At 44.7% G+C, this 72,089-nt stretch overlaps 3 protein-coding genes across 3 annotated transcripts in view; 1 reads left to right on the top strand and 2 right to left on the bottom strand.

The window, feature by feature from the left end:
* Window positions 1-2,640, bottom strand: part of CRYBG2 (crystallin beta-gamma domain containing 2) — a 38,034-nt gene extending 35,394 nt beyond the window's left edge. Inside the window, 1 exon segment of the mRNA XM_078145567.1 lies at window positions 2,427-2,640. Coding sequence (XP_078001693.1) covers window positions 2,427-2,566 — 140 coding nt within the window. The 5' untranslated portion in view covers window positions 2,567-2,640.
* A 17,338-nt stretch (window positions 2,641-19,978) lies between these two features.
* ZNF683 (zinc finger protein 683) lies at window positions 19,979-26,602 on the bottom strand. The gene is given in 6 exon segments (XM_078146649.1): window positions 19,979-20,765; window positions 21,188-21,316; window positions 22,498-23,051; window positions 23,054-23,167; window positions 23,985-24,177; window positions 26,405-26,602. Coding segments are annotated over 6 exon segments (1,254 nt in total). The 5' UTR covers window positions 26,546-26,602; the 3' UTR covers window positions 19,979-20,642.
* A 38,661-nt stretch (window positions 26,603-65,263) lies between these two features.
* LIN28A (lin-28 RNA binding posttranscriptional regulator A) overlaps window positions 65,264-72,089 on the top strand; it is a 27,120-nt gene continuing 20,294 nt past the window's right edge. Inside the window, exons 1-2 of the mRNA XM_020982978.2 lie at window positions 65,264-65,294; window positions 65,823-66,010. Coding sequence (XP_020838637.1) covers window positions 65,264-65,294; window positions 65,823-66,010 — 219 coding nt within the window. The remainder of the gene's footprint in view (window positions 65,295-65,822; window positions 66,011-72,089) is intronic.

Below are 72,089 nucleotides of genomic sequence, written 5' to 3'. Positions count from 1 at the left end.
GGGCCCTGCATTCCCACGGCCTCATGGGAACACGGTCCAGACCCAGGGACAGGTACACACACGCAGAGCCTGTCATCCAACTCCCTTCCTCCTGACTCACTCCTCTCTGACCCCGCCTTCTCTCAGGTGGCTTGGGGTAGGAGACTGAGCTTCCAGATTGGGGCGGGAGGTGGAGAGAGGGACAGCACATGTTTTGTGCCAAAGCAGGTGGGGTGTGGCTTCTGTCGGTAGGGTTAAAGGTGTCTGACAGGTATTCTTCAGGCTTCCAGGGAAATGGGAAAAATCTTCCATTTGCATTCACCCACAACAGCACTGGAAGCCCTGGGGGGGAGGGGATGTCTCCAGACCTAGGGCAGTGCCCTTCACCCCGCCCCTCCTGCCAACCTTCCACAGCATGTTAGGCTATTTAATGCTCTAATGTTTTCTGTGTTCTAGGATTCCCCACCCCTGCAGTATTGTTCTATGGTCCAGGGTCCCGGACAGTGCTGACATTCTATCCCTGAAGGTCCCAGTCCAGCTCGTCCCCAGTCACCCTCTGACCCCTCTCCCTGTCCTTCCTCCTTGGGCAACGGCACATCCTGACCAGCCATCCCGGCCTCCCGGCTTTCTCTTTATCCCCACCCCCACCCCCACCCCTCTCCTTTCAGCCTCAGGCCTAGAGCAAACACAGCTGGCCAGGAGGCTGCCTGAAGACAGCTGGGCCCGAGATAAGATCTAAGCAAATTGCAACCGTTACTGCATACAAACATTCAGAGACTAAGCATGTTCTACGCCCCCAGTCTGTGTACCGGGCTTTTCATCAAGTCGGGAGAGTTTGAGGATGAAGAATTCAAGTTACAAGAGGTTGGGTACCATATACACTCATACACAGACTGTTGGAGCTGGAAGAGGCCTCAGAGATCGCCAAGTCCAACCTCTTTCATGTTACAGCTAGGGAAACTGAGGCCTACCAGGTCGTAGATTTAGACCCGGAAAGGACTTTATTTGTCACCTATTGACTTACTTGTGTCCAAGTTGTGTCTGCCCCCACCCCAACAGAATTTAAACTCCTTCAGAGAGCAGGGACTTTTTTTTATCTTTCCCCACTCAACATGGTACCCAGTATATAGTAGGTGCTTAATAAATGTTTAATTAAATGAACTGAGTTGAGTTTCCATTGCCTTGTGAAGCCTTACCCAGGATCATACACTGAATCAATGGCAAAGGCATTACTATAACCTCTAGAGTTCCAGCCCAGTGACTGTAACAAAGGAGACCAAGGCCTAGGGATGGTAGAGCTGAAGTCTACCCATGCTAATTCCCACCACACCCACAAGCCTAGGGCATGAGTGAGGAAAGCGTTAAAGCTTAGGAATTCAAAAACTGAATGGGGATAGAATCATAGATTTTACAGCATGAAGGGACCTCAGAAGTCCTCTGGTCCAACTCCTCATTTTACAGATGAGGAAACTGAGGCCCAAGTCACAGTTTGGTGAACATTAGGATTTGAATTCAGGACTTCGAATTCCAGATCCCTAGATCTTTTCTGCCTCAGTTTCCTCATCTGTAGAAATGGAGCTAATAATAATAGCACTCACCTCCCAGGGTTGTTATGAGGATCAACTGAGCTAACACATGTACATCGCTTTGCAAACCTTTAGGTTCTATATAAATGCTGTTGTTGTTATTTTCACTGTCCTATGGCTATGTGACCCTGGGTAAATTGCTTTCCTTCTGTGGGCCTCAATTTTTCCATCTATAAAATGGGGGACTTGAATTAGAATATAGGCCACTAGATGATCTCTAAGGCCCCTTATACCTTTAATGTCTAAGACTTCAGTCTTTTAAAATCATGCCTCCTTGGGAGGCAGGGTGGTAGAGGGTTGGCAAATGCATTTATTAAGCACCTACTTTGTGCAGGCACTATGGTAAATGTTTTACAAATATTATCTCATTTGAACCTCACATGAACCCTGGGAAGTAGGTGCTATTACCTCCATTTTACAGTTAAAGAAATTGAGGCAGACAAAGGTAAAATGACTTGCCAAGGGTCACACGAGTCTGAGATCACTTTTGAACTCAGGTCTTCCTGAACCCAGGCCTAGAGCTTTGTCCACTGTACAACCTAGCTGAGTCCTAGAGATGAATAATCATAAAATTTCTTAATTAAATTTAAATGGTTCTAAGGTCCCCACCAGCTCTAAATTTCAACGACCTAATTAATTAATGATCTGAATTCTATGTCTAATTCTTAAGGCGCTCAGGTCCCTCTAGCTCTATCTAACATTCTCTGCACACCACCGGCAGCCACCGCCCTTGAATCCCAGGACTGAGCCATCCCAGAACCTGAGACCCCTTCTTCTGAGACCAACTCCCACGCACGACGCGTGGGATCCTCCATCTAAACACAAAGCCCTTCCCCAGTGACAAGTCTCTGCCTCCCTCACCTGTCTGGGACTCTGGACTCTCCTGGAAGAGATGGTTCTTTGCCCCTCCTGTCCTTCAGGCCCCCCAGCCCCCCCAGGACCCGGACCAGGCGGTTCCCCAGATCCCGGAGCCGCGGCCGCCGCCGGGGCCGCTCCGCCATGGCAGGGCAGGGGGCCGTCAGGGAGTAGCTTTCCCCAGATGCGCCTTACTTCCTTTCGGAGCTGGGCTTCTAGACAGCTGAGCAGCGGGTAGGGATGTGTGTGTCACCCGGATTCCTGCTGTGTTTACTGAGAAAACACCCCTCACCCACTCTCTCCCGCCCACTGAGCAAACTGTAGCCTGGCCAGGAGCAACCAACCTCCGAAGGTGGGGGCCGGGGGGAGCGTAGTGGCAGAGTTACCCGGTCAGGTCGTCATTTAGGCTCTAGGTGCTTAACCGGTAGGACTGGAGCAGTGCAGGCGGATGGGTCTCCCTGAACGCTCCAGTCCCACAAGCCTTGGGACTGCGCTGCGGATCTCGCAGTCCTTCCAATTTTTCTAACCCCACTCCTTCTCCCACCCCACCCCCCACCTCCCTCCATGGTCTGAAGTCAGTAGGCATTTCTGTTTTGGGCCTCTAGGGGAAGTGAAGGGGCAGGGGCCAGAGTTAGGGACAAGGGTAGGAGGCAGAGGTAGGTGAGTGAACTACCTGAAAGAGACCGTGAGGTCTGAAGCTAGAATCTAAGAAACCCAAACAATGTTAGAACTGGAAGGGGTCTGGACAGCTCCACGTCTAGACTGCTATTCCGTTCAAACTTGTATTTGAACTTGACATTCACTTCAATTCAGCAAATTTAGCACTATGCCCCCCGGTATGGCGTTAGCGTCTGGGAACAGAAGATATAAACAAAACAATTAATGCTCTGAAATCATTGATCTAGTGCTGGAAGGGACTTTAGAACCCACGTGGACCAACCCCTCCGTTTACAGATAAGGAAATTGAAACCCAGAGAGTCTGCAGTGGAATTAGCTCAAGGCCACTGGGTCTCTCTGGCCTGCCGGGCGGGTCAGAGGACATTCCACCCACACCTCACACCTCCATCTCCTGAAAGGCTTTCTCCATAGTCTCTGCCTGTTAGTTTCCCTGCCTTCCTTTGAGACAGCTCATATTTCACCTTAGATCTTTTGATCCTTCCAGTGTCAGGGATTATCTCCCATCTATTCAGCATATATCTTGTATATACCTCATTTTCATGTTGTCTCCGTTAGACTATAAACTCTTTGTGGGCAGGAACAGTGTTTGCCCTTCTTTGTATCCTCTGAGCTTGGCACAGTGCCTGGCATGCAGTAAGTACTTAATAAATACTTGTTCGATGACTAACAAATCTGCCACTCTTTGCAGTCAACGAACATTTATTAAGCACCTATTATGTGTCAGGTGTGGTGCTAAGCTCAGAGGAGACAAAGAAAGGTAAACGATACTCCAAGCCCTCAAATCACTTTCTACCAGACACCTAACTAGTCCTGGGACCCTAGGAAAGTATTTAATCTCTGGATCCGTTCCTCCTCTGCAAAGTAGGGATTCACTTAATCACGAATTTATCAATCAACAAACCTTTATTAAATATCTATTATTTGCCAGGCATTGTACTCAGGGTAGGGAATAAAAAGACAAAATAGGAAATCATTTCTGCCTTCAAGGAACACACAACTTGCACATATACTGGTACACAGAAAACACATACAAGGCAGATAAGAAGTAACTTTGGGGGAATGTAATGGCCCTGGGTGGAACCAGGAAAAGCCTCATGCAGAAACCTGAGTTGCATCTTGAAAGAAACCTGGGAATCCAAAGGCAGGGTCAGGGAGGGATTTTCAGGCATGGAAAGGACCAGAGATGGGAGATTGAGTGACCTCCATGAGTCTCTGTGGAGAGCCTGCTCTGACCAGGGTGCGGTGCTGATCAAAACAGCAGGCAAAACCCAAATATAGCCTTTATAAACTCTTGGATCCTTCTACCAGCTCTTCCAGCGGGTTGCCGGGACTTTCCCAGGGTCTGCTTCTAAAGGCAAGCTCTAATATGGGCTTCTGACCTTTTAAAAATCCCAAGATCCCAGCTGTATCTGATGTTCCTTCGCCTAGGAGCAGGGAAGAGCAAATTCAGAGGCTCACATTTCCCATCTGTAAAATGGGGAAAATGAGGATGACCACCTTTCAGGGTTGTTGTGTGGATGAAATGCGATGACATTTGGAAATCACTTTGGAAATCATTAAGTGACGTATAAATGCTGGCTTCATTTGTTTATTATTATTATTCACAGATACATGTGGGTATGGGTAGGGACAGCCCTTGGCTTTCAAGCTTCCTCTCTCCCCACCCAGTGGCTTACAGCATTTATTGTCTAGATCACCACCAAGAAAGAACAGTTAGAGTCTTTTGTATTCACATCTAGTTCTCACTAGGCAGCCAAACAAAAAAGCCCCTCTTTGACATGCAGTAAGCAGATGGAAAATAATCAGAATATCCCCAAAGTCTCCTATGTAGAGGCAGAGATGGGGAGAATTGCCTGACCTAGCATGCCATACATGCTCATAAAGACCAGCCAGGGGGAGACCTATACCTTTATATAACCAGCCCCAACCCTCAAAGAGTGTACATTCTACTGGGAAACAATAAATATTACCTGTAATACTTAACTGTAAACTTTACATTCTATACTTCAGGCTCACTCTCCAATCTACCTCTCCTTCTCTTGCTCCCCCTTTATCCTTAGCTCTGGCCCATGACCCGTGTTCAGGCTACTCCTGGTAGCCTCAAGAAGAGAAGCTGATACAGCGAAAGGCATGGTGGGGACTGGGGAGCAGAATAGAAAGACAGGAGATGATGGGATGGTGAGAGCAGCATCTGAGGATCAAAGCCATAAACTACTGCACAAATATAACGCTCATTGCTCTTGTTATCGCTCTAGCTTTAAGTTCCTCCAAACACCAGCATGCATGAAGATGTGTCCAGACAAACATGTTCACAAAGGCACATTGTGGTTTGTTATTTTTGAATTGTTTCAGTTATGTCCGACTCTTTGTGACCCCATTTGGGTTTTCTTGGCAAAAATATTGGAGTGGTTTGCCATTGCCTTCTCCAGCTCATTTTACAGATGAGGAAACTGAGGCAAACAGGGTGAAGTGACTTGCCCAAGGTCACACAGTTAGTAAGTGGCTGAGGCTGGAGTTGAACTTGGGTCTTCCTGACTCCAGGACTCATGCTCTATCTACTGTATCACCTAGCCCCTCACAATGACATGGGCATATAAACAGACCTACACCTATAACCGGCTCTCTGAGGCAGAGGTCTAGAGAGGGTCTCCAGGTGTTCTTCCATCCTGAGAAAGAGGGGGGAGACCCCTGAAAGTCTGTGGACACTCAGTAGGCAGGAGGAAGAGGGCCTTGTAGGAAGGAAGGAGGAGGTTTGTTTCTGTCTTAAATTGGGTCCTTCCACAAACACTGGAGCTTGGTGTGTAGGATGCCATGATGGGCACTAGGGGGAGACAGAGACGAGCAGGTGCTGCACTGCAGACTGACAGAGGGTCCAGCCTCAGCTCCCACCAGCAGCATCGTTCATCACCCCTCCCCCGGACCATTGCAGTAGACAATATTCTACTACAGCACTGGTCTCCTAGCCTCCAGTCTGTGCCTGTTGAAATCCTGCTCTTCCTTCAAGGCTTGGCTCCGGTACCACATCCTCTGTAAAGCTTCCCTAATTTCCCTGTTAGAGGACATACCCCCTTCTGCCCCATCGGTCCTCTCTGAATTCTGCACACTCTTCTCGTTCTGACTTGTGTTATAGCAGTTCGTGCACAAGATCCCCTCTACTACGCTGCTAGCTACTCGAAGGTCGGGACTGTGGAGGGGTTTTGCCCCTAGCATCAAGGAATGAGCCAGACCCAGCATATCCAGGCTTCAGAGAGCCAATTGTTAAATTTCCAGTATGCCCATTTATACCTCAGGAATGGTGAATGCTACAAATCAGAGCTTGATTTCTTGTTTTGTTGATTTCCCAGACCTAAAAAAAAAAGCAATAAAGAACATGTTAATAATACAGCTTAAGTTTAAAAGTGTGTTGTACGTATCTCCTCCCACCCAGAGAGATAGTTGTTAAGCACTTGCCAGCACACCCCTGCAAAAGATCCCAAGCAGAGTAGAGACCCAATTAACACTTGGTGAACTCAACTGATTACAGAGGAATCTAATGTCAAACAAAGATGGAGATTTCCAGGGCTCAAGGGTATCAGTAACCTTGGTGCCACAGAGAAGTGTGCTTTGAGCTAGGGGAGACAGCCCAATGCAGGTGAAAGAATGTTGCTGTTCAGTCGTCTGACTCTTTGTGACCCCATTTGGGGTTTTCATGGCAAAGATACTGGGGTGGTTTGCCATTTCCTTCTCTGGCTCATTTTACAGAAGAGGAAACTGAGGCAAACAGAGTTAAGCGACTTGCCCAGGGTCACACAGCTAGTAAGTGTCTGAGGCCAGATTTGAATTCAGGTCTTCCTAACTCCAGGTCTAGAGTGCTATCTACTTTGCCACCTGCCTGCCCTAGGTGAAAGAATACCAGATTTAAACTCAGGAGACACCAGATCAGGTGGTCTTGCTATGATGAGATCAACAATATTTTAACTGCTGCGATGCTTTCCATCCTGTCTGGTCTTTATACCCCTACCAATAATGTATAGAAGGGCACATTTGCTTCTTAGAATTTTCCAATCGCAAGTTCCACGTTCCCTTTGAGGAGTGTAAATGGATCAACAGTGTGTGCTCCAGTCCATAAAGATATGTAATAGGTGGACGGGCCTATAGGCCTATAGGGGGAGGGGGAGGGGAGCCAGTCCTCGGAGCATGCACGGAACATTCCGGGCCTGGCTTCAGGCCAAGCCATCGTGATCTCTGATTTATCCTGCATTTGTCTGGTCTGTACATAGGTATTTACATGTCGTTTCCCTCAATGGCCTATTCGTTCCTTGAGAGCAAGGACTGGGTTCTTTGTTTGTTTGTTTGTTTTGCCTTTTTTTGTATCCCAAGGGTTTGGCACATAGCAGACGCTTAATTAATGATTGTCATTGACTGCCATAAGGAGCAATGGTTTCTGGTCCTGTCAGTAGTAGGCAGTGACAGAAAGCTTTCTCGTTGGTTGTAAATCAAGAAGAACTGGTAACTCAGGGATTCTTGAGCCTTGTGGGTATTTAAAAGAGGCAACTGTCACATTCCCCCTCATCATTCTTCTTTCCTTCCCAGTGAAGAGGAGCATTGGTCCTCTGGGGACCACAAGGCAGCCACCCCATCTCTCACCTGGCCATGGCGGATGCTTCTGTTTGTTTGAGTTTCTTCTTTCCTCATCTTAGGTGAATGGAACTTCCCAGAAGGAAGTGTCCAGGTAACCTTGTGAGTCTGGGGGAGTGAGCAGTCATGGGAAGGAGATTGTGGCCCACTCCCTAAGCAGACCTGCCTTCTTAGAGATGAAAAGGAAAAAAAGAATGACGAAGGGACGAGTGAGAGGCTATCATTCAGGCTCCAGAGGCCCAGTGAGCCTTCCCATCCAGCCCTTCACAGGTGGAGGGTTAATTGGCTTGGCCCGTTTCCACAGGGTTACCTGGACTGAAGCCGGGCAGGGAGTATCTATGCATACTTCAAAGACTGGTTCTTTCCCTCTCCTTCCCCTCCTCATCCCCATAGACCACACCACTCCTATTACACATGCATACACACATTTATACATAGTTATGTAAATAGAGGGCAGCTAGGTGATGCCAATAATGCACAGAGTGCTGGGCTTGGAGTCAGGAAGATCTGAGTTCAAATGTACCCAGCCACTTACTAGCTGTGTGACTCTGAGCGAGTCACTTAATCCTATTTGCCTTAGTTTCCTCATTTGTAAAATGAGCTGGAGAAGGAAATGGCAAACTACTCTAGTATCTTTGCCAAAAAAAAAAAAAAGGAATCATGAAGAGCCAGACACAACTAAAAACCACTGAAGAACAACAAAAATATGTATACAACAGGCAGTTTAGAGCAGTAGATACAGAAATACAGGACCAGGAAGACCTGGATTCCAGTCTTGCCTCTGATACAAACTGACTGTGTGACCCTGGGCAAAGCATCAAATGTTCTAGGTAACTCTATTAGACCATGAGTTTGAGCAAAGGTGCTGATCTCCATTGGTAGGAGCTTTCTGCCCTAGGAGTGCCTCATACTGATGGAAACACAGGTCTATGTCCTCATCTGTATTAATAATTAAGACCCTCTCCCCCTTCTGTTAGGGTCTTTATGTGGTTGAGGCTTATTACCCATTCACTATGGAATCTCAGTTAACATTCATATTTCAGTAGAATCACAAGGCAAAAAAAAAAAAACCCAAACCCTTAAGAACATTCCAAGGCCAACCTCCTGGTACTTACCAGATAACGTGAGAGGTGACAGAACTCCCTGGAAAGATTCTGGTCCGTGCCAGCTGGCTATTTGATAAGTGTTCATTGTTTCTTACTTTTTTGCTTTCACCCCTAAAACTAGCCAAGAAGATCTCCCGATCCTTTCCCAACTATAACTTCTTAGACAAGCTTTCATTTGGGACCAAACGGTCAAAACTCAAGGCCAATATCTATAAGGATGGGTTGAAGGAGATGTCCATGTTTAGCATGAAGAAAAGGTTCTGGGGGAGGATGGAAGAGCCTGTCATGTGGAAGAAGGACTGGGGTCATTCTGTTTGGCCTCAGAAAGCAAAACTAGGAAGGGTGAGTAGAAGTTAATAAAGAGACAAACTGAGGCTTGATGTCAGGAAAAATTCCCCATCAATTAGAGCTGTTCCAAAATGGAATGGGCCACCTTAGGAGGTCGTGGGCTCCTCCACCATGGAGGGCTTCATGAAGAGCTGAGATGGTCACTTGTTGGGGAAGATATGATGAGGGGTGCTTTCTTACATGAGTTAAAGTAGATAGCAGTGGGGCTATTTTCCAATGATCAAATTTGGTAATTCTGTGAATTCAGCACAGCTAACCAACATATTGGAAAGTCTAAGTAGTAGCAATATTCCACACCCGTAGTCCCTCACCTCTACAAAGCAGTAAAGGGAGATACCATCTCCTATCTCTCATGGGGCCAAGTCTGGTTATTATAATTTCTCAGCTTTCCGTGTAGGTAATCTTACTGTTCTTTCATTCACATTGCTGTATTGCAAATAATGTCCACTAGGTGGTGCAGTCAGGAAATCCTGAATTTGAATTCTGCATTAAACACTAACTGCGACTTTGGGCAAGTTCTGTAAAATGGGGATGGTAATATCACCTACATTCCCAGGTTGTTGATAAGATGAAAAAGAGAAAATATTTGTAAAGTACTTTGTAAACCTTTTATCGTTCAGTTGTTTTCAGTCCTGTCTGACTCTTTGTGACCCATTTGGGGTTTACTTGGCAGAGATACTGGAATGGTTTGCCATTTCCTTCTCCAGCTCATTTTACAGATGAGGAAACTGAGGCAAACAGGGTGAAGTGACTTTCCCAGGGTCACACAGCTAGTAAGTGTCTGAGGACAGATTTGAACTCATGAAGTGTAGCCTTCCTGACTCCAGGACTTGCATTCTATCCACTATGGCACCACCTAGCTATAAAGCACTATATAAATGTGGGCTATTATTATTAGAATCATTGTGTATATATTGTTTTCCTGATTCTACTTACTTCCCTTTGTATATATTGTTTTCCTGATTCTATTTACTTCCCTTTTATATCAGTTGATATGTCTTCTTATGATTTTCTGAATTAGTTATATTATCATTCTTTTCAACACAAAGACATTTCATTATATTCATGGACCATGACTTGTATTGTTTTATATTATGAGCTAGAAAATCAACAAATTATTTGCATTTACAAAGAAGGCCAGAAAACAGGACTTGTATATGATGTAAACCTATTACATATAGCTTATTTAAAAATATATACAATATATAGTATGTATAGGCACATGTATTGATAGATAATTGAATGTAGGAGTAGCAACATTGTCCTGCTTGTCCATGTCCCCTACTGACCTTCTTTTCATTTTCTCCTGTGTATTTTGTGTGTTTATAGACACTTTTCTTCTTTTTGTTTGCGTAACTATCACTCCTTCCATTCTTCCCCTTCCCCCAAATAAATCCCTCCCTATAAGCATAATTAAGCAAAACAAATTTGTTTTGTAATGGTCATGTCTGAAAATGGACCACTCCCTACAGTCCATCACCTCTGCACTAAGAGGTGAGAGGCATTGGTCTCCCTCATCACCTGTCCCTAGATTCATCACTGGTCATTGCATTGATTAACATTCTTAAGGCTTTCAAAGGTGTTTTCCTTAACTGTGTTACGGTCATTGTATAAATGGTTCTTCTGCTTGCTTCGTTTTGTCAGTTCATATAAATCTTCCTAGGTTTCCTTGAATTCTGCCACAGCTTGTATAACCACCCCCCACCAATGATAAGATTTTAAATACTTACTCCTACTAAATGTGTCTGAGAGGCAACATAGTGTCATGGAGAGGTACCAAACTCAGGGCCTGTTAGGTCCCCATGAGGCCTATGAAACTGATGACTACAGCTCAAGCCAGATTAAAATGTAATTGGGAAATATTTAACAAAATAAATACAAATACAATACCACATAGATAATGCTGATTTGTGATTTTCTAAGTCAATATGAAAACTGTAGGAGATGGTCCTATTTGAGTCCTTCACCACTAGGATAGTGATTAGAGTGCTAAACTCAGAACCAAGGACTGCTAAATTCAAACTCTACCTTTGATATACCCTGGCTTTGTGACCCTGAGCAAGTCACTGAGCCTCTTGGAGCACTAGACAACCCTCTAAGTCCATGCATTGCAGATGAGGTGCTAACCTGCCCCAGGAGAAGGATTTTCCTCACCTGGGAGTTCCCCATACTAGTGAAAAAGTATGGGCTTAGGTCCAGACCCTGGCCCTGAACAGATCTGAATGTACTCCATCCCTGGCCAAGAATTCTATGTGTGAAGTCATGCTGGCTTCCTAACCAGTGTATTTCTTGCTCTTTTGAAACCCTTGTCTCTCTTGGCAGCAGGAATAAAAACACCAATGATGGTGGGACAATTCCGGTGTGGAACATTGCACACCTACCAGACTCCACTGTTATCTTGCTTAGATTTTCTGGGCAGCTTCTTTAGGCCCAACCCCCCTTTCCTTTTTTTTTTTTTGTTATTGGCGGGGTTTTTGGTTAGGGTTTGGAGAGGAGTGGAAGGTGTAGTTGGAAACTAAAGTGATTAAAAACAAGATACCAATAACTTTTAAAAAAGAAATACACCACTTATATTCCTATGGTCTGCAGTTTCTTTCCCAGGGCTTTATAATACCTAGAAATACTTTCTAAGTTCTTCCTGGCAATAGAAATAGTTCCATGTGAATCACTGCAAGTGGCTAATAGTTATCACTTTTGAAACATCTTGGGAGAGTCTTTATTACAATTAAATGATTCTTTATTATAGATGTACCTATACCTATATGTATCGACAGGCAGGGCTGCTAGGTGGTGCCATAGTGCATAGAATGCCAGGCCTGGAGTCAAGAAGACTCCCCTTCCTGAGTTCAAATCCAGCCTCAGACAGTAACAGTAGCTGGGTGACCCTGGGAAAGTTGTTTAACCCTGTTTGCCTCAGTTTTCTCATTTGTAAAATGATCTGGAGAAGGAAATGGAAAACCACTCCAGTAACTTTTCTAAGAAAACCCCAAATGAGGTCACAAAGAGTTGGACATAACTGAAAAATGACTTAACAACAACTACACAGATAAATGATAGATAGATATGACAGATAGTAGAAGCCTAGAGACAGCTAGATTGCCCAATGAATAGAGTACACAGAATGAAGTTTGGAGTCAAGAAGACCTGAGTTCTAATCTGTTCTCAGATACTTACTAGCTAGGCAAGTCACTTCATCTGTGTCTCAGTTTTCTCCCCCCACTCCAAACCATCCTCCATATAAGCTGTCAAATTGAGATTCCTACAATACCAATGTGATAAGGTCACCCTCTTGCTCAGAAATCTCCAGCACCTCGAGGATAATACACAAATTTCACAATGTGATTGTTACCAGGGAGAACTGGACAGTGAGGGTCCAGTTCTGGGCATGTTCAGAACAGACTCTGGTACCAACCCATGTAGCTGTTTGGGGAAACAACTTCTGGAAGCGGGGGATGACTTGCCCCATTCAGAATGTGCACCAACATTCCACAACTTTTCCTCGCCTGGTGAATAAAAAGGCTTTTAATTGGCTGCCGGAGTAGGGATCACCAAAGAGAGAATGAAGGGGTGACTTTAGAGGTAGGAGATTCAGGAGTACCATCTCAGACTGAATGTGTATACTACAAAAGGAACCAACAGGCCAGATCTTTCTTTCGCTTTCCTGGCTGCGATGGAGTCAAAGACAGCTGTAAGCCTCCTGGTGGGGAGAAACATGGCACCAGCAAAATGCTCTTCCCACCCAGGCTGACATATTGCCATGAGTGTGTGGCTCAGCTGTTTTTCTATATAGCTGTTTCGTTCTTTCCTGCTCTTAGGTGGATGAGTATTGGATTCAGAACAGAGGAGGTTACAACCTCATGAGCTTTGAAAGGTCAGTAGAATCACCAGAGATCTGGGAACTGGAGTTTACTGGCAGTCAAGCTTAGTCAAGAGTGTGGCCCTGCCTTGTGATGGAAAAGGCTGTTCACATCCAAAGAAAGAACTATGGAAGTGGAATCGCTATCATTTTTTTTCTCTTCTTTTGAGTTTTGTTTCCTCTTTCTAATGGTTCCTCCTATTGGTTTTAATTTTTACTTATAATTTCACTAATGTGAAAATATGTTTAATAGGAATGTAAATGTATAGCCTATATGAGATTGTGTGCCATCTTGGGGAGGGTGGTAGGGCGGAAGGGGGAGAAAAATTTTAAACTCAAAAGTGTATGGAAGTGATTGTTGATAAATCAAAATAAATTAATAAAATTTAAAAAAAAAAGAGGGCGGTGCTGAGGAGTAACCTTTGGAGCCCAGCCCAGGAGTGGGATCAGTCTGGTACCAAGATTTTGTGTTCTGCAGCAAGGGGAGTGATGTCTTGGTATTATGCCACAATTAGAAGCAAATTTGGTGGCACAATGGATAGAGCACCGGACCCGGAGTCAGAAGGGCCTGAGTTCAAATCCAGCCTCAGATACATAGCACTTACTAGCTGGGTGACCCTGGGCAAGTCACCTAACACCATTACCTAGCCAAAAAAAAAATTAATTTGGTGATGTAAATGTTTTCTAGCAACCAATTTACATTTGTGTTCACTCTCCCTAGCAACTGAGGTTTGGGGTGAAGTTTTTGTACATTGGTTCCTGTTAATAACTTTTCATTAAATATACCTTTCTAAAAGCTAATAGATGTTACACTTACTAGCTGTGTGGCCCTGGGAAAGTTACTTTGCCCCAGTTGCCTAAAAAAAGGAAAAAAAAGAAAAAAAGCTAATAGATGTCAATTGGCTGTTGGTAATATTGAAAAGCTATTAACTGGTTAAACTGATAGTGGGACACTAATCAATGGTATTGATATTATTTTAAGTTCAGTTGTTTTTCAGTTGTGTCTGACTCTGTGACTGCATTTGGGGTTTTCTTGGCAAAGATACTGGACTGGTTTGTCATTTCCTTCTCCAACTCATTTTACAGATAAAGAAACTGAGGCCAACAGGGTTAAATGACTTGCCCAGGGTCACACAGCTGGTCAGTATCTGAGGACAGATTTGAATTCAGGAAGATGAGTCTTCCTGACTCCAGGCCTGGCATGTGGTAACACTATATTGAGAAGAACACACTGGGATAGGGATTTGAGCCAACAGCATCAGAAAGAGCCCATAACCGCTTGGGAGTACCCCTAGAACCAAGAGGAGATGTAACCAAACACACTCAGGGAGCCAACTTGTCCAAGAAAGTGGGACTTGGGATAAGGACCTCCCAGTGTCCCTATTGGCTTGCTGTTTGTCCCTCATTCTCAAAGAGGACCATGACATCAGGAAGGTGATGCCATGACGTGCAAGTGAATTGGATTTCAGTGAGGGAGGGCTGTGCAGAGCCGCCAGCCTCACTTTTTCCTCCAGAGCCATCTAGGTCCAGTGGCCAGATATACATCAGGACAACTGGAGTTGGCCCTGGCCTATATAGGGCATTGAAAGTTCCCCACAATCTCATTCCCACTACCTTTCCAGTCCCATTTCTTATTCCTTCCCTTTACACACACTGGCCTCTCAATCGTTCCTTGTACCCAACATTCCATTTTCTTCTTGCTGCCTCTGGCCGTTACTCAGGCCTGGAGTGTACTCACTTCTCCTACCTCTTAGAATCCCATTTCCTTCCAGACTCAGCTCAGATGCCAGCCCCTACATGAAGCATTTTCTGACCTCCCCAGGGCCCCTTGGATTAATGTTCTTTTCTTCTTGAAATTGCTATGTGTAGTTGTGCATTTACTTTGGGTTTGTTTCTCTCTAAGCAACAGAAGATCTCCTTCCTGCCTTTGAAGATCCATAATGGAACACAGAATGTCAGAGCCAGAAGGGGCCTTGGAACATAGAATATCAGAGCTAAGGAACCTTAGAACACAGAATGTCAGAGCTGGAAGGGACCTTAGAACACAGAATGTCAGAGCTGGGAGGGACCTTAGAACACAGAATGTCAGAGCTGGGAGGGGTCTTAGGACACGAGCTGGGAGGGACCTTAAAGCATAGAATATCAGAGCTAAGAGATTTTAGGACAGAAGAGTCTAAGAACTAGGAGGGTCTTTAGAACACCTAATGTCAGAGATGGAAGAGAGCTTAGAACACAGAATATCAGAACTGGGAGAGACCTTAGAACATAGAATGTCAACACTAAGTGATTTTAGGACAAAGAGTCTAAGAACTGGGTGGGACTTTAGAATATCTAATGTCAGAGTAGAAGCATCTTCAAGGTCAGGGCAGACCCAAGATGGTGGAGTAAAGGCAGGGACTCAACCGAGCTCTCCTTCAAGCCCCTCTAAATACCTTTAAATAATGATTCTAAACAAATTCTAGAGCAGCAGAACCTACAAAAAGATGGAGTGAAACAATTTTCCAGCCCACGACAACTTAGGTTGGCAGGAAAGGTGTGTTGCACTAGGGTGAGAGGCGAGTGCAGTCCAGTGCAGGCCAGGCCCAGGCCCCAACAAACCAGGACCAGTGGCAGCAATGGCAGCTTCCAGACCTCTTAGGCCACAGACCCACAAGAGGTCAGAAGGAGATTTACAGGGATCCCTTTGCTGGGACCAGAGGCAGAACTCCGTTACATTGCCTAAACTTGGATCTGGGTCCCAGTCCTGAGCACTAAGACAGTAGAGCTTGTTGCCTCAGGAGAGCAGAAATCCTGGTCGCAGTTCCAGGGCTGAAAAGCGTGCTTGTGGTCCCTCACAAACCAGTGCACAGTACAGGAGAGTAGTAAACACACTTCTCCCTAAATCATACCACTTTGGAAGAGCCAAAAACTTACAGGTCCCCAGAATCACCTCTGAAAACAGCTGCACAAAAAAATCTGAAGCTTGGGACAATGCCCCCTCCACTTGGGAAGTAGAGCCCCACTTTAGCAAAGAGTTAAAAGTCAAGAAATAGGCTGGAAAATGAGCAAGCAACAGAAAAAATTCTGACCACAAAAAGTTGCTATGGTAACAAGGAAGATCAAAACACACACTCAGAAGAAGACAGCAAAGTCAAAATTCCTGTGTCCAAAGCCTCCAAGAAAAATAGGAATTCGTTTCAGGCCATTGGAAGAGCTCAAAAGTTTGGATTTTAAAAATCAAGTAAGAGGGGAAGACAAATGAGAATGATGCAAGAAAATCATGAAAAAAGAGTCAACAGCTTAGTAAAGGAGGCACAAAAAATACTGAAGAAACTAACACCTTGAAAATAGGATAGGTCAAACGGTAAAAGACAAAAATCCAATGAAGAGAAAAATGCCTTGAAAAGCAGAATTGGTCAAATGGAAAAAGATATACAAAAATATAATATGAAGAAAAGATATACAAGATAAGAAAGTCTTAAAAATTAAAATTGGCCAGATGGAAAAGGAGGTACAAAAGCTCACTGAAGAAAATAATTCCTTAAAAGTTAAAATTGGGCAAGTGGAAGCTAATGACTTTATGAAACATCAAGAAACAATCAGACAAAATCAAAAGAAGGAAAAAATAGAAGAAAACGTGAAGTGTCTCATTAGAAAAAACAACTGACCTGGAAAATAGATCCAAGAGAGATAATTTAAGAATTATTGAACTATCTCTAAGTCATGATCAAAGAAAGAGCCTAGACATCATCTTTCAAGAAATTATCAAGGAAAACTGCCCTGATGTTCTAGAACCAGAGGGCAAAATAGGAGTTGAAAGAATCCACTGATGACCTCCTGAAAGAGATCACAAAATGAAAACTCCTAGGAATGTCATAACCAAATTCCAGACCTCCCAGATCAAGCAGAAAATATTACAAGCTGCCAGAAGGAAACAATTCAAGTACTGTGGAAACACAATCAGGATAACACAAGATTTAGCAGCTTCTATATTAAAGGACCGCAGGTCATGGAAAACAATATTCTGGAGGGCAAAGGAGATAGGATTACAACCAAGACTCACCTACCCAGCAAAACTGAGTATAATCCTTCAGGGGAAAAAATGGTCATTCAGTGAAATAGAGGACTTTCAAGCATTCTTGATGAAAAGAACAGAGCTGAATAGAAAATTTGACTTTCAAATACAGGACTCAAGTGGAACATGAAGAGGTAAACAGGAAAGAGAAATTGTAAGAGACTTATTAAGATTGAACTGTTTACATTCCTGCATGGAAAGATGATATTTATAACTCATGAGGCCTTTGTCAGTATTAGGGTAGTTGAAGGAAAAAAATTATATGTATGGATGGATGGATAGATAGACAGACAGACAGACAGACAGACAGATAGATAGATAGATAGATAGATAGATAGATAGATAGATAGATAGATAGATAGATAGAAGGCACAGGGTGAGTTGAAGATTAAGGGGTCATATCTGGAGAATAAAATTAAGGGATGAGGGAGGATTATACTTGGAGAAGAAGAAAAGGAGAGGTAGAATGGGGTAAATTATCTCACAAAAAAAAACAGAAAAGAAAAGTCTCTTACAGTGGAGGGAAACTGGGGAAGGTGAGAGGAAATGAGTGAATCTTATTCTCATAGATTTGGCTTAAGGAGGGAATAACATACACATTCAATTGGTATGGAAATCTGTTTACCCTACAGGAAAATAAGGGGGGAAAGGGACAAAAGAGCAGGGGGATGATAGAGAGGAGGGCAGATTGGGAAAGGGGGTAATCAGAAGTGAATACTTCTGAGGAGGGACAGGGTCAAAAGAAAGAATAGAATAAATGGGAGGGCAGGATAGGATTAAGGGAAATAGAGTTAGTTTTTCACAGTATGTCTACTATGGAAGTGTTTTGCATAACTGCACATGTACAACCTATATTAAGTTGCTTTAGCCTTTTCAATGAGGGTGGTGGGGAGGAGGAAGAGAAAATTTGAAACCTAAAGTTTTAAAAACATATGTTTAAAAAAAATGTTTTCACATGCTACTGGGAAATAAGAAATACAGGAAATGGGGTACAGAAGTCTATCCTGCCCTACAGGAAAATAGAAGGGAAAGGGGATAAGAGAAGGGGGGAGAGATAGAAGAGAGGACAGACTAGGGGAAGGGTATTCAGAATGCCTGCCATCTTGGGGTGGGGGGAGGGGTGAGATGGGGTGAAAATTTGGAACTCAAAAACTTGTGGAAGTGAATGTTGAAAACTAAAAATAAATAAATTTATATTAAAAGAAGAAGAACTAAAAAAAAAAAAGATAACTTCTACCTTAAAATATCAGAGGGCTTGGAATATGATATTCTGGAGGGAAAAAGAGCTAGGATTATAACTAAAGATAATCTACCCAGCAAAATTGAGTGTAATCCTTCAGGGGGAAAATGGATATTCAGTGAAATAGATGACTTTCAAGCACTCCTGATGAAAAGGCAAGAGCTAAATAGGAAATCTGACTTTCAAATGCAAGATGCAAAAGAAGCATAAAAAAGGTAAACAGGAAAGAAAAATCATAAGGGATTCAATAAGGTTAAACTGTTCATATTCCTATGTGAGAAAATTATATTTATAACTCCTAAAAACTTTCTCATTTGGGCAGTTAGAAGGAGTATTCATAGAAAGCAGAGGTGTGAGTTGAATGTGATGATATGATTATCTAAAAAAATAAAATTAAGGGATGAGAAAGAAGAATGCACTGGGAGAAGGGGAAAGGGAGGTAGAATGGGATAAATTATCTGACATAAAAGAGGCCTGACAGAGATTTTGCAATGCAGGGGAAAATGGGGGAAGTGGGGAGGGAAGCACGTGAATCTTACTCCCATCAGAATTGGCTCAAAGAGGGAATAATGTACACACTCAGTTGGGTGTAGAAATCTATTGTACCCTACAGGAAAGTAGGAAGGAAAGGGAATAAGGGCGGGAGGAGCTGATGTAAGAGAGGGCAGTTTGGGGGAGATAAAAGACAGAAGTAAAACACTTTTGAGAATGGACAGGGTAAAAGGAGAGAGAGAGTAGGATAAATGGGGAAAATAGAATGGAGGGAAATAACATAGTTGGTAATCATTACTGTGAAAAAAATTTTTACAGTGAGTTTCTCTGATAAAGACTTCATTTCTTAAACATATAGAAAACGGAGTCAAATTTATAGAAATAAAAGCCATTCCTTAATTGATAAATGGTCAAAGGATGTGAACAAGAAGTTTTCAGACAAAGTAATCAAAGCTATCTATAGTAACATGGGAAAAAATGCTCTAAATCACTATTGATGAGAGAAATGCAAATTAAAACAACTCTAAGCCACTACCTCACAGCTGTCAGATTGCTTAATATGACAGAAAAGGAAAATGACAAATGTTGGAGGAGATGTGGGAAAATTTAAACACTAATGTACTATTAGTGAAGTTGTATACTGATTTAGCCATCCTGGGGAGCAATTTGGAACTATGCCTAAAGAGCTTTATAAAACCATTCATACCCTTTAACCAAGCAATACCGCTACTGGGTCCGTATCTCAAAGAGATGAAAAACAAAAAGGAAAAAGACATATGTGTATAAAAATATTGATAGCAGCTCTTTTAGCGGTAGCGAAGAATTGGAAATTGAGGGGATGTCCATCCATTGGGGAACGGCTGAACAGGTTATGGTATGTGACTGTGAAGGAAAACTATTGTGCTTTAAGAAATAATGAGCAGGATGCTCTCAGAAAAACACGTATAGACTTACATGCACTGATGCAGAGTGAAATGAGCAGAACCAGGAGAACATTGTACACAGTAACAGCCACATTGTGTGATGACTAACTTGGATAGACTTAGCAGTTCTCAGCAATGCAAGGATCTAAGACAATTCTGCAAGACTTATGATGAAAGGTGCTGTCCTTCTCCAGAGAAAGAACTGGTAGAGTCTGAATGAAGATCAAAGATACTTTTCCTTTACTTTCTTTATTTTTCTTGGTTTTTCTTTGTGCGTGTTTTCTTTCACAGAATGAATTATATGGAAATGTGCTTTGCATGACTACACACGTATGATCTATGTCAAGTTGCTTGCCTTCTCAATGTGGGGGGGGAGGAGAGAATTTGGGACTCAAAATTAAAAAAAAAAGAATGCTAAAATTGTTTTTACATGTAATTGGGGGGGAAATTAAATAAGAAAAAAAGAAGGGACCTTAGAACACAGAATATCAGATCTGGGAGGGATCTTAGAACACAGAATGTCAGAGCAGGGAGGGCTATTTGAGGCTGTCAGATCTAACTCAGATAGCCCTAGATAGCTCCCAGTCATTTTTATAACACATTTCCTTCCCCACTCCCTCCCCACTAGAGGCTCACAGTCAGAAAACATTAAAGCATGGCCTCTGGGAGGGATTATTGCCAGAGGTGCTGTGCCCTCCAGGTCAACTCAGAAGGTCTCAGCTTGCTGCACTGAAGATACTTTAGCAGTCTGCCTCTTCCCCAGCTCCTGAAAATCAGACTGACTGGCAGAGAGGCTTCCCCCGGCACCCATAAGCTTACTTACTGCCCATTGGCTATAGCAGTGCCTGCCTCTCCAGTTTGGGGTCACCTCCCAGACATGGGGCTAGTGGGCAGCAAGGCACGTGCCCCTAGTGCCCAATGGACTGGTCTCCATGTCTGGGGCATGGTGTGTAAAGGAAAGGCCGGGCCGCTGAGTGCAGCCGCAGGTGAGTCTGGAGGCTGCTGGTGCTGCTGAAACATCTGTGGCAAACCTGGTATGGGGGCGGAGGGCAAGGGTGTCACCCACTTGTTGTCCCTGCTCCCTCCACTTGCCCAATCCCCCTCAGCCTCTCTGCTCCCTTCTCAGATACTGTTTCTGAGCTCCCTGCCTCCCCGCTCTGAGAAGCCCTCCCTCTCCTCTCTGCTCCTTTCTGTCTCTCCTCAGCTTGGCACTGTATTTTAATTCCTTCAGGAGCCTTCTTTGATTAATCTGACCCTATTTTTCCTACTGCACTGTTCCCCCTACCCACCCCCAATCCTCCTTTCTAGCTTCCTGATGGATGGGAGAGGAGGATGATATGTGGTCAAGAACCAGAAGGGACCTCAGAGGCTATCTAGCCTAACCCTCTCATTTTACAGATGGGGAAACTAAGTCACAATCACAAAGAGAAGGGTGGAAGGCAGAGAGTCTCACCGAGCACTGGTAAGGCCTCTCCCCTGAATGGACCAGCTGGTGTTTCTGCAGGTGGGCTAGCTGGATGAAGCTCTTCTTACAAATAGGACATTGAAAGGGGCGTTCTCCGCTATGGACTCGAAAGTGGACCTGGGGAAGGAATGAGGGTGGTCTGTGAAGAGCCAGAGACAGATTGCTCTGGCCGACGGTCCTTCCTGGTCTCATCTTCACTGGAGGTTTTCCTAGACCCTCTACCTCCCACCCCATCTCTTTATCTTCCAAATGAACCTCTCCATTTTCTCTCCTCTTCATGAACCCCCAATCTCTTGACATTCCCTTTCTTCCTGCACATCCATCCTTCCTTCCCTCCGAACATCTCCATTCTTCCAGGACCTCTCACCTACCCCTAAGGATCCTCTATCCTCTTTTCTTTTTAGACAGTTGAGGGAAATGATGATCAGAAAAGTTATATGACATGTTCAGGGTCATACAGCTAGTTTAATTCAATCCAATTAAATAACTAAATTCCAGAAACATTTATTAAGTACCTACTGTGTGCAGAACACTTGACTACATGCTGGTTAGTGGCCAAGATGGCAAGGCCAGATGATGTAGTGGAGCGGAAAGGGCATGGGATTTGGAACGTACAAATCCCAGCTTGACTTTTATGGGCCTGAATTTTCTCAACTATAAAATGAGAAGATTTGACTTCCTGACCTCTAAAATCCCTTCCAGCTTGGAATCTATGAGTCTATGATCTCTAAATTAGCTTCTAGTGAGGAGCATGCTGACAAATGTTTAATAACTGGCTTTCCAAGAGAAAAAAATGTAAGCAAGCATTTACTCTGCTCATTATTAACATTTTTCTCCATTACTCTCTTAAGTCTAGATACTCAAAATAGTAAATCAAACCCTGATTTGTAGTGTTTGGCATTTCCCAAGGTGTAAATGCTTACACTGAAAATTTAACAATCAGCTCTCAGGAGCTAGCTCTAATCATTTATGTATTTATACTTTGAAGACATTCTCTTGCACCCATAGCACCTAGACCCTACCCATCCCACATCTCAGGGCCTCCCCAACCAGGATCGACCTCTGTGTCTCCAGTCCTTCTATCTCATCCATATCCTTTCCATTTCATGTTCTAGTATCCACTCCCTCCAACTGTCCCTTGCTTTTCCTTTCTCCTCTTTCTCCCCCTTTTTCAGAATTTTCCTTGGAGAGAGGAGGAGGGATAGGGCATGATATGTCCGGCTGGTTTGGGATTGACACTGGGATCCAAGGAGAAGAGGAGGAGTTGGAATAGGGAAGGAGGCGGTGCTGTGTGCTACCTTGAGATTGGAGAGCTGCCTGAAACCCTTGGCACAGGTATTACACTTGTACAAGACGGTGCCATTCTCTGTCTTCAGTGGATAGGGCAGGACCGCGGTGCCTGAGGGGAGGATCCTGCCAGCTTTGCTTGCAGCAGCCTCCGAGTCCAGCCCTGTTGAGCAGCACTGGGAAGGTGAAGAGCTCTCATCCCTGGCCTCAGTTGTGGGCCACAGCCGGTCAGGTAAGGGTGAAGAGAGGGTCGGCCGAGGCCCGAGGTGCAGAGCGGAGTGAGCACCAAGGGAGTATGGTCCATCAGGGAGCACCAGCTGGCCAGCTCTTCCAGGATAGGGGGTGGCCAGGGATGGGAGAAAGAGATCAGGGTAGGGGGGACCATAGGCGAAGGGGCACATCTCCAGTGAGGATAATGGCTTACTAGGCAAGAGAAGGGGGCAGGCAGGACATAAAGGGCGGGGCCTCAATGGGAACTTCATGTTGAGGGGAATGGGAGCTGGGCTGGGATGTGACACGGGAGGGGCAGGGCTCCTTTGGACAATCTCCACAGCTAGGTCGGGGCACCAGGTTCACTCTCTGCCTTCTTCTTGCCCAGAAGGCATGTGGTTGTGAGTTTAGGGTCATCAGTGGAGACCAGAATTGGCCTTGAGGTCTTGTGTTCTAGGGGAAGAGGAGGCACTGAATGGGAAAGGATAGGAATAGACAAGAAGCATGGTGGTCAGAGCCAATGACTCCATGGGGGAAGCCTTTCCCTTTTTCTATTTCCATCCCACCACCCAAATCAGTCCCTTCCAGCGCATTAGAAGTCTAGATACCAGGAGGTATCTAGACACCTGTCTCTGCAACAAACCAGCACGGTTACCTTAGACAACTTCTTCCCAACGTTCCTCCCAGCTCTGACATTCTAACCTCTAAGATCCCGTCCAGCTTTCACATTCTGTGTCTTTTGTTCTAAATTCTATGTTCCTGCTTTGACATTCCGTGTTCTAAGATAACTGTGTTCTAAGGGCCCTCTCAGCTCTGCATTCTGTGTTCTAAGAGCTCCCCCCCAACAAGTTCTGACAGTCTGTTCTAAGGTCCCTCCCAGCTCTGACATTCTATGCTCTAAGGTCCCTCCCAGCTCTGACATTCTGTGTTCTAAGGCCCTTCCCAGTTCTGATAGTGTGTTCTAAAATGTTCCTTCTTTACTCCCCAACCCAGAAAAAAGGAAATGGAGAGTGTAGGTCACGTCCCCAGCTAAGGAATCAGAATGACAGTGGGCAAAGTCTCACAGGCCTCACTGTGCCCCCTTTTCCCTCAATAAGCCCTCATCCTCCTGTTTATCCCAGTGAGCCACCATCCACTCTCCAGGTCCCCACTCCCCACTGAGCCTCAGTCCCCTCACTGAGCCCCTACCCCCAGATTCTTCTCAATCCTTCTAATGTTCTTCCTTGATTCTCCCGCCAGGAATCATGAGAGAAATAGCAACCCTGTCCATGGCTAACATGGTCCTTACTCAGAGTCGGGCCTCCCAGGGCAGTACCCAGGGGGTTGGGCCTCGGGTTGCAGGTGTAGAGGTTAAGGGGCTCTGGGCAGGCCAGCAGGGTGGGCAAAGCAGAGACTGGTTTTGTAGAGTACATCCAGCTAGCAGTACAATGAGAGTCGGAAGCTTCTGTCCTGGAAAGGTACTCCTTAAAAGGCTGATAAACCTGAAAGCAGAGGGGAGGAGAACACTGAGGCTGAGTGGCTTGCACATCTGGGTCCCTTGGGCATTTTCTATGGCTCTGGACAATGAATCCCAGGGCCACCAAGGACTTTCTCCTAAGTCACAGGACTCAACTCTCATTAGAAGCCCTTTCTTCTCCTGACGCCCTCATCTTCACAAACCTCTGCTGGAGTTATTAATTCTTGAGACGGAAGTGAAGGTATGTGTGTATTAGGAAGACTGAGTAAGAGGCCGATAGCCACACCTTAGGACCTCTCTATTCACTGAAAGTCTCTGCCCCCAGACATCACCTCTCCCCCACCCCTGCCAGACCTCTGCAATGCTCTGAGAACATCTCCCCCCAAGGTCCTTCCTTCTCCTCCTCAGACTTTCCATTTTTGCTTTCCAGGATTGTCTTCTTCACGATTTCTAAGAAACCCTCTAGGACCTTGCCATGTCCAAACCTCCATCCCTAATCTTCCCCCATCCCTCCTTCTGAGGATCCCCTCCATCCTACCCTTCCAGCCCCAGACCTCCACATCATTTCTAGGACTTCTCTGGATCTCTGGCTTTCCTGAGACCTCTCATCCCTCTGATAATGTCTTTCTCCCCACCAAGACCTACTTGTCATCTTCTAGAACTCCTTTTCCTCCCTCCCAGAACCTTCTCATCTCCCTCTAAAACCTTCCATTTCCTCCAGAACCTTTTCTCCCCTTTACCCCATGCCCTAACAACCTCCTTCCCACCTCTCCAAACTTCGGAACCTCTTACCACCTAAAGGATATCCCCTCCCAACCCCCAACCCCAGACATAGCACAGAACTTTCCTTTGGCAGTAATCTCATTAGCTCAGAATGGAGGGATGGAAAGAATGGGGGACCATGGACTTGGGCATTGGCTCCTTCCCATTTGAGTCCATCTGCCTGGTGAGAAGGCCTCAGGCTTGCTATCTACAGGCAGCTAGGCAGCATAGTGAATATACAGTACTGGGCCTGGAGTCAGGAAGACCCAGATTCAAATCCTGCTTCAGATACATACCAGCTGTGTTACCCTAGGCAAGCCGCTCAACCTCTGTTTGTCTCAGTTTCTACAACTACAAAATGTGAACAATAATAGCACATACTTCCTAGAGTTGCTATGAAGATCAAAAATTATAGAATATCTGTAAAGTGCTTAGCAAAGTGCCTTGCATGTGGTGGGTGGTATATAAAAGTTTATGCCCTCCCTCCTCAGCCAGACCTAAGCTTTGAGGGAAGGAGACAGATGCCATAACTTGGTTTCTTGTGGTCCCCACTTCTGGACTTTTATTGTCCTGAGTCCACTGTACCCCACCCATTCTCCAACTCAGACATCCTTAGAGGGAGGAGGGAATTTTTAAATCTGTTTCCCTAAGAGTCAGGAAGCTGCAGGAGAAGGCCACAGGAAGATTTAAGCCTACTTCCATCCCCATCGGCCCTGCCCCGCCCTTCCTCCAAACATTCTCATGACACACTGCCATGACTGGCTATCTGTCCACACCAATTGGGCTACCCACTAGATATTCTGGGTCTCCTGGGTATAGGCCCAGCAGGACTGGGCAGGGAGCACCCAGAGGGAAAGCAGGCCTAGGCCCAGGGGAAAGAGATCCTAGGAGTCACTTTAACCCAATGCTTCTGCCAAATGCCCCTGAGGAGACAGATGCCTCTCTAGTCCCCCAAAATGCACCCTAGACAGCCTCAGCCCCACTAGATAGCCTCATCTTTTCTAATAATAACACAATCTCATGTTTCTATAATAAGTTGAAACTTGGCATAGTGTACCCAGATCTGGTCTTGGCCTTGGTGCCAGAACAGATCCGCCTCTGACCCATACTGTGTGGCCCTGGGTAAGTCTCTGCACCATAAGATGCAGAGAAGATGCCAATCTGCATTAGTAGAAGTAGTTTCCTCACGTGGGAGCTCCCTGTACCACTGAACTCACAAATCCAGCCCCTATCCCAGAGCCGCAGCTTACAAACCATAAGTCTTTAAATGCCTCAGTACGAGTATTATGCAGATGAGCCTCAGAGAAGGGATGGTGAGCAAAAGCCCCATAGATAGAAAGGGAGATTCAAATCCAGGTCTTGTGATTCCAGACCCAGGGCTCTTTCCACTATATCCCCTCCCCCCTTGTTTCTCAGAGACACTAGCTCCTGCACCCACCCTGGGCCCAAGCTGGGAGATGCAAGAGAATGCGGGAGGACCCCAGACTCACCTGGTTACTCTGGCCCTGGTGTTCATCCAGGCTGGGGGTAAGGGATGGGGTGGTCCCAGCACCCCCCACATCTGTCTGACCTTGGCATGTCTGGCTCTGGTATGGGGCAGAGAGAATGTCTTCCTCGGGTTCCCCTTTCATTCTGTTCCTTCCTGTGGAGATACAGGTTAGTACTAGGAGGGGAGATGGGGGGAAACCCTTGTGTGTGAGCCAACAGAGGGTTTGATGGGCCCATATGAGTCTGGAAGAAGGCCATCAAAACCTGACAAAGCTCAGACACAGAGAGGGACAGTCTCCCAAGGGTGCCTAGTGCCCCCACTGGCCACATCTTTCATGTTCTTAGGAGAATTTCTAATTTCTCCCCACCTTCCCCTTGGGTCAGGACCTACTCCACCAAATCTAGTATTTTCTGTCCCCTCCCTAGCTCCCTCTTCTGATAATCCTTGTTCCCCCTACCACTTCTAGGAGAAAAACCCCTAGGTTCCAGAGAAGCCCTTCCTCATCTTCCCAGGCTTGACCCAAGCCTCTTCCTCCCCTCCCCTAACACATCTCAGTTCCCATTCAGACTGTCATCCACCTCAGACTCAGAGAGGATTGGGCCAAGGCTGGTCAATTGGAGAAGCAGAGGAACATTGGAGAAGAACATTAAGACATAGAGATAGTGCCTACCCTTACTTGAAGAGCCAGAGGGAGAGAGAGAGATGTCCAAATGAGATATTTATTATGGGCTTCCCTCTCTTCTCTTGGCCTCCGGGATTAGGGCCTGCACTGGGGAAGACAAGGAGTATGTTGGGAACGGAATGGACAAAGACGCTCCAGCTCAGGCGCCCCAGTCCCAAACCTCTTCTAGCCCTAGCTTCTCTCATTCCCAGTGTTCCTTGCTCCCAAGGTCCCCATCATACACAGGATCTGAACCCACTGCTTTCCTCCTCCCCCCACCTCTAACATCCTGAGCTGTATTAGGTAAGGCAGAAGTCTGTAGAGAAAAACCCCCAAGTCTGCATCCCTGTAGAAGAAGAGATTACCTATATTTATGGGGGGAGAGAAGGAGGTGCTGTCTTCACTTACAGACCCTCTGGTCCTCCCTGGCTGGACAAACTGGTTAGCAGTGGCAGCCTCTGGGCTGAGATCCCTCTATGACAAAACAGGAAAGAGCCCCTGCACTGAGCTCAGGGGCTGGCTACATTTTAAGTGGAGAGGAAGAGAAGGGCAGCCTCAGAGGCTCCAATGAGACTCAGAGAGATGGCATCCTGCCCCCCTCCTCTAACTTCAAAAGGGTGCCCTGTTCTAAAGTGTTTCCCAGGTTGCCATGACAACTCTACAGTGGAAACTTGCTGCTTTCTGGATGGCCAGCTTCCGGGGACCAGCAGCGTGAAGGTTTGAGGGACACCGTAGGGCCCCGGGCAACGAAGAGGGCAGAGTGGGATCCAAGCAGCTGAGCCGATGAGGGTGAAAGACAGGGACAGACAGAGACGAGAAGAGGCAGAAATGGAAAGAGGAAGGGGGGTCCAGGAATAATGCAATGAGGAGACAGGAATTGGAGCATACATCTAAAGCCAGAAGGGACCTGAATTAGAGGTCATCAGTCTTAGCTTCCTCATTTAACTTATGAAGAAACTGAGGCCTAGAGATGAAATGACTTGCCCAAATGGGGACCAACACAAATGGAGATAGGGACAAGATGAGGTGGGAACAAAATGATTACGGAGACAGGAGGAGATGGGGAGAAGCAGACCTTGAAAGTGACGAAGAGGGAGACAGTGCAGTACAGCAGAAATGGAACTAGAAGACTGGGCTTCCCCAAGGCTGCCAACATGGCAGACTGGGTGAGAGGCACCATGATATAATGGAAAGAACATACTTAATAATAGTAGTAATAATAATAACTAGCATTTATAGAGCACTTTAAAGTTGGCAAAACACTTTAACATAGGTTAACTCTTTTGAACTTCACAATGAGCCTAAGTGGTAAGTACTGTTATTATCTCTATTTGAGATAAAGGAAACTGAGGCACAGAGAATTGAAGTGACTCGCTCAGGGTCACACAGCTAGTAAGCATCTAAGGCAGGATTTGAATTCAGATCTCCTTGATTCTACGTCCTATGCTGTACTCACTGTTCTACCTATAGTACAATATCCAAAACAAAGAAAGCATTAGTCTCCCTGGTTAGAGTTTGATTCAACTCAACACACACTTATTAAATGCCTGCTGTATACAAGGTTCTCTGCTAGTATTGCATCTGATACTGAGCACCATATTTTAGGAAGGACATCAATAACCTTTTTTTTTCTTTCTTTTTAGGCAATTGGGGTTAAGTGACTTGCCCAGGGTCACACAGCTACCAAGTGTCAAGTGTTTGGTCTGAGGCCGGATTTGAACTCAAGTCCTCCTGACTCCAGGGATGGTGAGACATCAATAATCTTGAGAGTCCCCAGAGAAGGTAACAAGGATGGGGAAGGGCTTTTAGACCATCACCTGTGAGCAAAGTTAGAAGGAATTGAAGGATTTGTCTTAGAGAAGGAGATCCGGGATCTAACAAATCTCTCATGTCCCCTAAGAAGTCTTTATTGTTCTTAGACGTCTGATGCTAAGTAGAGTGGTAAAGAGAATGCTTTTGCAGGTGTGAATTGCACTAGATGGTCTTTTAAATTCTGTCATGAGATTGATGACGCCTAAAAAAGAGACCACGGTGGCTAGAGGAAGATTGTTTCAGAGGCAGCTGGAGCACAAAGGCTAGAGCACTGGGTTTGGAGTCAGGAAGACCTGAGTTCAAATCTTGCTATAGGTGCTCACTAACTGTATGAGCCTGGGGAAGTCTCAGCTACAGTTCCCCCATCTGTAAAAGAGGAGGTTGAACCCAATGGCCCCCCAGCTTTAAATCTGTGATCCTCAAAACACAGACCCCTATCTACCTTCCTGTCACGCTACCCTGCTGCTGCACCTTCCAAACCTGAACCTCCAGAGATGATGTCACACAGCTTTAGAATACCCGATTGGTGGAAGCTAACCATATCTCGCCACCCCGACAGAGGCCGACATGGCCACCAGAGGATTTAAAAGTCGAAAAGGGACTTCGAAGACACCTAGTCCTCCTGGCATATCCTCTGGTCAACAGGGTCAGTAAGTGGCCATCTGGTCTCTACTTAAGGCTCTCCAGTGAGAGGAAGCCCACTCCAAGCCTATGTCCACTTTTAATGACTCTAACAAAAAGCTAAAATCAGTGACCCCAACAGAGAACCATAGCTTCCGCACTTGAAGAGACCTCAGAGGCCACACTTTTCCAAACTTTTCATTTGGTAAATGAGGAATCTGAGGTCCAGGGAGATGATCTAGTTCCATGTGAACTATATCAGTCCCACGCTCAGTGTGAGGATTGCACACCCTTCATACTGCTAAATAACAATGCTAGGCAAATGTCAAGTTTTCCTTGGTAGATGACTTTCTACCAGTTCGCTTCAAAGGCAGGATTTGAATCCATGTCCTCTGATACCAAGTCTACAATTTTTCTCACTCTACTACTCTGGCTCACATTACTGCTACTTCTGCCCTTGAGGGCAAAACAGAACAGGTCTAAGTCCTTGCATGGGACAGCAAATACTTGAGGATAATTAAAATGATACCCCCTCCCCAACGTCTTCCCTCCTTCACATAGGTCCCCTCTTGCTCTGTTGGCCCAGGCTGTCTGAGGATAACTGAGTTTTGACTGCTGGTGGAGAGGAAGAGGGGGAGTGTGTAAATAGAAGGCATACGACATGAGACCAGATCCCAAGGTCAGGAAGATTCTGGGGCCCCATGGGGATGGCAGGCATCTCTTTGTTGGAGTTATCCTTTGAGTCCACTCTCACTGTGAGTGATCAACTAGCTTCAGTAGGGATCAGTTAGGGTCTCTGAATTGAAGCCTGTGCCTTTGAGGGAGAGCTATGACCCTGAGCCCAGCTCTTGAGGCTTCATCTAAAGAGTACCCCTACTGAGGGGGCAGCTAGATGGCACAGTAGATAAAGCACCAGCCCTGGATTCAGAAAAACCCGAGTTCAAATATGACCTTGGACACTTGACACCTACTAGCTGTGTGACCCTGCGCAAGTCACTTCACCCCATTGCCTCACCAAAAAAATATAGAAATAAAACCCTTAATAACCTGAATTTAAAAAAAAAGGGGGGGCAGCTAGGTGGTGCAGTGGAGTCAGGAGGACCTGAATTCAAATCCAGCCTCAGACACTTGACACTTACTAGTTGTGTGACCCTGGACAAGTCACTTCACCCCATTGCCTAGCCAAAAAAAAACCCCAAACAAACCAAAAACAAAGAGTACCCTATTGAAAGTGTGTTTGGCTTCGGGTGCAAATTCTATTGAATTATCTGTTGCCTGCACCCATGGAGACCAAGGAAACTGAAATATGCAGAACTACAGGGTGCGTATGGTCTGGAACTGGGAGAGCCCAAGGGGCAGAGCCCAGTGGCACATGTTGTGTGGTATAATGCGTGTTACCTTTTTGGAGTCTGCACTAAGAGGTCCAGGTGACTGCAGACCACTAAGCATGTCTCATCTCTTCCCACAAGGAGCCGACTCCATTTTCTGAGGTTAGGGTTTGATTAGGACTTGGGAAATACAGCATGGCGTGGTTTTCCAGTAGGGTTGGGGCTTGGAACTGAATTTTCTTGGGTCTGTCCAGACTAACGCACGCCCCTTTAGAAAATGAGTCCGCACAGGCCCTTAGAAAGAGACAGATTGCTAGAGAGAGTCACCTGCTCTCAGAACCAAAGAGAGCTTGACGTTTGCATGGCATTTTTATTCAACAGAGGGAAGAGTCCATAGTCTGCCCTATTTTTCAAGACTTCTTTTCCATTATTCCCCTTCACATACTCTTCAGTCCAGCCAAAATGATCTTCTCTGTGTGTGTGTGAGAGAGAAGCAATCGAGGTTAAATGACTTGCCCAGGGTCACACAGCTAGCGTTATGTGTCTGAGACCAGATTTGAACTAGGTCCTCCTGACTCCAAGGTTGGTGCGCTATCCACTGTACCACCTAGCTGCCCCCAAAATGATCTTCTTGCCGTTCCTCATGCACAATGTTCCATCTCCGACCATCTCTGCCTCGGCATAGGCTGTCCCCCCACGTCTGAAACACACTCTCTCCTCTTGCTTAGTCATTTTTCAGTTGTGTCTGACTCTTGGTGACCCCATTTAGGGTTTTCTTGGCAAAAATACTGTACTGGTTTGCCATTTCCTTCTCCAGCTCATTTTACAGATGAGGAAACTGAGGCAAACAGGGTGAAGTGACTTGCCCAGGATTACATAGCTAGTCAGTGTCTGAGGTTGGATTTGAACTGAAGTCTTCCTGATTCCAGGCCCAACGCTCTGTCTCCTGCACCGCTATCTTTTGGAATCTCTAATTCCCATCAAAATTCAATTCAAATACGGTCTCCAACATGAGGCTGTTCTATTGCACCATTGATTCATACTGAGCTTGCTAGAACCCACAGGAGTTTTGCAGAAACCATTATCTACCCACATCTTCACTCATCCTGTACTGACAAAGTGAGCATTTTAAGCTCAAGTAGAACTTTACACTTAATCTTATTTTAAATCATAAGGCAGCTAGGAGACGCCATAACGCACAGAGAGTTAGGCCTAGAAGTCAGGAAGACCTGAGTACAAATATGGCCTCAGACACTCCCACGGTGTGTAACCTTAGGCAAGTCACTTAACCTCTGTCTGTCTCAGTTTCCTCAACTGTAAAGTGGGGATAATAATAGCACCTACTCCTGGGTCAAATGAGATAATATTTGTATCATTCTTAGTACAATGCCTGGCACATACTAGGTACCATATGAATGCTAGCTATTGTTATTATCTTATTTGAGAAAGTCCAGTTCTCTAGGCTGTCAAGATCTATTTGGCTCCTATGTTATCCAGTGTGTTAGTTAACCCCCTTCCCCCAGCTTTGTGTCATCTACAAAGTTGACAAGAATACCATCTATGACTTTATCAAAGTCACTGATAGAAATGTCAAATAGACTAAGGCCAAAGATAGAATTCCAGGGCAGTGCACTAGAGACTTTCCTCCAAGTTCAAAATGACCGACCAATGACTACTCTTTGGTCTGGCCATTTCAATGGTTTCAAATCTGCCAGAATGTACTCTCTCCTAGTCTGTAGCACTCTATCTCATCAATAAGGACAATATGAAAGTCTTTATCAAATGAGCTGCTGAAATCTGGGTATACTACATCTATAGCATTCCCTTAACCCAACAGGCCTGTCAAAAAAAGTAAATGAAGGGGGCAGCTAGGTGGTGCAGTGGATAGAGCACCATCCCTGAAGTCAGGAGGACCTGAGTTCAAATCCGGACCTTAGACCAAATACTTGACACTTACTAGCTGTGTGACCCTGAGCAAGTCACTTAACCCCAATTGCTTAAAAATTTTAAAAAAAATTTTAAGAAGTAAATGGAGTTAGTCCTGTATGATACTGGCTTTTAGTAATCATTGCTTTTCTTTCTAAGTGTTCACAAACTATCCTTTGATTATAACAATGACAGACCAGCAACCTATCCTCAGATAATTTCTGTCTGAACCCCAATGAGAAAGATGAGACTGGGATAATCATAATAACAATGATGAGAATTCTACCAGGTATAGAAATCAAGCTGACTTACCTAGAGTTTACAGACTCTGCCCAGTTGGGACGATTTCCCTGCCTAGCTCAAGAGCTCTCATTAGGTTGGAGTGTCTGGATGACATCAGACAACATCATCTTTCTGGGAAATTTCAGCTACTGAAGTGGTTGAGGAGTAAGGAAGAGGGTTCCCCAAACCATGCCAGAGCTATTGCCCTAGGGACGTAAGTTATTGAGCATTCACACATTCCCCTCAATCCCTGTCCCTTCTTCCATGGGTTTTGGGTACAGATGCTTTTCCCCCATGGCGAGACTCTCTACTTTCTATCTCTTCCTCTTTCCATGTAGCCTGTGCCCAGGATGCCTACTGGGAAGACTTTCCATGGATAGTGTATACTCAGAAGGAGATTTGGGGGTAGAGCTTTAAGAATTCATCTCTCAAATCTTAGGCACCCAGAGTGATATCTCCTGACCCCTACTGCTATGCAAAGGACTCCTAGCCTTGCTAGGCCAGGGGTCATTTTGCAGGCATCTTGGGGGACATTTGACAGACCTGGAGGCCAGGCCAGGCCATTATTTCAGAGAGGGAAGTATACTGGTACATTGGAAAGAACTCTAAACTGAGAGTCAGGACACCTGGGTATCCAAGTTCAATTTTGCTGTTAATTCACTATGTGACCTTGGGGAAGTCACTTCCATTCTTTCAACCTCAGTTTTCTCACATGTAAAAAATGAAGGGGATCCTGAAGGGTTCCCCCAGCTTTGAAGAGGGAGACCTTCAAGCCTCAGCCCCCAACTTCCACCTTCAAGCCACAAGCCCATCTTCAGGATAAGTAATACTCAAGATGATGGGGTGCTAGTCCAGGGACCAGAGGGAGGACATTCCCACCTTATACTGAGAAGGAAGACCCTAAGCGACCTTCTTGCCATAAAACTGTTGCATCCCATGCAGGGGGAGCTTATCCCACCCCCTAGCTAGAAAGTGAAATAGGGACACTTTTATACTTTGGGAATCCATTGTATTAAGTAAGATGAGGTAAATGTGTGGAATGCTCTTCTTCAGGTTTTCCACAAAATTGCCTGTAATATTCACTTTCTCCACTCTCTTGGGTCTCTGAGTAATATGCATTAGGATTCCTGCTCCTGGGCCCTTCCCAATTCCTAGCCTCTGGGTCCGCTATTACCTCATGGATCTATTGTGACATCACCATGTTATGTCCCTGAAGAACTAAATCTGGCTTCCATTTGGGAGTGGGGTAAGGGTGATAGAATTGGTCTTCTGCAGTGAACATGGAAGAGATCCCTGGGCCCATCCACGAGACACTAGAACACATGCAGAAGTCTTGGGACAGTGTACATGGGAGTGAATAAGACCTTCCTGGGGGAGGATGAATTTGGAGAAGAACTGGGAAAGGTATCCTAGAATGGGGAGATGATCTGTCCATAAAGACTGAGTTGTCTGGAAGAACAAAAGATCAAGAATATCAAAGGAATCAATGGAAAAAAATGTGAAGGAAGGTGGCATGGCCATGCCAGATCTCAAACTGTATTACAAAATGATAATCATCAAAACAATCTGGTACTGGCTAAAAATTGAGTGGTGGATCAGTGGAATAGGTTAGGTATACAATACACAGGAGTAAATGACCAGAGGAATCTAAGGTTTGATAAACCCAAAGACCCAAACCATTGGGACAAGAACTCACTATTTGACAAAAATTGTTGGGAAACTAAAAAGCAGTTTGTCAGAAATAAGGTATAGAGCAACATCTCACACCATATACCAAGATAAGGTTAAAATGGGTACATGATTTAGACATAAAGTGTGATACCATAAGCAAATTAGTAGAGCATGGAATAGTTTACCTGTGAGTTCTATGGTTAAGGGAAGAATTTATGATTAAACAAGAGATACAGAGCATTACAGGATGTAAAATGGATAATTTTGATTATATCAAATTAAAAAGGATTTGCACAAACAAAACCAATGTAGCCAAGCTTAGAAGGAGAGCAGAAAACTGGGAAATTTTTTATGACAAATTTCTCTGATAAAGCTCTCATTTCTCAAATATATAAAGAACTGAGTCAAATTTATAAGAATACAAGTCATTCCCCAATTGATAAATGGTCAAAGAATATGAACAGGGAGTTTTCAGAAAAAGAAATCAAAACTATCTATAGTCATGTAAAAATATCTTAAATCACTATTGGTTAGAGATATACAAATTAAAACAATTCTGAAGTACCACCTCACACCTATCAGATGGCTAGTATGACAGAAAAGGAAAATCACAAATGTTGGAGAGGATGTGAGAAAATTGGGACACTAATATACTGTAGAATTGTGAACCCCTCCAACCATTCTAAAGAGAAATTTGGAACTATGCCCAAAAGGCTGTAAACTGTGCATACTCTTTGACCTAACGATAGCAGTACGAGGTCTGTATTCCAAAGATATTTTTCTTAAAAGGAAAGGACCTATATGTACAAAAATGTTTATGGCAGCTCTTTTTGTGTTGGCAAAGAACTGGAAATTGAGGGGATGCCCATCAATTGGGGAATGACTGAGCAAGTTGTAGTATATGATTGTGATGGAATACTATTGTGCTATAAAAAATGATGAGCAGGATGGTTTCAGAAAAACCTGGACTTACATGAACTGATGCAAAGTGAAGTGAGCAGAACCAAGAGAACATTGTATACAGTAACAGCAATATTGTATGATGATCAACTGTGGATGACTTAGTTATTCTCAGCAATATAGTGATCTAAGTTAATTCCAAAAGATACATGATGAAAAATCTATCTCCAGAGAAAGAACTGGTGGACTCTGAACGCAGAATGAAGCATACTTTTAAAATTTTCTTTATTTTTCCTGTTTTTCTTGGGCTATGTTCCTTTTTGCAACAGAGCTAACATGGAAATACGTTTTGCTTGACTACACATGTATAATCTATACCAGATTGTGTGCCTTCTCAATGAAGGAAGAGATAAGGGAAGGAGGGAAAGAGTTTGGAACTCAACATTTTTAAAAAAGAATGTTAAAAATTTTTATGTATAATTGGGAAAAATTTTGAAAAAAATCGAGTTGTCTATATGTGTGTTTGTGCATGTGTATTATCTAGAGTATTGCCTTCAGTTCTCAGAGCTATGTTTTAGAAAGGTCTTTAGTGGAGTGCCCAAGGAATCCATGTTTGGCCTTGTGCTTTTTTAACATTAATTAATTATTTTGATGAGGGCACAGATGGTATGCTCATCAAATTTGAAGCTAGGTGGATAGCTAAATCACTGGATAGTGCAGTCATGATCTTGACAGGCTAGAGCATTGGCCTGATTCTAATTAAATACAATTTGATAGGGATAAATATAGTTTTATACTTTGGATAAATAAAAAGCAACTTCAGAAATAAAGATGAGGGAGAGAGATAATTAGGTAGCTATTTGGCTAAAAAAAAATCTAGGGGCTTGAGTAGACTTCAAGCTCAATACAATTGTGGTAGGGCAGCCAAAGGGTGCCTTCAGGGCTTCCTTAAGAGGGGAATAGTTTCCAGGAATAAGGACATGGTAATAATCACTCTGCATTCTCTGCCCTGGTCAGACCACATTTGAAGTAGTGTAAAGTCAAATCAACAAGCATTTATTAAGCACCTGCGATGTACCAAGCACTGTGATAAGTGCTGGGGATGCAATATGAGTTCATAATTAATTTATGAAATTATGAAATGGGAGCACCCATGCCCATTTCTTCAGATATTTGTCAGAAAAGACCACAATATGCCACGGGAAAGGAAATAGCAATCACGCTTTAATTAGGCACTGAGACAATCAGCAATAGGTGTACGGAGGTAGGCAATGTGGCTTGGGGATGAGGAAATGGGATGAAGGAAGGTACTCTGAAGAAAAGGATGGGGAGTGGGGAGAAGCAGAAAATATCACTTCCATGACTATGGATTAGAGTTGGGAGCACTCAGCCACATGGACCCAGTGGAGATGGAAGTAGGCTGGGGGCAGGAGTTTGAGATCTCATTTTTATAGGTTTCTTGGGAAAAACAGACCAACTCCTGTCTATGCCACTTTAGGGTTAGTTCATTAACTAAAAGTTCCAAATCATCTCAAAGTTATCAGTAAAACTTCAAAGTTAACATATCCATGTCATCTCAAGGACATCTTTTGATGTCCTACTGGTCTGGAACTGTGAAAATCTGGAATTTGTATATCATAGAACCAGAACCCAACTTCATCTGGTGATCAGCTCAGGCTGGGACCTTAGAACAGAGAATGTTCAGAGCTTTAAGGGATATAGAATGTCAGAGATGGAAAGGACCTTAGAACACAGAATGTCAGAGATAAGAAGGACCTTAGAACACAGAATGTTCAGGGCTTGGAGGTACGTTGGAACAAAGGATGTCAGAGCTTGGAAGTAATTCAGAATATAGAATGTCAGAGATGGGAAGGACCTTAGAACACAGGATGTCAGAGAGGAAAGGGCCTTAGAACACAGGATGCCAGAGTTAGAAGGGACCATCTAGTTTAAACTCCTTATTTGAAAGACCAGAAAACTGAGGCCAGAGATCAGAAGTGATCTTGTGAAAAGTTTCCGATCCAGCTAAAAACAGAAACCAGAATTTGAACCAGACCTTCTTCCTCTACACCACAGCTGCATCTTCCAAGGACATGCATTTCTTCCTCCCCCACCTCCTGTCCGGGCTGGCTGTGGGGGCAAGGGCAGGAAGATGGGCAAGATAACCTCCTGGTGAAGTCTGCTGTTATCTTGGCAATCTGTTTCCTCACCAGGGCTCAGAGGATGGATGGTGAAAGATGCAATGACTTTGAGACAGGTCTTGCAGCTATCTGAGCTGGAAACAACACCTATCTTGGTGACCTCGGCTGCTCCTCAACCCGCAGGTCCCCCCACCCCTGGGGTGTGAAGCCAGGACCATTCGGTTTGATATGACAGACAGGCTGATGGGGTGTTTGGTGAATAATATGTCAAGCTGAGAAAGGTGCCAACCACAAGGCATTGGGGTGGGGGTGGGGGGATAGTGGTTAGCATAGATATCTGACCCTAGAGCTCTGCCTTGTGCATGGCAAACACAGGGAGGGGCTCACTGGGCCCCCTGGGCAAGCCCCCAGCCTCCCCTTCCAGGCCTGGTCTCTCCAGGTGACTTCCATCCCCCACATTACATGAATAAGGCCAGGGCCCAGAGAGGGCCTTTGCCTTGGCACTGAGCATCCAGTGATCAAACTGTGTCCTTGAGGACGAGGCCACTGGGCAGAGCTGAGGGTAGTAAGAGTATTTTAGATTGTTGAGAGAGGAAGCTGCTGCTTTCTGTGGGTGGTTCAACAGGCATTCTTTTCTTAAAGCATGAAGTCCCCTTCTGCCTTCTCCACACACACCCCCAACCTCATCTTAATAAAAACCTCAGTTTCCTCATCTGTAAAATAGAGATTCTGCTTCATTTACAGGATGATGTGTGGGCTAAATGAGATCAAGAATGTCAGGTGCTTTGTAGCCATAAAGCCCCAAGTGAATGTTGTTAATATTAATAAAACTCGCTCATGCTAGACCAATAAACCACCCTTTCAGGGAACTTGCCCGTCTATGTTCTCTTTGATCCTCAAACAACTTATCTAAGGGATATTGAATAGGAATTTTATGTCAATGTTATAGATGAGGAAATTGAGGCTCAGAGACGTTAGGTCCTTTGCCTGAGGCTGCACAGCAAATCAGCGGTGGGGCTGGCATCTTTAGTACTGGACACCACTGTCTCCACTCTCCTCACAGCTCCCCACTCCTCATTCTTTGACTGTTCTCTCATCTTCCCCCCGCCCCCGCCCAGACCTTCTCATTTTACAAATGAAGAAACTGAGGAAGAGAGAGTTCAAGGGACCGGCCCAATTCAAACTCAGATCTGGGTCTGGAACTTCTCTTTGCCTCCTTTTTTGTTTCTTCTTTTGTTTTCTTTTTTTTTGGTTAATCAATGGGGTTAAGTGACTTTCCCAGGGTCACACAGCTAATGAGTGTTATATGTGTGAGGCCAGATTTGAACTCAGGTCCTTCTGAATCCAGGGTCGGTGCTCTATCTACTATGCCACCTAGCTGCCCCCTTTGCCTCCTTCTTAAAAGGAGGGAGCTGGACTCTGACCTCTAATATTCCTTCAGCCTTAGGTGATCTGTCTCCTGGATCAAGGGTTGTTTCCACTGTATAGCCCTGTTTTCCATGAAGAATTAAAAAGAACTGGAGAAGATGTGGGTTTCTTCCTTAGGGCTCTCCTGCCATTACTGTGCTCCCCCTGCCCAACCCTGCATTGCCCCCTCCTCCTCCCCTGCCAGCAGAGGAGTTTTCTGGGACTCCAACCCTAGGAAGAATTGTGAGGACCAACCACTCTCTCTAGAGCAGAGATTCTTTTTTTTTTTTTTTGGCTTTTTTGGTGAGGCAATGGGGTTAAGTGCCTTGCCCAGGGTCACACAGCTAGTAAGTGTCAAGTGTCTGAGGCCAGATTTGAACTCTGGTCCTCCTGACTCCTAGGCTGGCTTGAACAGAGATTTTTTAAAAATTAAGTTATTTTGATTTATCAACAATCACTTCCATAAGCTTTTGAGTTTTGAATTTTCTCCCCCTCCCTCCCCAAGATGGCACACAATCTCATATAGGCTATACATCTACATTCCTATTAAACACACTTTCACGTTAGTGATATTGTAAGTAAGAATTAGAACCAATAGGAGGAACCACCAGAAAGAGGAAACAAAACACAACAGAAGAAAAAATAGCAAATAGAATGCTTCGATCTGCATTCAGACTCCGTAATTCTTTCTTCATATGTGGATAGCATTTTCCATCATGAGGCCTTTGGAGATGTCTTAGATCCTTGCATTGCTGAGAAAGATTAAGTCTATCAATATTAGTCATGGCACAATGCGGCAACGTTACTGTGGACAACGTTCTCCTGGTTCTGTTGAACAGAGATTCTTAGCCCAAGGTTTGTGAACTTGATTTTCAAATACTTTTATAACTTAATTTCAATTTCATAACATCCAACATTGTACATAGCACTTTAAAGTTTGCAGAGCACTTTGCCTACATACTCGTTTTACCTTCATGATAATCCTGTGACATGGATGCCATCATTATCTCCACTTTTTCAAACGAGGAAACTGAGGCATGACAAGGGATCACAGAACCTGTAAGTGTCCTTTTGACTCCAAATTTAACACTCTACCCACTACGTAACATCACCTCTTCTATTGAGCTCTGGTATACTCTGTTCTAAGGGCCACCCTCAGCTCTGACATTCTATGTTCTAAGGGCCCTCCCAGCCCTAACGTTCTGTGCTCTAAAGGCCCTCCCAACTCTGACATTCTGTGTTCTAAGGGCCCTCCCAGCTCTGACATTCTGTGCTCTAAAGGTCCTCCCACCTCTGACATTCTGTGTTCTAAGGGCCCTCCCAACTCTGACATTCTGTGTTCTATGGGTCTCCCCAGCTCTGACATTCTGTGCTCTAAAGGTCCTCCCACCTCTGACATTCTGTGCTCTAAGGGCCCTCCCAGCTCTGACATTCTGTGTTCTAAGGTCCCTCCCAGCTCTAACACTCTGTGCTCTAAGGGCCCTCCCAGCTCTGACATTCTGTGTTCTAAGGTCCCTCCCACCTCTGACATTCTGTGCTCTAAGGGCCCTCCCAGCTCTGACATTCTGTGCTCTAAAGGTCCTCCCACCTCTGACATTCTGTGTTCTAAGGGCCCTCCCAGCTCTGACACATTTCTGTTCTAATGTCTCCTCCATTTTCAATGATCTGCCTACCCCGCACCCATTGAACAGGGGGCGTTGTCAGCTGCCTCCCCCACTCTGCTTCCACCCTGGTCTCCCTGCTCCTTCTCTGGATGGGACCTGTAGTTGCTCCTCTCTGCAGAGGGAGCTGTGGGTGGAGGTGGGCAGAGGATGTGCTGTGGTGGGTTAGAGGCTGTTGCCTTCGCACATGAGAGGTCAGCAGTGACTTTGAAGCCCACTCATTCACCACTCCCTGGTTTCCAGGAAACCCCAAGGCCTATGAATAAAAGGAGGGGTTTAATGTGAAAGTGCGCCCACTTAAAAACAGCAGTAGAGTTGGGGGAATCAAGGGGTTTTTTTAAGAGTTGGGGAGAAGCTAAGAAGGAGAATTATTGGGGTTTAAACTGCATATGGAAAAAGGGATCTCAAACAGATTCAGATTGAGGAGAGGGGGTTGCTCAATTTGGGAGAGACTGGAGTATAGGACCAGGAACTCCCTGTATCTAACACATCAGACCAGGGACTTCCTAAGGACAGGGCCTGTATCTTTGTTTTAGATCAAGGACTTCTTGAGGATTGGGACTTTGACCTGCCTCCCCTCTCAGACAGGAGCCTCTGTCATCTGACAGGGAATTGGGTCAATTTCTCTTCTTTCTTTCTCCTTCCTTTACTCCTTATCTGAGGACTTAGCTTTCCTGCCTTCCCTGATCCCTAAGAGGCAACCATGCTCTTAATTTACTTTTCCATATGCCCCACCTCCTCAATGTTCCTTCTTCCTCTTCCCCATGACCCACAAGGCTTTCCCCTCCTCCAAAATCCCAAACCTCTGCAGGTGGATGGAGGAAAGGCAATAATGTTGTAGGTGGAGAGGGTTTCCAGAACTAAGAGTGTGAGTTGTCCCAGTTTCCCAGTTTCCCTGGGTAGTTATGATATATTCCATCTCCAACCAGCTGTGAGATCTTTGAGAAGCCTGGTGAGAATGGTATAGTTTTGTGAATTTCCAAAAGCAGCCATTGGCCAAATCCTAGGAGAGTCTCTGGCTCTTGTCTGTTCTCTGAACTGGACTAGAGGAATACTTCTCTCTTTTCATTGTTAGTACTCATTCCTTGCTGTGACCCCCAGACTTAACAGGGGTTCTCCAGTAGAATTAGAGTCATCAACCAGTGACTCCAGACCACGGGTCTTCTCCAACAACCCAACACTTGCACCAATCCTTGCTCATGCTCTCCAATGTTTTTCTAAATGCACTGAGATGATGATGATGATAATAATAATAATAATAATAATAGTAATAATAGCTAGCTTTTACATAGTACGTACTATTTGCCAGGTATCGTGCTAAGTGCTTTAAATCTATTTTCTCGTTTGACCCTTTCCATATATCATCTCATTTATCTTCCCCATTAGATTATAAGCTCCTTGGGGGCTGGGACTGTCTTTTGCCACTCTTTGTACCCCTAGTACTTAACTCAGCGCCTGACACATAGTAGGTACTTAACAAATGCCTATTGATCAATTAATTGATTCTCACAACAATCCTGGGAAATAGGTGCTTTTGTTATCATCTCCATTTTACAGTTGAGGAAACTGAGGCATACAAAGGATAAGTGACTTGCCCAGGGTCACAGAGATAATAAGTGTCTAGGGTAGGATTTGAACTCAGGCGTTGCTGACTCCAAATTCAACACTTCATGCATAGTACCGCCTATAAATTAAGCAATAAAAAAACACTCATGGAGTGCCCCCAGGGGCCAGGCGCGCTACGCTCTGCCCCGGAAATACACAAATGAAAAGTAAGTCAGTCCCTTCCCTCGAGGAAACAACATGTATACATACAAGAATATATAAAATGCACACAGACTCGAGTATAAAGTTGTAGGAAAAAGAGCCATTCCTCAGTAGATAAAAGGTCAAAGAATGTGAACAGGTAGTTTTCAAAGAAAGAAATTTAAACTATCAACAACCAAATGAAAAAGAATGTTCCAAGGTTCTGCCCCAGTCCATCAGATTGGCAAAGATGGCAAATGCTGGAGGGGCTGCAGGAAGACAGGCACACGATGTCCTGCGCGTGCAACTGCGAATTGGTCCAGCCATTGTGGAAAGCAAGCTAGAACCATGCCCCCACGTTGCTAAATCACGTATTCAACTCGAACCCAGCCATCCTACCAGGCTTTTGCCCCAAACAAGGAGGTCAAGGAAAGAGCAAAAGAACCCATATCACACAAATATTTATGGCAGCTCTTTTTTGTTATAGCAAAGAACTGGAAATTAAGGAGGTGTCCATCAACTGGGGAATGTTTGAACAAATTATAGTCTATGGAATATAATTGTACGGTAAGAAATGATGAAAGGAATGGCTTCATAAAAACCTGGGAAGATTTGTATGCAGAATGAGGTGAATACAATTCTTAAAATAACAGCAACATCATAAAGACAAACAACTTCGAAAGACTTATGAACTCTGCTCGATTCAATGACCAGCCATAATTCGAGAGGACCAATGACATGCATGCTACCTGTCCTTACTGAGGGGTGATGGGCTCAAGATGCATGAGACATACATTTTTGGACAACCAACGTGGAAATTTACTTTGCTTGACTAGGCATAGTTATGAGAGTTTTGTTTTTCTTCTCATTTGGGGGGTAGGGTGGAAAGAAGAAGAGGGTTAGGGATATGGGAGCAAAAAGGAGAGAAAGAGAGAGGGAGGGAGGGAGGGAGAGAGAGAAGAAAAGAAAACTCATTGAAGCACTTTTTAAAATGCACAGAACAGAAAGACTAAAAAGAATTACAAACAAGCATAACTGCTTTGAAAAGTACATGTTGCCAGGTATGGTGGCTCACATGGGAGGTCACATAATAAAAGTCCTTTACCAAACTGTTTCTATGCCTGACTGTGCCCAGGCAGTCTCTGCTGCTGAGAAGATGAAAGCTGGTGGATCTCTTACATTTGCTAATTTTCAGCTGCAGTGGGCTAATTTAATCAAGTCTTCTCACTTAAGCCAGCACCAATATGGTAAGCCCAGGAAGCACAGGGCCACCAGGCTACCTAAGGAGAGCCTAATGGGCCCAGGTTGGTCCACAGAGCACGTTAAAGCTCCTGTGCCCATCACTGGAATCGATGTGCCCAGTATTGGAATCAATTCAGGAATAGCTGCTGTACTTCCAGACTGGGCAAGAGAGTGAGACCTACTCTCAAAAACAACAATAACAATAATAGCAACAAAAAAAGTTAGACTTGAATTTGTAATCCACTTAAAAAGAGAAGCAAGCTATACATAATAGAGATTTATAGTTTCTTTTTGTATTCTACTATGCAGAAAAAATACTAATTTTATGGAGTGTTAAGTTCAGAATAAAATGTATCTTAATTATTCATATAGTACTTCTGTTCTTCTCCACAGTTCTCCTTCATATAGTTCTTGAATAAAATATATTTTAATTATTCATCATACAGTTCTTCCTTTCCTCAGGTACTGGAGAATTATCAAAGCTAAACTTTTCTGGACTCTCCTTGAGATAAGGGAGGGGATCAACCATGCCGCCTCTGACCCCTATCATCTTGTGTATTTCCATACAGAAGTCATAAATGATCAGAGTACCTAGGTGTTGATTTCCAGCTTGCTGCTTTCAGTTCTCAGCTAGTACGTTCAGCAGTCAGAGTTGGTGCTAATTAATGCTGGCTTTCCAGAGATGTCTGCTAGATCTAGACATACCAGGGCCAAACTGTTCATCTTCTAGCTGATAGCCACAAATTACTCAGGCAACTTCAAGCTCCCACTTCTATAACCCAAATACTGGTAGTCCTTACTCATTCCATCAAAACCTCGTTCCTGACCAAATTGTAAAGGTATATTTAATAAAATGATGAATACAGTTTTTACTTGAGATCCATGCTCAATGCATCAGGGCATGTACATCTTCAATGGTCACCGACATTGTTGTATTGGGTTCTGACCCCTCAGAATCATAGAATCGTAAATGTTGAGCTAGAGGGGAACTTAGAGGCCGATCTCTCCGGGTTTTTTTATAGATGAAGTAACTGAGGAACAGAGATTGTAAGTGACTTTTCTTGAGTCACACAGCTAAGTAAATGAGGCTGGATTTGAATCCAGCTCTTCCCTACTCGAAGTCCCAGGCTTTATCTACTGCTTTACCATGCTGCCTCTAGCAGGAGTTGCTGGGGCAATGATTAGTATTACTGCTTGTTAATATGGCTCTGCACAGGGCCAACTACTGGTCTATTGACATCCAGCTATGGTGCTGGGAGCTAGTCTTAGCTTCTTCACTGTGCTGCCACCTGTTGGTCCCTGCAAGGGTGCCTCCACCGGACAGCTTTCTTCCACACCTGCCCTGGTCTTTGTTTCCATCTGCCGGCGTTCTGGAGAATTTGATCTGTCCTATGACCACTCTCAAGGTGTCTTAGAGTTAGCTTAGCTCTTTGCGTAAATTAGACTCAAAGCTAGATGATAAAAGTCCTCAGACTTAGACTAAGTATTTCTTTTGAGCTGTGTTCTGCCACTCCTTGAATTCTACCTTGAATTTTCTTGAAGTCTACTCAGAGTTGGGTCATAAAGGAAACTTCCTTTCAATTCCCAATTTAGTTCCTAGTTGCTTCTTGGGTTCCAGTAAACTACCTTGAAAGCTTCCTTAACAGAAGTGGGGGAGATAGGGTAGAGCTGGTTGCTTTTTGTCCTTCATTCCTGCCATGGGGGGAGGGGGGAATCACTGTGCTCCTTATATATAAACCCAGGGTAAAGGGGCTTCAATTTCTCACCTCTCAGATTAGAAGACCTCTCTGGTTCTGTCAAGAGAGATGTTCCTTGCATCAAATAACAGTCAAAACCCAAACAATCCAAATGTGCTTGTGAGTGACAGTCCTAAAAACCTCCAGCCTCTCAGGGTTGCCCCTAGAACCCTAAGAAAAGGAATAGTTACCGTCTGTGGATCTTCGCCTGTGATGGTGAGTGCCCGGTTGGGGGAGTCCCTCTAAATGGAGTGTCACATATTTATTGCCTTCTACTTTTTTGTGTTACCTGTGTGTTTCACCTTCTCAGACAATAACATGTCAGTGTATCTATCACACAGACATAATTCACAAGAGTAATATAAGATGTTAAGACATACTAAAAACCTAGAATCATATAAAGTTAGAAGATTTTAGAACAAAAATATTCAGAGCTGGGAAGGGGCTTTAGAATATGGAATGTCAGAGCTGGAAATGACCTTAGAACACAGAATGTCAGAGATGGAAGGGGCCTTAGAACATAAAATGTCAGTGTTGGGAAGGCCTTTAGAACTCAGAATGTGAAAGCTGGGAGGGGTGTTAAACACATGTTATCTAAACATGCTTATGTTTGTGAAATTGATTTTTTGAACATTTACCTCTATTTAATTTCATCTTACTAAATGTGACCCATGTTCTAATCTGTCAGTATCTTTTTGAATCCTCACTTTATCACCCAACAAGACAGCTATCCCTTTTTTCTTCATGCCTACTGTAAATTTGATAAGCATACCATCTATGCCTTTATCAAAGTCATTGATCTGAATCTCGAGCAACCTAGATCTAAGGACAGATCCCATGGGCACTGTACTAGAGACCCTCTTTCAATTTGATATTGTACTGTTACTGATTTTTTACAAACTTTTTTCTCTTCCATTATTTCTCATCACTTTATGAGCTATAACTTCTCATACCTTCCACCATTATCTTCAGTAATATTTTTCAAATAAACTTATTTTTTAAACTAGTATCATCCTTAGTTTCCATGTCTCTGTTTCTTGAAAAGATCAGATGTTTGCTGGTTGAAGTATTTTGTGGGATCTTTTGGCCTCCTCATTGTAGTGACTGCTTTATGTTGGTTATATTTCTATAATAAATGGCAGTACAGGCTAGTGTGTTTTCCCTTGTTTTAGTTTGCATTTTTTTCGAAACAGTGTTGAAGCTGCTATAATTATATGCAAAGGAGGGGTCTTCTCCCTGAAGTTTTGCCTTGGCACATGTAGGACTATGCCAATATAAGTCAATGATATGATAATGATGGTAGACAATGACAGAGTTGGAACATTCTCACTTTTTGTATGACATTTGATGGAGGGAAGAAGAAGGGAACAATGCATGTGAACATCATAAGGTTTATAGAAGAGGAAGAATGTACCTTGTTGAATATTTCTAAGAGAAGTGGGAATTTTTCTAGATTTTATATTACAAGCTTTATCTTCATAGCTGCTAGTAGGATTTATGTGGGCCAATAAAATACTTAGATCATAGGATCATACATTAAGAGCTGGGGGGCAGCTAAGTGGCACAGTGGATAGAGCTCTGGCCTTGGAGTCAGGAGGACCTGAGTTCAAATCCAACCTCAGACACTTGACACTTACTAGCTGCGTGACCCTGGGCAAGTCACTTAACCCCAATTGCCTCACCAAAAAGCAATAATTAATTATTTATTTATTTGATTAAGAGCTGGAAGGGATCCTAGAGACTATCTAGTCCAATCCTCCCATTTTATATATAGAAACTGAGTTCTAAGGAGGTAAACTGACTTGCCCAAGGTCACTTGGCTAATAAGCATCAGAGGCAGCATTTGAACCTAGGTCCTCCAAATTTAGAGACAGTGTATTTTTGGCTGTACAATGTTTCCTCTATGTGTCTCATAAAATTATGTTTTTGGTGACTTTGGGGCATGCAATTATAACACCCCTTCTGGGGTTATTTCCCCATCTCCCGTTTATACTAACCAGCCTAAAGAGCAGAACTCCCTTCAGGGTTCTAGGAATAACTCTGAAGGGCTGGGGTTTCTAGTACTGTCACTCATGAGCCCCTACCAGCATGCTTCCCTTTAGCAATCAGTCAATAGTCTCAATCAGCTTTTAGCAAAGGTGTTTATTAAGACTGTACAATTGGTCAAAACCAAAAACACTCTTTCATAAATATGCATAAATCCATGGGAAGAGTGGACTGAAAATTAGACTGCCGCAGTAGTGAGATACATGCACAAGATACAGAAATTGCTTTTGGTGTTTAATGGTCTAGAAGTCTTTTCTTGAGTCCATAGCTAGCATTCTTCTCGGGTGCAAGGTACTATAGTCCCTGGAGTTGCTTCCTTCTTCAGAAGGCTATCATTATACATCCATTTTTTTCTGTATTTGTTCTCGGTTATCTTTCTCTGCTTTTGACTGGATGCATTTTCTGCTGCTAGTTCAGTCTCTTCAGTGGCATAGGGATGGAGGGAAGAAAGAGATCTACTCAGATGTTGTTGTGACAGCATTTTGCTGAGTTTTATAAGAACAATAACAACAACAACGTAAATTACTCGGAAGAAACTGTTCAACAAGTAATGAAATTCCAAACCAGAAAAAAAAATGAAGTATAATTTGGTGAAATGTAATCTGGTCTTCTTCCTGTTGCTCAAATGCTCCTATCTCTCTGCCTTTACACAGGCTGGGATACTGCGCTTCCTCACCCTCATCTCATATAATAGAAATTCCTTGGGGCAGAGAGTGTTTCTTTGTCTTTGTAACACAGGTACCTACCACAATTCAGTGCCACTTCCTAGATGAAGCCTTTTCTGATCCCCCTCCCCTGCTAGTGCCTCTCTCCCACCTCCCAAAATTATCTTCTATTTTTGTATGTATTTTATACGCTATCATACGTGTACATGTTCTTTTCCCCTTGATAGAATATCATCTCCTCGAAGACAGGAACTGTTTCATTTTTGTCCTCATAAACCCCATGCCAGGTGCATAATAGGGCTTAATAAATGCTAGATTAATTGGACAACCTTTTAAGGCATAAATTTCAAGTACTATCCCCATTTTGCAAATAAAGAAAGTAAGACTGTAAGAAGTTAAATGACTTGTTTGTGATCACACAACCAGAAAGTTTCTAAGGTTGGATTTGAATACCAGTGTCCTTCCCTGGTGGTCCCCACAAGGTCACTTATCTGATCACTTCTAGGTGGAAATGGTTACTCTCTTTTGAACCCTAATTTTGTAGATAAGGATATCAAGGCTCAGATGACTGAAGTAGGTTACTTAAGGTCACATAGCTAGCTAGTGGCAGAGCTAAGATCAGAATTTGATTTCCTCTCACTGAGTTCAAGAGACCATATCAAGCTGACCTCTGACTTGTTAGCCCTGTATAGATATGTGCATGTGATATGAGAAAACACAGCATGAATTAACTCTCTAGTGATTCCATTCCAAGAATTTAGCTCAAGATGGTCAGCTCTTAGATTTTTTGTAGAAATAGCGGTACTTTGGAGTCAGAGAATCTATGTTTCAAATTCTAGCTCTGCCACTTACCTACTACGTGACCACGAGCAAGTCCCTCTAGGCCTCAGTTTCCTCATCTGTAAAAAAGGGGATTAGACTAAGTGATGTCTAAGGTCCCCTAGAACTCTAGATCATAACTCTTGGAACCTATGATCACGTGATTACACACACACACACACACACATACACACACACACACACCCATTCCCATTTGGGTTTTAGAATAGCAAAAACTTATAGGTGGTTAGTTAGGGTCTGGAACTAGAAGACAGAATTTATGGGTCCCCTTATCCATCATATTCTTCAATTTCTGGAAAGTGCTTTGAATTCCCTGATAAGCAGATGTTGGGAAGAGAAAGGTTGAGATAGAAGTTATCTCTCAATGGTTTACCAATCCTTTGATTGTATACTCCCTAGGGCAGCATGGGGGGGGGGGGAGAATCTGGAAAAATCAGATTCCTAGCAATCCTGAATATTTGTAAGATTGGGGAGCTCAGGTTTACAGGAAAGAGGGTGGGTGAATGGGATGAGAATGGTTCAAAACATCCTTCAAACTACCTTGAGGCTTCTTTGCTGGGGAGATCTGGGTTGGGCTGTCCCCTCCTGGTCCCATAACCTGGCACCAATGATGAACCTATGTGATCAGAAGGAGGAAGTAAAGATTACAGACAAAGGGATGAAAGTAATTTTTGGTAAGTTTATCAACAGATGGTCCTATTTGGGAATTCCCATCCCTACAAGTATTTGCTGGTGATACTGAGAAACAGCATAGTGTAATGGGAGGAGCAACGGACTTGGAATGGGGGAAACCTCAGTTCAAATCTCATCTCTGATATTTACTAGATACATGACTCCAGGCAAGTGGCTTAACTCCTCTAAACTTTATCTATAAAAGATAAATAACAACGCAGATATTTAGGAGACCTTTTATGTGTAAGTCCCAGGAACTGTAACACTAGAGTAAGCTTCTGAAACAGAACACATCCAGAATGGTTCGAAGCAGTGATATGGTGTTGTTGAAAGGACCAAATGAAATCATTCACAAAGAACACTGTATAAATGTCAGCTATTATCCTCATTGCCCTTAATGGGATCCCATGTGAAAATTTAGCACTCATCCTCAGAATCAGTCACTGTATCAAAAAGCATTAAGTGTGTACTCTTCATAGAGTCTTTTGTTATTTAGTTATTTCAGTAGTGTCCAACCCTTTGTGACCCCATTTGGGGTTTTCTTAGCAAATATACTAGAGTGGTTTTCCATTTCCTTCTCCAGCTCATTTTACAGATGAGGAAGCTGAGGCAAACAGAGTTGAGTGACTTGCTCTGGGTCACACAGCTAGTCAGTGTCTGAGGCTGAATTTGAACTCAGGTCTTCCTGACTCCAGGCCCAGTACTCTATCCACTGTGCCACCTAGCTGCCCCTGCAGCCCTTTGAAAGAGATGCAAAGATGAATGTCTAGTGTGAAATACAGAGCATGCACATGAACAGATAATTAACAATACTCCCAAAGGAGGGTTTTGTACAAAATGACCTCTAACATGACCTGTATCTCTGCCATTCTATAGTCTGAAATCCCTATCAACTCTGAAATTCTTTATCACAGAGTCATAGATTTTGAGCTAAAGGAGACACCAGAGGACGTATTTTATAAATGAAGATACAGGCCGGGAGAAGTAAATGACTTGGCCAAGGTCATATAGACAGAAAGTAGTGGAATCAATATTTGAACCAAGTCTCTAACTCCCAAATCCAGTATTCTTTCCACCACACTAACATTGTGTGCTCTAAGATCCTTTCTACTGTCAGCATCCCATATTCTAAGGCCCCTCCCAGCTCTGAAATTCTATTGTCCAAGACCCTTTCTACTTTTGACATTCTATGTTGTAAGGACTCTTCTGCCTCTGACAGTCTATGACTCTACAACAATTAATGTAATATTTTAAAATAATTTTCATTTGCTTGTTTAGTCTTTACAAAGCCTGGTGTGGTAGAAAGAACTCTGGCCTAGGGGTCAAGAAGATATGGGACAAGGACAGAGAACAAGAGACAGAGACAAGGCCAGGAAACAGAAGCAAGGACAGGGATAGAGACAGAGGAAAAGAAGAAAGAGCCATCAACCAATCAACAAGGATTCATTAAGTGTTTACTATGTGCCAAGCACTGTGCCAAGTGCTGGGGGCACAGAGAATGGCAAAGATTGTCTTAATCCCTGCCCTCTAAGAGCTCACAGTCTAATGGGGGAGAAAAAATTGAAGAAACTGTATACAAACAAGATGCGTGCAGGAAAAAATTAGAGATAATCAACAGAGGGAAGACGGTAGCAGAAGGTGGGATTTCAGCTGGGACTTGGAGGAAGCCAGGGAAGCCAGGACACGGAAATGAGGAAGGGCATTCAAGGCATGCCTAACAGTCAGTGATTCCTGGAGTCAGAATATGGAATGTCTTGCATAAGGAACAGCAAGGAGAACAGTGTCAGTTGAATAAGAAGATAGGAAGGGACCAGGTTATGAAGGGCTTTGAATGTTAAATAGAATTTTATGCTTGATCCTGGGGATGGGATTATGACATGGTCAGACCCATGCTTTAGGAAGATCAATTTGATGGCTGAGTGAAGAACAGACTGAAGTGGCAAGAGGTTTGAGACGGAGGGTCTAATCAACAGTCTATTACAATAGACCACGCCTGAGGTAGTGAGGGCCTGCACCAGGGTGGTGGCAGCTTCAGAGGAGAGAAAGGTGTAAGGGTGGAGGGGCATATATGAAAGATGTTAATGAAGGTAGAATCAATGCCACTTGGCAACAGATTGGATATGGGGGATGAGAGGGAGTGTGAGAGGAATCAAGTATGACATTTAGGTGGTAAGCCTGGATTACTGGGAGAATGGTGGTGCCCTTGACAGTAACAGTAGAGTTAGAAAGAAGGGAGAGTCTGGGGGAGGGAAATAAAGAATTCAGTTTGGAATATTTTTAGTTTAAGATGCCTACAGGATGTTCTAGTTCTTGATGTTGAATAGGCAGTTGGAGATTCTAGACTAGAAGTCAAGAGAGAGTTTAGGGCTGGGCATTTAGATCTGAGTCATCTTCATGGAGATGATAATTGAACCCAGTGAAATAGAGAAAGAAGAGAACCCAGGACGGAGGCTTAGGGAACACCCACAGTTAGGGGGCATAATATAGGTTGAGATCTAGCAGTCAGCTAGGCAGGAAAAGAACTAGGGGAGAGCAGTGTCACAAAAACCTAGAGAAAAGAGAATCTCAAGGAGAAGAGGGTGATCAACTGTGTCAAAGGCTGCAGAGAGGTCAAAAAAGGATGATTGAAGAGGGGTCATTAGATTTGGCAACTAGTAGAGCATTGGTCATTTTAAGAGAGCAGGTTTGGTTAATGATGAGGTTGGAACCTAGAATGCAGAAAGTCTGTAAGAAAGCAAGAGGAAATGAAGTAGCTTAACAGATTGTAGACAGCCTTCTTAAGGAATTTGGCCACAAAAGGGAGGAGAGACATAGAACAATAGCTAGCAAAGATGGAGGTATCCAGTGAGGCTTTTTTGAGGATGGGAAAGATATGGGCATGTTTGTAAGCAGTAGGGAAGCAGCCAGGAGACCGGAGGAGATTAAAGATAAGAAAGTGAGAATGACAAAGGGGAAAATCTACTTGGAGGGAATGGAATGGAATGAAATCTCTGGTGCATAGAGAAGGTTTGTCTTGGCAAAGAGAAGGGCCACTTCTTCATGGGAGACAGGGATAAAGCAGGAGATAGTGGCAGAAAACATCTGAGTGATGAGGGATGAGAAGATAGGGCTAAGAAGAAGCTTTCTGTGAAAGGCCTTAAATTGTTCTTTGAGTGAAATATAAAGCAAGATTCTTAGATGAGATGTTAGGGCAAGGGGGAGCCATGGAAGGTTGGAAGAGGGATGAGAAAGTTTAGGAAAGCTGCTGTGGTGTGTGCAGTAATAAATTGATTAAGGATATGTAAAAGCTTTGCCTTACTATAGTGAGGGCTCAGTTGAGGTTATGTAACAAATGGGTAGTGGATAGAATCCCTTTTATTCAAAGGAGTAGGTCAGCCAGGTCTCAGTGAATACAAGAAGATGGAAGGACCTTGAAAGGAAAAAGTTTAAGATGAAAGCAACTTTGTTACCTGTGGAGCAGGTATTCCAGAGAGCACAGTGGAAGGAGTAGGGAGATTTAAAGTAGGACACTGGGCGGGACAGATCATTGAGGAGGAAGGAAATAAGGGAGTGGGCATTGAAGGACGGCAAATGAGGTTTGAACAATGGCAGCTAGGGGTTCAGTTGAATAATTTTCTCCAGCTTCATTCAGCAGCACATGTGTAGGAGTGAAGCTATCAGATGTTAGTGTGATCCAAGGCTGAGGTTTGGTAGGGAAAGCTCAGTAATAGGATACAGGAGCACAGGACTTAAGAGAGGAAGACAGTGTAGCATTGAACTGGTTCACCAGAGGGTCTATATGAGAAAGGGAAGAGAAAATAGCTAACACAGGGGTGACGACCTGGGTAAAAACTGATGGGTCAAGGGTTTGGAAGTCATGGTAAAGACAAGGAGTAGGGCTTATGGTTGCAAGGCAGAGGGAGAAATGGAATGCCAACAGACTGTCATTAAATAAGGGAATAAGTAAATGAAATAGATGTAGATAGATAGATAGATAGATAGATAGATAGATAGATAGATAGATAGACAGATACATACATACATACATACATACATACATACATAGATACATACATACATAGAATGTAATAAATAAGTAAGGGAATTTCAAAGTCCATAAACATGGAACTAGAACACTTGTGGGTTACAGAAAGATCAAGGGCATGGCCATCTCTGTGTGTAGCTGAGACAAGATGGAGGATTGGGTCATGGGAAATGAGTAAATTGAGGAACTGGAAGTTTAGGGAGATTGAGGTAGTATCAATATGTATGTTGAAGTCTCCTAGTATGAACTCAGGAGTTGGGGACCAGAGAAACACTGTGAACTAGACACTGAACTCATTGAGGAAAGAAGGAGAGATCAATGGCTATAGGGAGCAAGTGAGTAAAGTTTGCTTGTAACCAGTGAGATTGGGGGGTGGGGGAATACAAGTGAAAGCTCGACCAGTGCTCAGTGAATACAAGAAGATGGAAAGACCTTGAAAGGAAAAGGTTTAAGATGAAAGCAACTTTGTTACCTGTGGAGCAGGTATTCCGGAGAGCACAGTGGAAAGGGTAGGGAGCTTTAAAGTGGGACATTGGGCTGGAGGGGGGCGTTGAGGAGGAGGGGAATGAGGGAGTGGGCATTGAAGGATGACAAATGAGGTTTGAACAATGACAGCTGGGGGTTCAGAAACACTAGGATGGGGAGGATAAGACCTGGTGAGAATCTGTTAATCATTGAGGAAAGAGTTCAGTTGGTCTCAGGGTGGAGACTTCTCAGCGTGTTAGGCAGCAGTGTACAGCTGGAAAGCAGGTTTGAGAAAGCCAGCTCAGGGGTGGTGGAGAAGGAAAGGAGAACAGAGAAACAGGAGGACAGATGGGAATAAGGGCAGGGATTCAGACAGCATTTGACATCCTTCTCACTGCCAAATGTTGAGCCTCTAGAAATACTGCCTGATTTGGGGGAAGGTCTTCCATGGGCAAAGAGATCAATGAAATCCAACAGGCCAGGCAAGGTATGTAGATCATGTATGGTCTATATTCTTAACTAAAACCCCAAAGAATCTCATTTATATTTGTATTCAGGTATCCCAGGTCTCCTGTGCACTCCTGGTTCGGTCATCACCCCATCTCAGGGGACTCAGGAGAAGAGACAGAGATAGACAAAGGGAAAGGAAAAGGCACAGAGATGAGAGGGGCAGCAAAAAAACACTACAGTGTACAAATAAAGAGACAGAGAGGACAGAGATGAAGGCAGAGAATCTAGGATTTCTATCCCCTAAATCATATCCTATGTCATATAAATCACAAGATTTCGATTAGGAAGACCTTAGGAATCATCTAGTTTGATACCTTCACGTTTACAGATGGACAAACTGAGACCCATAGGTTATATGCCCAAGGTCACACAGCAAGTACAAGCAAAACGAGTCCAAACCCAGGTCTCCTGACTTTCAATCCACAACACACAGAGATAGAGAAGCAGAGCCAGGGGTAGACATAGAAACAGAGACTGAGAAAAAGCCTGAGATAGACAGGTTTTGGGAGAAGAGAGATACAGAGCAGAAAAAAAGGAACAACCATTATCTCCCACCCTGGGGAAGACAAGAGAAATAGTCTGTAGAGAGGAGTGGAGCTTTGGAAAATGAAGGGCAAAAGGTATCATCGTGGGGGGGTGGGGTTAGGAATGATTGGAGGGGTCTAGACTGAGGCTCTGCCTTGACTCCCTGTAGTGCTGTGAAGAATTCAGTGACACCAAGTCTAATGGTAGCTCATGCTCTGAGCTTCATCTCCCCCCCCCTCCCCACTCCTTATCATCTTTTCCCTTGGCTAAAGGACTGAGAGTATCTTAAAGGAAAGAAGTCCAATCCTATAAAGCCTGGATGAGAACACTAGTTTAGGGGGTGTGGGTGTTGCCACCCCACTATTAATTTCCCTTCCTTCCTCCCTGGACCATTAGCAGCCAATTCAAATAGATCCAGATTCCCTCATCGATCCTCTCTCCCTTTCCCCTCCCCCCTCCCCAATCAATCAATCAGTGGTGATTGACCTGGGCATTGGGGAGCTGGAGGGGAAGCCTGCACTGCCTGGGGGAAAGGAAAGGGTGGGGGAGGGGGAACAGGCCTGGCTTTCAGCCCCAGGGCAAGTTCTCTGGCCAGGCTATTTCAGCTTTGAGAGATGGCAAGGCTCTCTCCCCTTGTTCTGGTTGGAGACTGGGTCCTGGGGTCTTCGGGAAAGTATCCTTCTGAGAATTATGGCTAAATCAGGAGAAGGGCTCTCAAAGTAGCTTTGACAGCATATTACAGAATGTATCCTCCACCTTCTGGGACTTCACTGAAAGTAAATGTCCTTTCCCACCATAGGTAAGTGAATCAAAGAGATGGGAAAATTCCCAAAAGAAGAAATGCAGGCTATGAACACACAGATATTTACAATGCTCCAAACCACTTATGTAGGATAAATGCAAATTGCAACAACTCTGCGATTTCAGCTGATATCCATTAAATTGATAAAGATAGTAAAAGACAAAAATAATCAATGTTAGAGAAACTGTGGGAAGACAGGCACACCAAAATAGTGTTATTGGAGCTATGAATCAGTACAACCAGTTTGGAAAGCAATTTGGAATTATGCAAATAAAGTGAATAAAGTGTCTATACCCTTTGACTCAAGAGATTCTATTCCTAGATATAGATCCCCTAAGGTGGTCAAAGACAGGAAGAAAAGTGCCATTTACACCAAAATATTCATAGAAGTACATTTTGTGGTAGCAAAGAATTGGAACCAAAGTAGATTGATTGGGAGATAGACAAAGAAATTATGGTACATGAATGAAATGGAATATCACTATGGAGTAAGAAATCATGAGTATGAGGAACTCAGAGATTCATGGGAAGACATTTGAACTGGTCCAGAAGGAAGTAAGTAGAAACCAGGAAAATAATGTACACGTTCTATAAGAAATAATGAGGAAATCAGGGAACCTGGGAAGATTTGTGTGAACTGATACAAAGTAAAGTAATCAGAAGAATAAGATACACAATGACTACAGGAATGTAAAGAAAAACACTAAACACAGAACTCTGTTAATTGAAACAGATGATGAAAAAATATCCCCCTCCTTTTGGTGGAGGAGGATTAAGAAGGAAACTACAGTGTCAGGGACTACTGATTTTGTTGTTCATTCAGTCATGTCCAACTCTTTCTTTGTGACCCCATGGACCACAGCACACCAGGCCCTTCTATCCGTGCTATCTTCCAAAGTCTGTCCAAGTTCATGTTTATTGTTTCCGTGACGATATTTAGCCATCACATCCTCTGCCATCCCTTTCTCTTTTTGCCTTCAATTATTCCCAGCATCAGGGTCTTTCCCAAAGAGTTTTGTCTTCTCATTATGCAACCAAAAAGTATTCAAGCTTTAGCTTCAGTATTTGACCTTCCAGTGAATAGCCTGAATTAATTTCTCTAAGTATTGACCAATTTGACCTCCTCGATATCCGAAGGACTCTCAAAAATCTTCTCCAGCACCACAGATCAATACAGGGCACCTTCAGGTGCCAGCTGGCAGCTTTGTAACTTACTACCCAATCCTGGGTCAAAGATCCAGAGTGGAATGAGAAAGGGACTTGTGCATAGCAGTGACATTCTGGGTAGGGAGGCCCCAGGTAGTGTATGATAAAGGAGGAAGTTCAGGAACCAGCAGCAACAGCAGTAGTAGTAGCAACAGTGGTGTGACTCAAATGCTTCTTACACAGATTTTGCTTCTTCTTGCTTTCTCAGTGTGGGGTGGAGTCAGGGAGAGGAGGCTGATCTTTGAAAACAAAATAGAATTTCATTCAAAAAAAGAAACTCAGTGAAGAGATGGAAGTTCTGTGGTGGAATGGAGGTTTAGTGAGGGCATGGAGATTCAATGAGGTGATAAGACTCTGTGGGTAGGACAGGGATCAGTAAGAGAGATGGATATGGATGATCAGTGCACATGTGGGTCTCAAGGATGTATAGGACAGGGCCTCTGTTGGAGGAATGGAGGGTCAGTGAGGAAGCTGGGAACTCTGTGAATAGGATGGGTGTCCAATAAAGACAATGGAGGTTCAGCAAGGGCATTCAAGTACCTCCCGATTTCAATTCAGCCCCATTCAGCTGCCAAAGAGAGTTTCCTAAAAGACAGATCTGACTATGTCACCACCCCACCCAATAAACTCCAGTGGCTCCCTATCACCTCCAGGATCCACTATAATGTCATTTAAACCCCTTAACAACCTCAACCTTTCCTACTTTTCCAGTCTCCTGAAACTATAGTCCCCTCCATGAACTTTATGATCTACTTACCCTGAACTACATGTTATTCGTCAAACATGACTCTCCTTTTTCACTGACTGTTTGCCATGCCTTGAATGTCCTTTCTGGCTTCACTGGCTTCCTTTAAGAGTCAGTTCAAATTCCATACTGTGCAGGAGGCCTTTCCTAATTCCCTTTTTCTCTCCCCTCCCTCTGTTAACACTTTCCTCCTGAGATTACCTTCTACTTTTACTGTGTATATCTTCCCCCATTAGACTGTGAACTCCTTGAGGGCAAGGACAAAATTTTTGCCTTTCTTTGTATCTCTAGTGCTTAGCATAGTGCCGGGCACATAGTAGGTGCTTAAAAAGATGTTCGTTGACTAGAAGATGGAGTGGAAGTTCGATATGGGTGGGGTGCTCAATGTGGAAAATGAGAACTTGATGAGGAGGATTGGGGCTTGGTGTGATAAATATAGGGATAGAGATTCAACATAAAGCATGAGTGCTCAGAGAGAGGAATGAAAGCTCAGAGGTGTGGCTTACTTAAAGTTGGGACCCTATAAGCACTTAGGGGCTCATTGAAGGAGATGTGGAATTAGCAATGAAAAGAGGATCTTAGTGCCAAAAGCAGGAAGCCTTGCCGATGAACCCAGTAGGAAGAGTAGAGAGAAGGAGGTTACTCTCCAGGACTGAAATTCTATACGTTCACCCTAGCTGCCATTGAAGGAACTATGAGAAGATGAAAAAGAAAGAACAGATGGAGGACAGGGACTGGAAATTTAAGGCTTGTCAGGGTGTGAGTTGGGAATGAGATGGCCACACCTGTGTCTCTTTCACACCCCCAGGGCCCTGCCCCCAATGGGGCCAGGGTGAGTGACAGTTACTTAATGACCCAGACTCAGGCCTGCTCTCTTGAGCTGCTCATGGTCACTTGGGAACTGGAGGGGCCTGGTCTATTGATCTAGGTTACCAAAGGTCATCACAGGGGGCGAGGTGGGGGACAGGAGAAACAGCGTTGCCCCAGCATGGGTCCCTAGGGACCTCTACAAAGCAAGACTATGCTTCAAAGCTAGATTTTCAAAAGTAGCCCCATTTCTTACCCTTGGGATGGATATACTCCTGATATTTTTTCAGTTTTCAGTGCAAGTGGGTAGCTTTCTCAGAATGAACTCTCATTTGGCTCTAAGCTAGATAATGATCCCTTTGGGTACCCTTAACTTTGTTCTAAATTTCAGCCCCTTCAATTCTGTGACCAAGTTTGTCAGGTAGTGGGGCCAGTATAGATACAATAGCCTTGAAACATGGTAGAAAGAGAACTATTTTGGGAATCAGGGGAATCAGCTCCCAATTTCAATTCTACCATTGTCTTATTATATGACTTTTGGTCATGCACTTCCTGGGTCTCAGTTTCTGTGTCTTTAAAGTGAAGGATTTGAATAGATAATCTCTGAGATTGCTTCTACTTATAAAAGTCCATGCATTTATTTTCTGAGCTCATTGAGGATGGATAGATAGATAGATAGATAGATAGATAGATAGATAGATAGATAGATAGCCTTCTGATGACATCTAGATTCTAAGGAACAATGGGAAATTGTAAAAATCAATCCACCCCTGGGGCTGGGGCAGAATGAGTAGGATATTTTAGCTTTACTATTGCATGGAACCTTAGAACGCAGGAGCTGGAGCTGAGCATCCCACCCTTCCTTGATCTAGGAAATGCCTCTTTAGTTCAGGACCTGATGGAGGGGAGAATGGTAGCTGCCCTATTGAGGTATCTGAAAATTCTTAACATTCTATGTTCTAAGGGCTTTTCCAGTTTTAATATTCTATAGTCTAAAGCAATTTTTAGCTTTCACATTCTGTATCTTAAGTTCCCTTCTCATGATTAGATTATATGTGATTCTATGTTTGATACACTTTTAAATCAAAATCATCTCTCTAGCTATCTCACATTTTTGGTGCCAGGGAAATCTTCATTTCTCTGTAATAACTGAAAACACCCTATGATTTGCATTGTCTGGTGACCTAAATGTCTACCTGGAAAGGACCAGATTAAGGTAGGTGACAGTCAGTTGATTATATTGTTATAGTCTGACACCGAACAAATTGCAATCAACACATCCAGAGTGAAGAGGAGGAGGCACAATCATGCTTTTTACTCCCCTTGCATTTACACTTGGGTACATTCCCAGGGAATACCAGGTGAGTGACAGTCAGGCACACCATGAATAACAGCCAGAGTTCACACTGGGAGGAAGTTCCAGTCAATATGTTGTCAGTTATTTTGTACTTGGACACCTGGTGAGTTATAGAATGACATGCAGTGAGTTACAGTAGGACACAGCTCTTGCTTCCTGCTCTCACCTTGAAGGGATAACTCAAGAGAAACAGGACAGAGGAAAAGATTTAGAGGCTGTCAGGGTGAGGGTCAAAGGTCAGCTGGGGTCACAAAGTCCATTTCACTGAGGTCACTTTCTTCTCCTTTCAGTCTAATGAAGCTATTATTTGTGAAAGCCAGTGCCCTGTGTCCTGCATGAAGTGAGGCCAGCATAGAGAATAGGGCTGAAAGGACAGGAAGGAATCCTTTGGCTCAACCTCAACACAATTCAACAGGCCTCAGAGGGCAGCACAGCTCAAGCTGGGCACTGGGAGTCTCACTTTCTGGGACAGAATAAAAGGGATGAGAGGAAGTGACACACACAGCAGTAGGCTCAGATCACTCCATATAATTAAGAAGGAATCTCTCTCCCCCACCCTCTCTGCTCCTTTTTTCTTGCCCTTTCTCTTTCTCTCTCCCCTCCCTTCATCTTTCTCTTTCTCCCTCTCTTTCCTCTCTGTCCTACCTTCATATCTCTCTTTCTCTCTCCTCCCTCCCTCCCATCCCTCTATCTCTCCCCCTCTCTCTTTCTCTCTCTTGTCTCTCTCCACCTTCCCTCCTTCGATCTCTCTCCCTTTCTCTCTTCACTCTCTTCTCTCTCTCCTCCCTGCATATCTCTCTCTCTGTCTCTGTCTCTCTCTCTCTCAAACACACACACACACACACACACACACACACACACACACACACACACACACACACACACTTGAGTGCTCAATACCACAACAGAATATCAGGACAGGACAGATTATAAATCATGTAGTCCAACCAGTTCATCTGACAGAGGGAGAAATTGAGCTCACAGAGAGTCAGTTTTATTCAGCACTGTCCATGCCACATCTGCACATCCATGCATAAATATAATGTGGGTACATGAGAGCCATATACACATCCATATACATACAAGGTACACACACATTTCACAAAAGCACACTGACATATATGTATATAGTCTTGCATGTGCAAATATGAGAAGAAAGCCAGAGTTTAACACTCATAAGAATCACCAAGGAATGACCCAGGCTCTCCTACAGGGACCTTGAAATAGTTTAGAAATGAAAGGCCATAGAAAGAACCTCCAGTGGTTTCATGGCCTTTGCCAGGTCCTTTGACTCTAGCTAGATCTCCGGAAAGTCACAGAGAAGGGAGGAGAGTGGACAGGAGAGCAATGGGGATGACAACTCTCTGTGTAGTCTTAGGAAAGTAACTTCCTCCCTTTGGATCTACTTCCCTTAATATAAATTGAATGACTGAGTTTGACTAGAAGATTATTTTCTACCTCTAACATTAAATGCTATAAGGTCTCTTCTAGCTCTACTGTTCTTTGTTCTAACATTCTATGTTTTAGGATCTTTTCGGTTCTAACATTCTATAACCTCCACTTTATGGATTGAGTGAAATACACTTAGTAGGGGCAGGGGAGGGAAAAAGAAGAAAGTGAAATTCAGTATGAAACCACATCTTCATCTTCCCCATCCACCCCTCCAAGAACAATCTGATGAGGAAAAGGACTGGATCTTGATGGAGTCACAGAATATTAGAGCTGGAAGAAGAGAATGGAATGGAAAAATATTTATTAAGTAATTACTATTCACCAAGAACTGTGTTAGGTACAAATAGAAGAAACCTTAAAAATCATTGAGTTAAATACTTATTTTATAGATGCGGAAACTGAGGATCAGATAAATAAGATGACCTGCCTGAGATCATATAGCTAATAGATGGAACTGCTTTCTGTTCACCTATCATCATCCTTCTCATGCTCTCTAGAGGTGATGAGATCTTTCCTCCCCCTTCAGGAAAGAAATGGGAACCAGGCTCCCTAGATGGATGAATTAGTATTATGAATTTTAACCACAGAAACATTCATTTTTCATTATGATGGAATTCTGCTCTGGGCTTCTTTGCTTATTTCAACTATTTTCTCATCTAAGGTATATAGGAATAGTTCTGTCCATTTTTCAGAACTAGAAAACATGTTTAGAAAGGGACTCTTGATGCCAGTTTCCCTGCACTGTGTTCTGGATGAGAGCCCACTCCCATACTCGTTTTCCCCTTTCAATCTCCCAGTTTTTCCACTCTATATACATCAGATAGCTTACTTGGGATGCGTTTCATTTTTCAGCAGTGAAATGAACTGCCTCTGAAGATGGAGGGCTTTTTTTTTTAATCTCTGGGAAATCCTCAAGAAGCTGAATGAACACTTGTTGAGGATGCTGTAAAGTGAATTCTGAGCTAGCGGGTTTGGTTGGGTAGGTGGAAAAGGTATGTTTGTGTGTGAGAGCGGAGGGAGAACCTTAGAAGGAGGGGTGGGAGAGGAATCAAAATGAGAACCTTGCCGGAGGTTCTCATCAATGCCTGGGACTGCCGGACTGAGGACCAGCACAAAGATCAGCACCACGGACAGAGGCACTGTGCAACCTCAGCACCCTGGACAGAGAGCGGATCCGTTCTCGGAATCTGCCCGGCTGCCCTTCAACCAGCGGCTACTCAAGTCAGACAAGGGAGATGAAGGGCCGTTGGACCTCCTAGAGGCCAACTATCGAAGATCTTTCACTTCCTTCTCCTGCTGAAGTCGCCACAGCCTCCTCGGGCAATTAGGATCTTGATCAAGAAAAAGAGATCTGAGGCCAAGGGGGGCTACCAAGAACGAGAGGGGAACCCAAATAACTTTGACGCTGAAAAAACGCTTGAAGATCTGAGCCCAAATTTGAGTGAGTGGAAGTAACAAGGAGCGACAGGGTGGGGTACACATTATTAAAAAATAATCAATCATTAATATTTATTTGTAAGGGGTTTTTTGAGTGTACAGGTTTTTTCCATTTAATTTACTACACCACAGAATATTACAGCTCGAAACGTTTTTAGAGATCATCTAGTGACTAGACCTTAGTCCACCCCCTTCATTTTACAGTTAAAGAAACTGAGGTCCAGAGTTAGTTCCAGAGCTTGAGCTCTCCCAATTCAGTGTTATTCCCAACTTCTTCCCCACATCACCAACCCCGCCGCCCGCCCCCAACCCTCTAATGCCCCGGTCTTGGCTCTCTCCTAAGCGCCCCCTTGAGGGTGAAAGGGGAAGTTATCTCTCCCCCTCACTTCAAACCAGAGATTTTAGGGCATGGGGGTCAGACAAGAGGAAGTGAAGGGTTCTCGTGGGCAGAAGATGGGACTGTGAAGAAGGTGATGTCCCGGAAAGGATGCGCTGTCCCTTTAAATGGGCTGGAGTGGTGGGGGAGGGGAAGGAGGGTGGGGAACTGGCCGGAGCTGGCATTGTCCAGTTTGAACTGAGCACCGGAAGTGAAGGGGCAGGGCTCGGGCCGCGCGCAGAGCCCTGGGCCATTGTCCAGCACCGGCCAGGGCCGTGGCCACCTTCTTACTGATTCACCTCCCTCTGGTCGTACACCCCAGGAGGGCTGCGGGACTGGCTGCCTCCTCCCCTCCCAACTGGGAAATCACGTCCCCTGGTTTCCTCTTCCAACTAGGATATCTTCCCGCTTCCACCATCCTCTCCTCCAAAAGGAGAGATTCCTCCAATCTTCCTGGAGTAATCTGCCTCACCTAGTCTCCACCCCGGGGATTCCGCTTCCCCGGGGGATCCTCGAGAGTGCAATTTCTGCGGTTCGGGTAGACTCCTCACGGAGATGCGGACGTGGATCAAAGGCCGCAGCACCTGAGGGACTCTATGGAGGCATCCCATCTCTAGCTCCCAGGGTGGAGAAGGAGGGCAAGGTGGACACAGAGGCGGGCCACGGAGAGAGGTGTGGATCTCAATCCACTCCCCGCCGCGGTACCGAGTTGGAATTAGGCTCCTGCTCCAGGGTGCGCGGCTCTGGAGCTCTAGAATTAGATCCTTACTCGAAAACTCGGGAGACTGCAGTTTGGGCTGCGTAGATGGGGAGAGGGTAGCTTCACGTGGGTACTGAGGGAGGAGGGAAGCAGAAACATGCGGAGAGGAGGACCGATATACTCTCAGAGAAACACACGTGTTAGATCTGAATTTTGTTGAATGAACCATCACACTTAGAAATGGGCAGGCAAAAAGCAAGTCACTAGGCGCTGAGTTAGGAGGCAATGTATGCAGTCTTCTTTCCCCTCCCTCTCTCCCACATCCCTTTCAGAGAAGGGGCAGGGAACTTGGGTGGGGGGTGGAGGGAGGACTGTGGGTCAGCGCCAAACAGACTGGTCAGCCCAGGGGCCGGAGGGGAGGGGGAGGGAAACTCGGTGGGGGGGGAGGGGGAGGGCTCATCCATTTCTCCCTTGACAGGTGGTTTGTGTCCCTGATTGGCCGACGCTTTCCGACTCACACCTCCCTCCCCCAACTCTCAGGAATGTGTAATTATCCTCGCGGGGAGATGGGAGGGGGGATGTAGTCACGTGGCTGGGGAAAGGGGGGACCCTGGGAAGACCCCCCAAGAGACCCTCCCCCTTCAAACTGTCTCCTCTTCTCTAACTGTCTCTATTGATCCTATAAACGGAAGTGACCCCAAATACAAGATTTCTCAATATTTCTGGGGGGGTCATAAAAGGGGGTCCCCTTGGCCAAAGGTTTGTCCAGTGGCCCTCCAGGTGCAGAGCTAGGAGAGCTCAGAGGTGTCAGAGGCCCGAGGCATGGGGTGGGGGGGGAGGGACCTAGAGAGAGTAGGACAGAGCAGAGCTGGGGGTGGGGGAGGGGAGGGAAGAGGAGAGGAGGGGGCTGCCCGCGGGGGGTTATTGTCTTTTAGAATTTGGGAGCCTTTGAAAAGCCGTGGGCCCTCCCACTGCCTTTGTGCCGGTGGAGATGTAGCGGCCTCCTCTCGGATCCCTCCTTTGCCTTCGGACGTTTTTTCTGGGGCCTGCAGCCACCCGACCAGGGGCCCGGGGCCGCGGGTGCTGAGCCGACCACCATGGGCTCTGTGTCCAACCAGCAGTTCGCAGGTTCGGTCTCGCGATTAGGAACTTGGGCAAGGATGGGACCATCTTTGGACCGGGGGAGGGAGGTAGGACAGGGCACCCCGAGGGATTTGGAGGCCACCCTGCCTAGTGCGGCCCCACCTCGGCCCCAGGAACCCAGGCGTCCGGGCAGCACGCGCTCCGGAGCTGCCGCTTCCCGGCAGGGGCGGGGGCAAGCGGGGGGGAGGAGGGGCATCCATCCCCAAGCGAGCCAGGACATTTGCCGGTTCGCCGGTCCGGGGAAAGCGCGGAGACAGCTCAGAGTTGCGGAAGGACGAGGAAACTTTCGGGGGCCATCTAGGATTTTAGTGACTTGCTGCGCTCGGTGGGAGGGAAAGAGGGTGAGGGGCAGATGGTTCGGGTCATATCCTTAGCTTTCCCATCTCGCGGGCTGGAAGCCTCAGACCCCTGGGTTCCCACGCGCCGGCTAGAAGGGTACAGGTTCCAGGGGGAGGTGGGGCGAGGGCTCTGGGGCTGAGCTGAGCTTTTGCTGTGGCCTTTTCCCCCACCCAGGTGGCTGTGCAAAGGCAGCGGAGGAGGCGGCTACCGGGGACGCGGCCCGGGCTGGCGAGGAGCCGCAGCCACTCCACGGCGCCGGCATCTGTAAGTGGTTTAATGTGCGCATGGGCTTCGGTTTCCTGTCCATGACCGCCCGCGCGGGCGTAGCGCTCGACCCGCCTGTGGACGTCTTTGTGCACCAGGTGAGAGGTGTCCTGATCCCCTTTCTCTGTCGCCGCGCCGCCGCCCACTTCACCGCGGGGCCAAAGGGAGAGACCTCCAATTTTGCACCCGCTTCTCTAAGAATCTCCCTACTGCTCACGCTTCGGCCCAAAAGTGGTTCTCCAGTCGACGTGGTGTGAGCCCCCAAATTAATCCCCTCTCATCCCCTCCCTACAGCTTAGACCCCTCGGTAGCTTCCTTTTTCCCTACGGCTCACCACGTGTCCGTTGTACTTCTACCCTTGCGGGGCAGGGGCCAGGGAGGTGACCCCATGTGGCAGAAACTGAAGTGGTTTTGTCCTGCCTGGTGGGAGGTGGTGAGGGTGAACAGTGAGCTAGCAGGTCGAAAGACTTGAGGGGAGGGGGTTTGGAGGCGCTGGGGGAAACAGCACTAGGCTATCGGATTTGTCCACTAGTGTTTCATTGGACTCGGCAGAGAGGGAGACCTTCTGGGTGAGCCAAGGACTTAAAGCCGCTGGATTTCCCACTCCCTAGATGCCATCCACTAGAGTTGTGGAAATGATAACCCTCGTGATTTGGAGCAAGGGAGGGCGGAGAGGGGAAAGGGTCTTCATGCTGATTATATCCACTCTTCTCTCCCTCCCTCCCCCACCCCCAAATAGAACCTCTGCTCACACACACCCCCAAGCCACCAAACTCAGTGACTCAGATGCTTCTTGCATTTGGAACTGACCGAGAAAGAGACAGAAGGCAAGAGCCAGGGCCTAGGGCTGTTCTTACAGGCGGGAGCAACCCCAAGTTCTCAGTGAAAGCAAGCTGTTCAGCTCGGTGGGGGTGAAATTCAGTGTCGCCCCAGCTCGGAGGGGCTAGGGGGAGGGAAGGCAGTCTAGGCTCTGGATCTATTCTTCCAGACTTGGCATTTATGGCCCCAGACGGCTCTCAAATTGCTGCCCTAACATTCCAGGACACAAACAGAAGGGGCCTGGGGCTCCTGGACCTCCCCCCACCCTTTCGCTCATCCGCCTACCCTTGATTTGGCTAGTCTGTCTGCAGCTTCCCTCCCTCCCTCCAGAGACAGGGAATGTAGAGATCTCTCACCCACTCACTCTAAGTTGTCCCGTCCTGGGTTCCTTATCCCTTTTTGGGAGGAAGTACCCCAGGATTGCAGCTGGGCAAGCGAAAAGGGGTGCAACCTAGACCTTAGTTCTGGGTTCACCCTTAGGGTAATCTCTCCCCTTCCCCCTATCACTACCACCCTAACAGGCCCAAAGATTTAGGGGTTGCTTTTGAAGGATTGAGCTCTGTTCTCTAGGGCCTTTGGCTTGGGGGCGGGGGATGAAAGGGATTGAATTGGAGCCCAAGGTGGAGTGGAGTTCCCAACTATTTGGGGGAGGGGAAGACTGAGAGAGAGAACGGGTTTAGCTTGCAATCACAAACAGCAAGGGTACCAGGAGGACTGTGAATGTGTGTGTGGGGAGATAACTAAAGTCCTGCAGGTCTGATTACTTCATATCCCTTTTCAGTTTAGATGTTCCTTCTATGCACTTGGCTAGTACTTGGTTCCCACTTCAAGCACTGGGCTAGATACTAAAGAAGAGCCCTCAAGCTTCTTAAAGTCCAGCGTAAGGGATAAAATGCATTCACAGCCTGGATGGTTTTGTGTCAGAATGCATTCCAGAAGCACTCTAGATCTAAACCAGTCATCATAGATGATGATGTTTGAATTGTGCTTAAAAAGATGGACAGGAATGCACCTGGAAAGGGGAGGGCAGCCCTTAGAAGGGGAGGAGGTTGCAAGGATAAGGAAGGGTCATGGCAAACTGTATCCGTAAAAGCCATTTGGAAGGATAGGGAGGCCAGTTGTGACTGAGGAGAGGGAACCCGAAAGAACAATGATTTGGGGAGAGAGATGGAGACCAGTGGTTAGGGGAGCAGGAGAATTTGGAGAGCAGTGACTTAGGGGAAGGGGGGAATAATGAGGTGGGGAGAGAAGATGTTGGTCTGTGGAGGCTTAGGGGGGACTTTGGTAGATGGTGATTTCAGAGTAATGATTAGTCCCTAGCCCATTGCTATACACCCCCTCCCCAATCAGACATCTAGTTTAAAAGTTTCTCCCTTGCCCCTCTTCCTGCTTCATTTACATATGTGAATAACCCACAGGAAGTAATTGTGGGAGAAAGAAGGGAATTGGCCTCTTTAGATCTATTAAATCACTTTATTACAGGAACCAGCTTTGAATGGCCCTCCCCAGCAGGGAGGCAATGCTCCCCTTCTCTCCCCTTTATCTGATCACAAAGAGATTAAAATCTCTGTAGGACTGGAGACTAACTGGGCAGCTTCCCCAACTTTTTGAGACTGAAATGAAGGAGTCAGTTAAACTCAACTCCTGCCCCCCCCCTTCCCCAAGGCTACTGAACCAGGAAGGGAATACAGTGGTTTCCCTCTTGAATTCTTGGACTTCTGCATTGATTTTCTACATCTCCTTCCCTCATTTCTTAGGGGAAGGGTTAGGTTTGGGGGAGCAGGTAGGGTTCTGTGTCCAGAGATCAGAACCCACTCTAGTTGACTCCAACTAAACTGTATTGGTGAGTTGTTAACTCTATAATCTTGGAATCTCACCATCATAGAATCAAATGATATTAAGGTTGAATGGGGTCTTAGAACATAGAAAGTCAGAGCTGGGAGGGATCTTGGAACAATTATACATTTATCAAGAGACTGTTCTAGGTGGTGGAGATACAAGAACTTAGAAAAGCTTGAACGGAGAAGTCATCCAGTCTTAATACCCTCTAGAAGTGAAGTGATTTGCCCAAGGTCGAAAGACCCAGTCCAGTGTTATTTCCCGAGCACCACTCTCAAGATGTACATTTTTCCCATGCCATACCTTAGATGATTGACCTAGTCAGGAGCAGCTAATGGCTATACACCCTGCCTTTAGGGCTCTGAGAGTGACTGGGCAGGATCATACTTTGGAAAAGTTGGTGTCTGTAGGAATAAGGCTTCTCTGCATCTCCCATAGTCTTAAGCAAGCTCTCTGTTTCTGCTTAAGACTGAACCCCCCTCTCTTAGAGTTTTTAGCCTTGTGAGGGATTGTGATGAATGGAGGGAGGGTACCTGTACTTATGGTTAAATGACTGAAAAAGTTTTGTTTTGTTTATTTCTGCAAGAATTAGGTGGAAGGGAGGGAGAGGGAATGTTATGGGATCATGGGATTTAGCCTTGTTGAATGAGCTCCAAGTAGTTCCCAATTACATCTAAGATCAAATATGAATGGCTCTGTTTGGCCTTTAAAGCCCTTTACAACCTGGCTTCTAATCTGGCCAGTCACATTCCATACCCACCCAACTCCAGGCCTTTGAACTGGCTGTCCCCCATACCTGGAATGCATTCCCTCCCCTCCTCTCTTCTTAGACTTCCTAGCCTCCTTCAAAGCTCCAGTGCCACCACCTACAACTACACAAGTCCTTTCTTGGTATTTCTATCTGCTATTGCCTCCCCTCCAAAATTACCTTCTATTTCCTTTTTTTGCACATTATATTTTTCTATCTACTTTGTGTGCCTGGCACCCATTTAGCACATAATAAATGCTTGCTGATTGGCTGAATGGACCTCCAGGATCATTTAGTCCAAGTACTTTATCATTCTCTTGGTAGACTGGGTTAGTGTAAGGATTGCGTAGAAGTTCTTGCCTAGTTCCCTCTTCCCATTCCCTGTTTTGTCCTCCCTGTGCCTTTCCTCTGAGATCACCTGACCACTTCTAAGATCTCCTTCCATGTACCCAGGATACTTGCTTAAATATTGTCTCCCCTGTCAGACTGTGAGCTCCTTGAACATTTTGTTTTTCTTTGTATCCCATGTAATATAGTGCCTGGCACAAAGTAAGATCTTAGTAAATGCATGTTGACTGATGGACAGGGGAAACGCAGCCCAGAGAGGAAAGAGCTCACTCTCTTTAGAGTCCCATGGCTGTTACCTGGCAAACAGCTGCATTCAAATGGAAAACTCTGGTTCTCAATTGGTGACTCTTGTCAGCTATTTTGTATTCTCTCTCTTTAGTGATCTTTGTACCCAGTTTGTGTACATGTTCAACTGTCGGCTCTCCAGTAGAATGTCAGTTACTTGCAGGCATGCAGAAACCGATTAGATGTTTTCACTATGTTCTCGAAGTGTCTTGCAGGGAATATAGTAGATGCCTAATAAGTATTTGTGGAATTGAATTATAATACCCTAATTCCAGGAAGCTGGGATTTCCCCAAAGCATATTTTTAACGGCCTGAGGAGGGAAAAATTCTCTGGAATTTATGTCACCTTTTCTAAGGGGCATGGTATGAGGGAGCATCACCCGAGGCCTGCAGTTGGGAGACAAGGAAGCCTATGTTTGTGGGGGAACCCCAGGAGGTAGTGTCTGGAAGGGGGGAGGTGAGCTAGGAGTTCCCTTTTCTCAGGAAAGGGGAAGAAGGAAAAAAACCAATTTATCAACTCTCTTTCCCAGCTCCTGCTAACAAACCACTGTCCCTGCCCCTTTCCTCTCCCCACAATTGATTTTTTTAACTTTCCCCTTGACCCTTATTTTTCTTAATTTAAAATTTTATTGAATCTTTGGGATTTTTTGCATCACTTTTATTTCTCAATATAATCCTCCTCTCCCCTATCCCAAACAAGCATCTTTATAACAAAGAATTAAAAAGAAATAAAAAACAGCTTGGTGAAATTAACCAACATATGAAAAATAAATCTGATTTAGTATGTTGTGTTCTACTTTCATAGGTTCTAATCTCCATAGCAGGGGTTCTCAGCCTTTTCTGTGTCCAGGACCCTTTGTGCAGTTGGGTGAAGCCTATAGACCCCTTTTCAGAAGGATTTTTTTTTAATTTTTTTTTCCATATGCTTTTGAGTTGAAAATTTTTTCTCCCTTTTTCTCCCCCACCATCCTCCCCAAGACGGCGCACAATCTGACATAGGCTTTACATTTACATACCCATTAAACATATTTTCACATTAGTGAAGTTGTAAGCAAAAATTAAAACCAATAGGAGGAACCATCAGAAAGATGAAACAAAATTCAACTTAAGGTAAAAATAAGTGAGAGCAATTCGACTTCCATAGTTCTTTCTTTGCATGTGGACAGCATTTTCCATCCCGAGGCCTCTGGAGATGTCTTAGAAACTGAACCCTTCTCAGCATTACATAACATGGCTGCTATTGTATACAAAGTCCTCTGGGTTCTGCTCACTTCACTCAGCATCAGACCATATAAGTCTTTCCAGGTTTTTCTGAAGTCAGCCTGTTCATCATTTCTTATAGAACAACAGTATTCCATTACATTCATATACCACAACTTGCTCAGCCATTCCCCAATTGATGAGCATCCTCTCAATTTCCAATTCTTTGCCACCACAAAAAGAGCTGCTATGAATATTTTTGTACATGTGGGTCCTTTTCCCATTTGTTTGATCTGTTTGGGACATAGCCCTAGAAGTGCTATTGCTGGATCAAAGGGTATGCACATTTTTGTAGCCCTTTGGGCATAGTTCCAAATTGTTCTCCAAAACTGTTGGGTCATTTCACAACTCCACCAACAATGTATTTAGTGTTCCAATTTTCCCACATCCTCTCTAACATTTATCATTTTCCTGTTTTGTCATGTTGGCCAATCTGATAGGTGTGATGTGGTACCTCAGAGTTGTTTTGATTTGCATTTCTCTAATCAATAATGATTTAGAGCATTTTTTCATATGACTATAGATGGCTTTAATTTCTTCATCTGAGAACTGCCTGTTCATATCCTTTGACCATTTATCAATTGGGGAATGGCTTGTGTTCTTATAAATTTGTCTTAATTCTCTATATATTTTAGAAATGAGGCCTTTATCAGAAAGACTGGTTGTAAAAATTCTTTCCCAATTTTCTACCCAGAAGAATTTTTTTAAACACATAAATAAAATAGAGTTGTAAAGCAAACCAATTTTATATAAATATAGTTATCAAAATATAAAAAAAATAGCCTCAGGAACCGTAGGTTTAGAAACCTATGATACTTTTCTTCTTCCAGATGAATTCAGTAAGCATTTATCAAGTCCCTACCATGTACAAAACTCTG

Source organism: Phascolarctos cinereus, unplaced genomic scaffold (genome assembly GCF_003287225.1).
Source record: "Phascolarctos cinereus isolate Bilbo 61053 unplaced genomic scaffold, phaCin_HiC Scaffold_726;HRSCAF=1367, whole genome shotgun sequence".
Taxonomy (NCBI): Eukaryota; Metazoa; Chordata; class Mammalia; order Diprotodontia; family Phascolarctidae; genus Phascolarctos; species Phascolarctos cinereus.
Note: the sequence above shows the minus strand (reverse complement) of the source record. Positions and strands in the feature narration are given on the sequence as shown.